This window comes from Puma concolor, chromosome D1 (assembly GCF_028749965.1).
Source record: "Puma concolor isolate L17-30 chromosome D1, mPumCon1.1.hap2, whole genome shotgun sequence".
NCBI classification, from domain to species: Eukaryota; Metazoa; Chordata; class Mammalia; order Carnivora; family Felidae; genus Puma; species Puma concolor.
The window spans coordinates 1,347,523-1,408,470 of NC_141676.1; the positions used below are offsets into that span (position 1 = coordinate 1,347,523).

The 60,948-nt window shown below is 64.8% G+C and overlaps 3 protein-coding genes and 1 long non-coding RNA gene across 8 annotated transcripts; 1 reads left to right on the top strand and 3 right to left on the bottom strand.

The window, feature by feature from the left end:
* Nucleotides 1-6,605: 6,605 nt before the first annotated feature.
* Nucleotides 6,606-24,995, bottom strand: IGF2 (insulin like growth factor 2). Of its 5 annotated transcripts, none has more exons than XM_086676577.1 (4): nt 24,811-24,995; nt 12,327-12,490; nt 10,357-10,516; nt 6,606-10,060 (listed from the first exon to the last, which is right to left on the bottom strand). In XM_086676577.1, exons 2-4 carry the CDS (start codon nt 12,488-12,490, stop codon nt 9,821-9,823), a joined length of 564 nt encoding a protein of 187 aa, XP_086532703.1. In that variant the 5' UTR covers nt 24,811-24,995; the 3' UTR covers nt 6,606-9,820. The 5 variants fall into 5 exon arrangements, with proteins under 5 accessions (XP_086532703.1, XP_086532700.1, XP_086532699.1 ...); XM_086676574.1 differs by lacking the exon at nt 24,811-24,995 and adding an exon at nt 17,378-17,542 and having other exon boundaries at nt 10,357-10,508; nt 12,328-12,490; XM_086676573.1 differs by lacking the exon at nt 24,811-24,995 and adding an exon at nt 17,378-17,542.
* LOC147576297 (uncharacterized) lies at nt 18,015-25,924 on the top strand. Its single transcript, XR_015240638.1, has 4 exons — nt 18,015-18,160; nt 22,692-22,769; nt 23,472-23,664; nt 24,538-25,924. It is a non-coding gene; the product is annotated as an uncharacterized LOC147576297 (long non-coding RNA).
* Nucleotides 25,925-36,373: 10,449 nt separating this feature from the next.
* INS (insulin) lies at nt 36,374-37,292 on the bottom strand. Its single transcript, XM_086676578.1, has 3 exons — nt 37,240-37,292; nt 36,858-37,060; nt 36,374-36,579 (listed from the first exon to the last, which is right to left on the bottom strand). The coding sequence occupies exons 2-3, from the start codon at nt 37,042-37,044 to the stop codon at nt 36,434-36,436; spliced, it is 333 nt and encodes a 110-aa protein (XP_086532704.1). The 5' UTR covers nt 37,045-37,060; nt 37,240-37,292; the 3' UTR covers nt 36,374-36,433.
* A 2,266-nt stretch (nt 37,293-39,558) lies between these two features.
* On the bottom strand, nt 39,559-46,956 carry TH (tyrosine hydroxylase). The gene is made up of 13 exons (XM_086679332.1): nt 46,853-46,956; nt 45,356-45,568; nt 44,132-44,306; nt 43,828-43,916; nt 43,357-43,424; nt 43,009-43,059; nt 42,457-42,602; nt 42,241-42,376; nt 42,028-42,097; nt 41,364-41,420; nt 41,028-41,123; nt 40,768-40,901; nt 39,559-39,947 (listed from the first exon to the last, which is right to left on the bottom strand). Exons 1-13 carry the CDS (start codon nt 46,940-46,942, stop codon nt 39,788-39,790), a joined length of 1,485 nt encoding a protein of 494 aa, XP_086535458.1. The 5' UTR covers nt 46,943-46,956; the 3' UTR covers nt 39,559-39,787.
* Between the last annotated feature and the right edge of the window lie 13,992 nt (nt 46,957-60,948).

Here is a 60,948-nt window from a genome sequence, read left to right on the forward strand (position 1 = left end):
AGGGTAAGATTTTGTGACTTTCGGTCGGCGATCTGTTTATCTACATGTTCAGATTTTTTAGATCCTCTAGAGACAATTTCCAGATATGTGTTCGCTTAAACAAGACCTTTAAATTCCATTCAATCAGCAAATATCTTTCAACCCACATTACGTTCCAGACTCCAAAAGCAGGATATATTACGATCGGAATCAGCACATAGAGTTTCTATGAGGATACGCATTCAATAAATTTCAGTCTCTCTGTTCTCCTCCCTTATTCCCCGCTAGGACAATCTCAAGCGACAACACAGGTAGATATTTGTTTCCCTGCACTTGTCTTGTCCCCATCTACATATCCATCCATATGTATAGCCTTCTATACCGCTACTTACCCCTCCATCAGCCCATCCATCCATACATACACACATACATACACCCATCCATACATCTACCCATCTACCCTTTCATCCATCTCTGCACTCATGGAACCCTATTCTGAGTCTCTATTCTGTACCAGGTACTGGGCTAGATACTGGGGTCCATGGCTGGGAGATAAGATCCCATTGCTTAAGTGCTAGAAGACCAAATAAGGGATCAGAGTGGCCCCAGCAGTCTGCGGCTGTGAATGGAATAGAACAGGATCAGATGCTGTGCTGGGTTCTGGGGAACCAGGGACCCAAAGTGGCAGATCTGAGTGAATAATTCTGGGGGGTGCCACCCCCAAGGTCCAAGCAGGGATGGTCCGCTTTAGGGCCTGCCTAAGCAGGGAGTCAGCTGCTGTTTTGGGGGCAGCCTAGAGGGGAGGAGGACCAGGGCCCCAGGCGAGGAGCCCCCGGTGGTGGTTCCCCAGCCTGCGTCTTTAAGGACTTTGAAAAGGCACCACCTTTGTCCTCAGTGCTCCTCCTTCACTGTGAGGGTCTGATTGTCCTGAGGGCAGGCAGGGACCCTGCCTCATCTCCATGGCTCTGGGGCCTTGTTTGCTGGGGAAACGATGAAGGAAAGATGGAGGGCAGGGAGGCAGCAGCGGGACTCTCCTGCTGGTGCCGTGGAGGGTGGAGCTTGGCTGCACCCAGGCTGGGGGTGGGGTGGGAGATGTCGTGGCAGCCTCAGCCCACCCCACCTGCCGGGACACTTCAGCTCCACAGGAGCAGCCAGTGTTCCCCAGAGCTGCCCAGCTGGCGGGGACACCCTGGCTGGGAGCATCCCAGGCCCCTGGGGCAAGGAAGGTGGGGCAGTCCTTGTCCTGGCTCCTCCCCCTCACTGGCTCTGCTGAGAACCAAATCTCCTTATCAGAAACTCCTTTGAGTGACTGGTTAACCAAATAGCTAGAATTCCTGCTCCAGAGACACATCTGTTCCTGATCGAGGGGAGAGGGAGACAGAGGTACAGACCTTCCAAAATGATGCTCTGGCCAGGCGAGGGGGTGGGGGCCGCCAGCCCCATAAGAGCAGAACGGGATTGCGCCCAGGGCCTGCGGCAGGATGCGTCCCCTGCCTCCACCCCCGCCCCCACACTGGGGAGCTGGGACCTGCCCACTGGGGTTGGGGGAGGGGCGGGATGGGTGAGCTGCCCACCCCCGACCTACCACCGCCAGGGCGCATTGTGCAGGGCCTTCCCGGCTGACGTGGCTCCCCACCCTGCTCTGCCCCCTGTGTCCCCTGCTAACCCTCGGGCTTCAGTTCGCCCCACGCTTGGTCCATCGTTCTAGAATGCGCATCTGAGTGGCTCACTCTGCCCTTGAAAAGCCTTCCCTGCTGCCCACAGCTCTCTCAAGGTCAAGTTCATCTTCTTGGCTCGGCATTCAGGGCCCTCGGAGCGTGGCCGCACCACGCACCTTCGTGTCCCTCTCCATGCACCTACACCTGTGCCTTGTTCTCTCAGAAGGGCAGCTAGTTCCCAAACTGTCCAAGCTGTTCCCTCCACCCACAATCCCCTTCCAGCTCCTGCGTACCATTCGAGGCAGTCTGGTGGTCTTCCTCAGGTGTGGGCGTCCCTGGGGCACGTTTGCCTCGCCCCCACTAGTGAGTCTGTGTGTGTGCCCCCCTAGAACACTGGTGCCCTTGGCCCAGGGATTCCCTCTTCTTAGGCTCTGGCTCCACAGCACCCCGCATGAGGCAGGAGCCAGTGCAGGGGTGCGGCAGGGAGCCAAGACAGGAAGGAGCGGTGATGGGAAGACGAGTGGGCAAGAGGAGGGGCAGTGAGGCTGCAGGGAGGGTGCGAGTCCCCAGAGAACCATGACAGGCCTGGGGACGGTCTGAATGGGAAAGGGGCCCGGTCCCTCCTGCTGGCCAGGGTACCTCGAAGTCCCGCCTGGCTACCACTCCTGGGATCCAGCGTGAGCCTGGCCCCACCGAGCCCTGGGGGGCGGGGGAAGGCGCCCCACCTTGCTCTCCCTGACTCTGGGCTGGGATCACAGGGTCTACACCTGCCCCACCACCTACACCAGCGTGGGATGCCAGCTCCCTGGGCAGGGCATGTGCCCACCCCTCGTGGGCTTCGTGGCCAAGCCGGGCCAGGGGATGTGGGCCTTGGGCACTGGGACAGGAAGGAATGGGTTGGAACGCAGGCAGGCAAGCGGGTGGCGACCCAGGGACCAGGGGGCTCAGGGCAGACGCGGGTAGGGGAGCCTTGGAGGGGACGGTGTGGTGATACATGTAGGCCTCCCCCCCGGTCCAGCTACACGGACAAGCACCCTGACCCGCCGCAGCCCGTGGCCCCCTCCTGCCTCCCCCTCAGCAGGCCCCTGCACCCCTTCAACCGCTCAGTGCTGAGGGCACGGCCTGGGGGAGAGGGCCGGGCTGGCGGGCCAGGAATGTTTTGCGGCCAGTGTAAACAGATCGTTTCTGTCTGCCTGGGGGGGGGGGGGTGGGGGGGTGGGGGGGGAGGGAGTTGTCTTGAGCTTTGTTATGTTATGAAAAAAAAGGCAAAAAATTTGGGTCACAAACCACAAACTGTTTTGCTTTCGGCGTAACTGGCATAAACAGGCATTTTCTCTTTGGTTCCTGGCCGGCTGAGGCCTGGGCTGGCTGGGGCTGGGAGCAGGGAGAGAGGCTGGGGGCTGCGCTAGGAAGCCTGAGGCCGCCGCCCACCAGGGCCCGCGTGGCTGGCTCTGTGGCCCCCTGACCCGGGCACACCTGTGAGGGAGCACCGGTCGTGTGCCGGGCCCAGGCAGGGAGGAGCGGGGACCCTGCGAGCCGAGACCAGCCGCGCGGGCGGACACAGGTTGTTGGGGATGAGGCCCAGGGGCCAGAGCCAGGCAGGCGGTCCAAGGCGGGGAGGCCTCCAGGAAGGAGAGGGAGAGCAGCCGGGCGAGGGGCCCCCAAAGGCGGCTGTGATGGAGACTTTCGTGGCACGACCCGGGGCCCTGCTGGCCAGCTCGGCGCTGAGGCCGCCTGGCCGGCGGGCGAGCTCAGGAGGACCCCCCCCCCCCCCCCCCCCCGCCGCGGGCGGGCACGGCAGTGCACCTGCCTCCCTGCTCATCTGGGGCGGTGGAGGTGGGGGGGCTGCACCGAGCAACGGAGGGTGTGCTGTAGGGGTGTGGTTACCAGGGTAAGAGCAGATACCAGAGGGCCCAGGAGAGAGCACCTAGCACGTGTACAGGAGAAGCCCGGGAGGGGGTGGGAGGTTCACTCTGGGGCTGAGGAACTGAAGCTTGGCCTGGGGTTTGCACTCTACCCAGTGGCCCACGGGAGCCACGCGGGGTCCTAAGGGGAGAGTGGCCGCACAGGACACTAGAGCTGGACGGCAGTGGTGTCCAGAGGCTGGTGGAGCCGTGGGCCTTGTCCACCGACTGGATACGGGGTCAGGAGGAGGGCAGGGGACCCCGGGCTGGGTGAGCGGTGGCCACGAGCACACGGGGTCAGGGGGCCGCAGGACATGGAGGGAGCTGAACAGGCCCCGGCAGGAGCCATTTTGCAGCTCGGGGAGAATGCCAGACGGAGGCCCGAGTGGGTGTCGGCAGCCCAGAAAGGAAGTCCGTGCGTCCAGCTTAGCAAACGGCACCCCTCCTTCCGACCCTGAGGGCCGGGACCCGGCGTCACCCTCTGCATCCGGGGTGCAGTTGGGGGACACGCAAGCAAGGATGGCCCTCGTGAGAGAGCGCTGAGGACAGGCTTCCCCGGGTGGGCGCGATGCCGCAGAGCTTAGCGTGAGAAGAGTGACCGGGCAGGTGTCCGCAGGGAGCGTGTGCCAGGGCCCCGAGGCAGGAACACGCCAGTGAGTTCGCCCAGATGCAGGGGCCATCATGGGGATCTGTTGGCCTCCGCGGGCCCGGCCTCGTGTTGTAAAGGACCACCTGGGCTCCACGGAGGTGGGGAGCGGAGCTGAGCGCCAGCCGTCTGGAGGGAGGCGCTCGGGCACGGCCTGGGGCGCCGGGGCCGCGGGATGGGGGCGCCTCTGGGATGGGCCCGGCCACCACTCCGCTCACCGCAGCGTCCTCAGCACTTGGGACAGGGACCCAGTCGGGCAGGTGTCTCCTCATGTAATTTTCCTAAGTGACCACAAACCGGGCAGCTCTAAGGACGGAATCCGCTCTCTCCCGATTCTGGAGGCCAGAGTCCCAAGTCAGCTTCTCCCGTCAGTGTCCCAGGGCCGAGACCCCCCCCAGCTCCCGGGCTCTCGGGGCCACGCTCGCCGCCTGTCCGCCCCTCTCTTCTCTCACACGGACACCTGTGGTTGGACTGAGGCTCACCCTGAGTCCCGGAGGAGCTCATCCTCCGCTGACACCTGCAAAGACCCTCGTTCCAAATAAGGTCACATTCACGGGCTCCAGGGCTCAGGATGTAGACACGTCGTCTTTTGCGGGGAACAGCGTTCAGCGCACCACTGTAGGAATCCGTAAACGTTTGCTGAACGGGTGACAATGGCCTGCGGTGCCCTGGCTCTGGCCCTGACCTCGTCTCTCACACTGACCCCTCTTCCTGCTGCAGCCTAGCCTCCGTCCCTAACCCCGGACTCCCCAGGCCCCTCTCCACCCCTTCTTCCAGAAGAACCCCATGCTCCCCACCTCCTCCAGGCCTGCATTCCAAAATAACTTTCTCCATGAGACCCCAACGTCTCTCTCCATGACCCTGAGCCTTGGGGAGCCCTGCAAACGGGAGGGCTCACCCTCGTGTGTGAACGAATGAATGAATGAATGAATGAGGCCCCAGGGATGAGCGGAGAGTTGACAGAGCAGAGGGAGGGGAGAGAAGCAGAACTGGGCAGCCCAGAACGCCTGGGGCTCAGCGGGCCAAGCCGATTGGGGTGGGGGCAGCATCAGCCCTGGCGGTGGAACGGGGTCCGGGCTAACCCAGGAGAGCTGCCAGGAGCTCAGGGGAGGTCACGGGGGTCTCGGGGAAAGCCAGTGCAGGGAGGGGTGCAGGAGGGCTGGGCTGCAGTGAGGGACAGGAGGCAGCAAGGCAGGGTCTGGGGTGTGGCGGCGGTGGGGGGGGGCAGCTGGAGAGGGTGCGGGCTGCCAGAGCTGGGAGGAGGAGAGACCCTGAGCCCAGCGCCCCGAGGGTCCCAGGAGGGGAACCCGGCAGGGTCGGAGTGAATCTTCGGGGGCGGGTGGGAGCCAGGCTCTGACCTGGTCTCGGGAGTGGGCAGAACTGGGCAGGGCCGTTCACTGCAGGGTGTGCCTGTACTGCTGGGCCCTGGGCCCTCTGCTCACCTGGTCCCCCAGCCTCACCCCCGTCAGGCCCCAAGGTGGGCCCGGTGTCCCCATCCAACTTGCTCTTTCCTCATCCTGGGAGGCCGGTCCTGCCTCCTCCAGGCGGCCCCCGGGTCCCCCTGCTTGGAGCTCTCAGTGAGCGTGGGCACCACAGCCGCCTGTGTGGATGCCACTCGAGACCTTGGAGGACTGGCTGTGAGCCTGTTACAGCCCAGCACCAGGCCAGGAAACACCGGAGACGGGAAGAAGGGTGGGGTTCAGGGCGGGAGGCCTTCCCCCCACCCAGACAGGCCCGAGAGCCCCGGGTCTGCCGGCGGAATGCTTCCTGGCCCCACTGCCCACAATGGCGCACCTTTGGACCCAGGGCTTGGGGGGCGGGCAGGGAGGCGACCGGCTGAGGCCTCGAGCATCACGGATGCCAGCTCTGCCACCTTCTCTCCAGCCCAGGGACCCTAAAGGCCAGTGGCCAGGGCAATCGGGGACATGGTGCAGGTCTGAGGAGGAGCTCCTGCTGTGACCTCTGTCTCAGGGAGAGTGTGAGCCTGCCCGTGTGCGTGCAGCTGGCTGGGCAGGTGACATGAAACCCCATCTCCGGCAACAGCTAGTTTCCAGAACTTTTTGGAACCCAGTGGGCCCCCAGCACCCACCCCCAGGCTGGAAGAGGCCCCTGGGGTTGGCACTGAAGACACTTCCCTTCTCCTCAGTGGCTCCTGGAAACCCTCCCCTCAGAGCCCCTTTTTGCAGCAGGGGCACCCCGTCTTTGAGGACTGGGCTCCTGAGATTGTCCCAGGCCCCTGGCCCCACGCAGATGGCCCTGGTCCCCGCCGAAAGCGCACAGGCTTCCAGGCCGCCCCGACCTGCTGTTTGTGCCGTGAGGGAGCAGAGGGGCGCCCGCACCCCCAGGGGCCTCCCTCCCTGCCCCTCCCCACCCCCGGACCCCGTGCGCCAGTGAAAGAACAGAGAACTCAGAACAAGATAAATTTGAATGCTTTATTGGGATTGCAAGCAGTAAACGTTAAAGACAAAACCCAAGCAATGAGTTTTGCCAGAAATATCAGCATGTTAAAGGGGGCGAGTGGAGGCCCGCACCAGCCACTGCCAGATGGACCAGGGCAGCGGGCGAGATGACATTCGGTGCTCGGCACGTGGGGGTCTTCAGGTGATGGCACGGGGTGGGGGGACCCAAGAGGGGGTCCTGCTGAAGACAGTTGAGGGGGGGAGAAAAGATGGACAGCCACAAGCAGGGGCTCAGGAGGTCAGAGGGGGGCCCGGGTCAGGATGGCTGAGGACCCTCGGAGAGCTGCTCACAGGGGGACACAGAGGAGCGTTGGCAGACGTCCCGGAGCACCCATCCCAAAGGAGGCAGAATGTAACACTGGGTGGGCTGGGCGTCCGGTAGGATGGGCAGACAATTTAGGGTGCCTCCGTGTCTTTTTGGATCTCAGGCCAATCTGGGTCCCAGTTACGACGATTTGGCTCTTTGGGTTTCTATCCAATGGTCCGAATGGCCCAGTCCCCGGACGCCTGCCAAAGGGCCCTCTGTGCCTCGAGTGGACTGGCACGGACCGCCCCCAGGGTCGTGCCAGCCCCGTCGCCAGGGCCCAGAAGCCTCAGGCCTCTAGAATGCTAGTCGGGCTGTCGTGCAGGGGGGCTGCACTGGGGGCAGAAGCGGGGGTGAGGTAAGCCTCCCAGCCGCCCGGGTCCCTGCCACAGCCCTAGGCACCGAGGTGGTGGCTGCTTCGGTATCACCAGACCCGCGGGCCTCGGGGCCCAAGCGACCCCGGCTGATGGACCTTTCCGCCTGCTCTCCTGCTCTGCAGGGCCTGCACCCTCCTGACCTCCCCAGCTCCCCGACCTCACCCTGCCTGGCCCCTAGGATGCCCTGCAGAGCTCGGAGCCTCCTGGGGACAAGACAGGGCGCTGAGGAGGTGGGCAAGGTGTCACCGAGGGGTGGGGGGAGGGCTCCCCAAGTGCAAGGAAGGCGGCCACCTGCTCCAGCCTGATGGAGCCCCTCGACTCACACACCTGCAACCCCTTCCCCCCCAGCCGGCCTGAGCCAGCCAGAGGCCCCCTCTTCCTGGTGGCCTCCGAGCACCTTCCTGACACCGAGGAGACACCTCCCCGCCCCTCCTCCGCCCCTCAGGACCTCAGGGGACCAGCCACCGTCCCCAGAGGCCAGGCCGGGCAGCGGCCCGCTCCCTTCCCCTCCGGCTTCTCCGTGGGGCGCAGTGGCCAGCGCCCCACGGAGGCCCACTCTCTCCACTCAACCCAAGCGACAGGGACAGATTAAAACAAAAACCGAATCGGGGTGCTAAATGGCGGGGAGCAGGACATGCGGCTCAGCCGCAGAGGTGCTGGTGGCGGCTTCGTGCGTCGTTGCTTGGTCACTGCCCCCCTGTTACATGGGACGGGGAGTAAGGTTAATTTGGTGTGTGAGCGCGTAAAAAGCTAAGGAGGGGTCAAAAAAAAAAAAAAAAAAAAAAGGAAAAAAGCCCCAGGAGAAACCAATTAAAGGGGGGTACAGATCAATTGGCGACAATTTGGGCTCCTAATTCAATCCGTAATTCTGCAAATCTCCTTGTCACTCCTGACTCCGCTACTCCAAACCCCGCAGGACCACCTCCTGCTCCAGAGCGTCCCCCCACCCAGCCCCCACTGCCCCCCACCCGCCCCTCCAACCGCCAGACTTCCCACACTCCCCACCATCGTTGTCGGCCTCCCGGGAGCCCCCATTTCTGAGAGGCCCCCAGAGGACCCGCAAAGATGGTCCCTAGGTGTGCTGGGGGGTCCCCAGGTCTTTCTCACCGGAGCACACCGAGGGGGTCAGGCTACTTTGTAAGGCACGTCTCGTTCAGCTATAGCCACCTCCAGTGCCACCAAACCCCTTCCTTGCGCCACACGGTGGGAGGGGGCATGGATGCCGGTGGGGCCCGGGGGGCTTCGGGGCTCACACCACGGGGGTCGTGGGCAAAGGCACCTCCGTCACCTCAGACGGAGGGGTCGCCCACCTAGGCCTGGGACACACCCTCTCCCACCCGAGGAGTGCATCCCAGGGGTCCAGAGGGGAGAGCAGCCCATGAAAACCTCATCACCAAACGGCTTAGAGAAGGGGCCGAGGCAGAACGTGGTCCGACCTGCACCGGGCTGGGTTCACTCGTCTGTGTGCGTGTGTGCGTGTGAGGGTGTGCGTGCGTGAGGGGCTGTGTGTGCATGAGAGTGTGTGTGTATGTGTGCATGTACACGAGAGTGTGTGAGGGCTGTGCCTGTGTGAGAGTGTGTGTGTGTGTGTGTGTGTGTGCACGTAGGGGGGTGTCTGCAGCAATGCCTGTTTTTTAGAGCGGGGATTGAGATGCGAGAATTTGGGGGGTGTGGGTTTGGGGAGGATTGACTTTAGGGTGTATGGGGGTTTGGGCCAATTAGAGCTTATTTTCACAAATTTTGGTTTTCATGTTCTGTTCTCCCCTCCTTCGGTCTTCCTGGGAACCCCCAACCAGCTCCACGGTGATTTTCGGGGATGGAAAACAGAGCGAAGGGGCCGTGCTGTTGTAGGGTGGCCAGTGCTCCCTGTGGAGGGCGGGAGCCGGCTGGAGAGCAAGGACGTGCCTGCCTGGAGATCTGGGGTCCCTTCCCCTCTCCTGGTCGGTCAGGGGCCCGAGCCGCGGCCAATCTGACTCGAGGTCCCTGGGGAAGAGAGGGAAGGGGGGTGCCTGATTCTTTCACGATGCCAATCATTTTTAAGTCAATTTGGTTTTAGTATTTTTTTAGCCAATTGATATTTTTAGGGTTTTTTTGGTTTTTTTTTTTTTTAAGCCAAATTACTGTTCTGGTGTTTCTAAAAAGCCAATTCGTTTTAAGGGGACTGATGTGCATGCGTGTGTGTGTCGTTCAGGGCTTCATAGTCTAGTATTTTGTCGTGTGCTTTGGGGATAAATTTGAGGGGATACGTAACGCCAATTGTGTTTGTATAGTTTTAGAGGTGTTACTGCCATTCCCCTTGGCCGGATGGAGAAGGCCAAGGAGAGAAGAGCCTGACATGGGGAGGTTGGGGCACGGGGGCTGGGGGTGGGGGAGCCCGCGGAGGGAAAATGGTACCGGGAGATGTTGGAGGCGGGACCCGATGGAACACGGCCCCCGGTCAGGAGGAGGGCACCAGGTGGACGGTGCCATTCTGCAGAATTACGACAGTTTGGCTCACTTCCGATTGGCGGACGCCTCCGGAGAGGCGCCCCCGTGGGCGGCGGGGTCGTGGGTGGGCAGGGCGATCAGGGGACGGTGACGCTTGGCCTCTCTGAACGCCTCGAGCTCCTTGGCGAGCATGCGACCCCGGCGGGCGCGCAGGAGGGCAGGCAGGCCCCTGCGCAGGCGCTGGGCCGATTGCTTCCAGCTGTCATATTGGAAGAACTTGCCCACGGGGTATCTGGGGAAGTTGTCCTGGGAGTGGGGGGGGGGGGGAGGGGAGGACCAGTCAAGGGGGCCCCCGCTCCCTAGCTCCTGCCCCCAGCCGCCCTGCCCTCCCCCGTGGACCCCTCAGCGGCCTCACACGGGGAGGGGGGCTCGCCTGCCCACGGGGAACGGCTGGACGGCCAGCTCCGGGCCGGGGTCCTTGGCGTGGGGGACCCGCGAGCCCAGGAGCTGGCTGAGCCCCGGTCCCCCCAGAGGGAGGGCAGGAGAGCACGGTCCCCACCACCACCCACCCCCCCACCCAGCAGCAGCGGCCCCGTGCCTACCGGAAGCACGGTCGGAGGGGTCGACACGTCCCTCTCGGACTTGGCGGGGGCGGCGCAGTAGGTCTCCAGAAGGGCCAGGTCACAGCTGCGGAAGCAACACTCTTCCACGATGCCACGGCTGCTGCGGCGGTTCACGCGGCTCGCCGGCCTGCCTGGAAGTCCCACAGGGGGAGCGAGAGCCGCCCTTGAGCACCGAGTTCACCGCAGCCGGGCAAGGGGGCGCCGGCCCCGGGGAGGCAGGGCGCCAGCCCCCTGGCCTCGCGGTGCCTCCCTCCTCGCACGGACGGTGGGCACGGCCTCCAGGGTCCACTGCCCAGGGAGGTGGGGAAAGTGCGCAGGCGTGAGCCCGTCAGGGGCCCAGCCGCCCCCCCACGATGCGGGGCGCAGGGTCCCGTCCTGAAGGCCACGCTGGGACGCGAGTGTCCTCCCTGAACAGAGCAGGACCCTGGGTGGCCCGTAGCCCTCGAGACGCCGCCGAGGCAGGCATGGGAGAAGAAGGGGAAGACGGGAGGGGAGGAGTGAGGACCTGCATGAAACCACGCCCCCCTTTCCTCCCGTCGTCCCCGCCCCTCCGCTGCTTGGGCTCCAAGGTCAGCTGCAAGGAAAAGTCCGGCCCTCGCCTTGGAGGGGGAGGGGGAGGGGGGGGGAGGACGGGCGCCAGTGGGGAGGAGGTCCCACTGGGTGGGGGCTCGGCCCGGCCCTCCTTGCAGGGGCCTCACTCCCTGGGCACCAGACCCTACGCAGCGCCACTTCCTGCCCCCAAAACGAGGCAGGTGCCAGGGCGGGGTGGGGGGGCACAGGCAAGGCCAGGGTGGGCTGGGCTTCCAAAGCATGGAGAAGCAGTAGTGCTTTTCAAAGAGAAGCTTGGAGAGACCAAGGCTGGCGTCTGTGCGGCCCGTTTCACCGCTGGGTAAGTAGAGGCTGCAGAGGGGGCTGCCGCTCGGGGAGCAGCAGGGCCAGGTGTGACCACCAGGGTCCTCACCATCTTACCTCCCCCACCCCCACCCGCGTCTGGGCTCCTGTCGGGAACAGAGGTGGCTGAGCACGCAGCAGAGAGCCCGCGCTCCCCACCTTCAGGGTCAGCCTGGGTCTGCTCTGCAGTCCCTCCCCCTATCCAGATAAATGCTCCCCTGAGGCCCAGCTTTCTGGGAGGGGAGGGCAATGGCCCACGCCCCTGAGGAAGAGGTCACCTCCAACTGGGGGCCCCACCCAGGGCCCGGGGCAAGGAAAAGCAGCGCTCTAGGGGAAAACCCAGCCCCAGGATGGACGTGGAAAGAGAGAAGCCCAAGAAACAGCCAAAGCCCACGCTGAGGCCCACCCCTCAGGCGGATGCCCCACCCCGCCCCCCAATGTCTTGTAGGCAGGGCCTCATCTCCTCTCCTGCAAGCCTGGGGTGGGGGGAGCTCGGCAACCCCCCCAGCCCATGGAGCATGCAACACACGCTTTGGTTTTTAGGGGTCTCCGATCCGTTCTACCAAACGCTAAATCAGGTAATCCACAAATACCTGCCCACCATCTACATGGCAGACGCACCCCCCCCCCAGATGTGTGGGAAACTTTTGTGCCCACGGCCCGCCCAAGAGCAGGTCAGGAAGAAGCAGTGAGAGAAAGTCCGCCTCCCTGCCAGGACTGGGGTCTGCCTCCAGCCCACCCTGCACCCCACCCGCACCTGCTACGGCCTGGCCCCCACCTAGATCCCACCCTGCCCAGGAGGAGAGCATTCTACTTTTCATCATGTCACAGGAAGGTCAGGGGTCTGTGCAGGTGCCCAGTAAATGCGGACTCCAGGGTCCCAACTGTGCTCATGGAGTCTCAGTAGCTTCCCTGTGCCTGGCCACCCACACCAGGTATCCCAGGAGGTGTCCATGGGCGTCTGGGAGACGGGAGGGAGGACTCCAGCATTTATAGAGCACCTGCTGGGTGCGGGTGCGCCCCCCCCACCCCCGCCCCAACGCGCACTGGGCTACTTACTGAAGTAAAAGCCGCGGTCCCCACAGACAAACTGGAGGGTGTCCACCAGCTCCCCGCCGCACAGGGTCTCACTGGGGCGGTAAGCAGCAAAGCAGCACGAGGCCAAGGCCAAGAAGGTGAGCAACACCAGCATCGACTTCCCCATTGGGACCCCCATCGGCATCTAGGGGCGGAGAGAGGAGGCCATGAGCCAAGTCCAGGGCCGCGGAGGCCACTCCCGCCGCCCCGCCAGGCCGGGGCCTCTGGGAGACACCAGCCCAGCCACCTCCTGATTCCAAGTTCGGTTACGGCTTTAGATCGCCATGTCCTAAACGTGGCCGCTCTAATGACAGAAAGAACGCGTGCTCTCCTGCCCAGGCGGGGTGCGCAGTCGCCCCAGGTTTGAGCGGATGTGTGTGAAGCACGTCTTTGATGGGCACCAAGTTTCACGAGGGGATGATGGCCCCCTCCGTCACCACCGCAGGGGCTCAGCCACACCCCAGAGCCGCAGGGGACAGGGCTGGACACTGAACCTGGCCTCTGTCCTATGAAGTCATGGGGGGGCGGGACCAGCGCAGGGCAGTGGCCACTCCGCAGGCCTCCCCGCATCAGCCAAGATGGCAGACGGCCCCACCCCACCGCAGAGCTGTGTGCATCCCAGAGGACCGGCCCCCCCCCCAAGCAGCAGGGGTCCTGCTGTGCCAATCCCACCCCTTCCCCCTCCCCCACAGCCTCTTCCACCCTCCCAGACACCCCCCACCCCCACCCCAGGGACCGAGCAAAGCTCAGGTCGAGGATCCAGTGGTTACTATGCAGTGCCAGCCACACTTCCGGGGGCCTCATTCTCCTGAATCGCCCAGTCCCCCACTCCAGCCTGCCCTGGGCACCCCAAAACACACAAAAAGGCCCCAGGCCTCCTCTCCGGGCCTGGCATCACACCCACCCTCCAGGGCCAGGCACCTCAAGGACCCTGTGGGTTCATCAGACCCTCTCCCCACTGAGGTACCAAACCCCACCCAGGGAGCTGGAGAGAACAAGTCAGGCCAGCTGGAGGCTGGACACCAGGTCCTTGGGGCCCAGTCGGGACCGAGAAGCACGTCTCGGGACACACCCCCTGCACGGGCTGTGTGGCCGCAAGGCCCCGGGGCCAGGGTTAACCAGGCCCCTTAAGGCTTGGGAGGGCTTGGGAGGGGGCCTCAGGTTCTCTTTTAGACCCAGCAAGCTGCCCCTGCCCCCTCCAGAAAGTGGAAGCCCCCCCCTCCCAACCACAGGCAGGTAGTCCCTGGAAGCCCTCCACAGGCCCAGGTACAAGCCCCTTCTGGGGCGACAGTCACGGCCCAGTGCCTCCGAGCCCACTGGCACCCTGAGGCTACCCAAGCCGGGGGCTGGGCAGCCTGCCCGGATGTGCCCCTCCCAGGCTCCACACCCGGTGGGCCCGGGGCGGGGCGTGGGGTGGGGGGGGGGCCACCACGCAGCATGCCCCTTCCCAGCCTGGAGTGAGGCCGCTGCACGCTAGGCCCAGGGAATTTCTGGTGCCATAAATCGTGCAGGAGAGGAGGCAACCAAGAAGGGAGCACAGTCCCGCTTCAACTCGGCTAAAGAGCAGAGGCCAGCTCCACAGGGGGGTGTGAAGTGTGCCCCCCCTCACCTCCTCCCGCCTTGGACCGGGCCCCAGCCAGTCTCCCAAGCTGCCCCCCGCCGCTGCCCCCTTCCAAATTCTAAGAACAATCTGGCCAGCTAGTGACTGGGCGCCTTCCGAGCGAGCCACAGCTGCACCCTCTGCAAGCCAGCCACTCCAGTGAGGGGTCCCGGCCGGCCCCGGGGAGAGCAGAGGCCGGGTGAGAGGCGTGCCCTCTGGGCCAGGTGAGCCAGCGGTGGCGGGGAGGAGGGAGGCCAGGGGCGAGGACGGCAGAGGCGGAGAGGAGGGGCTGAGGGACTGAGGGGCTGAGGCCCGAGTCCCCCCGTCAGCGGGGGCGGGCAGGGCAGGGCGGGCCGGAGCGAGAGGGCAGCGGGGGTCCTCGCTCAACAGCCCCGGTTACCTGCAGCTGGACAGGAGGCTCGCTGGGGCTGGAGGAGGAGGAGGAGGAGGAGGAGGAGGAGGAGGAGGCTGGAAGGACTGCCTCACAGGAGAAGCTAATGTCCAGTTTGCAGGCTGGTCAGTGCTTTGGCTTTTATGTCTGAGCCGGCTCCTCCCAGCCCCGGCTCCACCCTACCCCCCACCCCTCTCCCTGCTGACCACTCCCCCCGCCCCCTTTGCTCCCGCCCCCTCCCTCTTCCCAGCCAGTCCCTTCTCTCCCGCACCCCCAACAACTTGCTCCGGACCATCCCTCAGCAAAGTACCCCGGGGTGGGGGTGGGGGTGGGGGGCTCCTCCTGCACCCCCAGCCCCTCTAGGCGCCAGGCAGTGGGGGGAAGGGGAGGCAGGGGGGCTGCTCTACACCCCCTTGCATGGAAAGTTCCATCTACCCCACTGGGCAGGGGCAGCTACCCTCTCCAGACTGTACACTCTTGCCCTTCGGAGCCTCCCACCGGCCCCTCTCCCCAGATTCCCTGGTGGAAACGTTGGGGACAGGGACAGGGACAGGGAAGGGGCTGTGTGTGTGTGGGGGGGGGGGGGTGCACCCGCGCGTGGGGAGGAGGGGGTCAACTGCAAATGTGGCGCCGGGTGTGAGCCTTTTGCCAACTCGCCCCCTGTTCCATCCTGGCCCCGCCCACCCCGTTTTCCTCCTTCAGTCCTGCTGGCACGGCGTCAACATACCAGGGTGGGTTTCTGAGGCTCGCGCCCCTCCTCGTTACCCTGCACCCTGGGGGACACGGCCCGCCCCCGCACGGCCCAAATCGCAGGCTTTCAGCAACACCCCGCTGCACCCACAAGCCGACCAGGAAGTCGCCTCTGCAGACAGCTCGCACCTCCCTGGGCACTTCCCGAAGCCCCCAGCCAGCCCCCCACCCCCACCCCACCCCCGCCCCTCCTCCGCGGCGCTGGGGAGAGCGCGGGCTTCGCCACGGGGAGCCGGACCCGCCGCCTCCTCCCCTCCCCCCCACCCCCGCCCGGGGCCCGCCGGGGCCCCCGGCCCGGCCCGGCCCGGCCTGGCCGGCCCGCACGCCGCTTACCTGGAAGCCGGCACAGCTGCGGCCCACCTCCCTGCTGCGTATCGCAAACCGAGCAGCGGGCGCTGGCCCTCCTGCCGGACACTCCTGTGCCAGCGCCGCTCTGGCCGAGTCGCGGGGGCCGAATGTGCGACGGGGCAGAACGGGGGGATGGCTTTTTTTTGGGGGGGGGGGGAACTCGTCTGATCGTCTGGGGAGGGCGGGCTGTCCGCGGGCTGGGGCGGGCCAGATGTTGTACTTTTAGGGGGGGAAAGGGTATCGGGAAATGAGGTCAGCTGTTGTATCAAGGATAGAGGGGGGCAGAGATAGAGAGAGACACAGAGAGAACGTGAAAGGGGGGGGGCCGAAGAGAGGGCGAGAGAGGGAGAGAGGACAGCGAGAGGCGGGCAGGCTCGCAGCGGGGGAGAACAGCGCGGAGAGAAACAGAAAGCGTATAATTAATCCGCTTCGGGACGGCGAGGCGAGAGGGCGGGCGTGGAGGGGGAGGGAGTCGGAGGCAAGGAGCCGGGGGGGACGGGAGGGAGCGAAGGGCAGGCTGCGGGAGAGCGGAGAGCGGGCGCCGGGGCCAGAGGCCGGAGAGGGGGCCGGGGAGCACAGAGAAGCCGGGGCAGGGCGCGACGTCGAGGGCCGGGGAAGGTGCGGAGGGGGGCGGAGCGGAAGGGCGCCCGGGCCGCGGGCGCCCAGCTCGGATTGGGCCGACGGAGCCCTCGGCCGTCGCGAGCCCGGGCCCGGGGGTGGGGTGGCGGTGGCGGTGGCTGCGCCGAGCCGCTCGGGACGCGGCGAGGAGGGGGGAGCGGCCGGCCGCGCGCCGGGGAGGGCTGGGGGACAGCGCGGGGGGGTGACAACGCCGGCGGCCTGCGAGCCGGACTGCCTGCGGGGGGGACCGCCTCCTCGGGCGAAGCGGGGGCGGGCGTTGAGGTAGATGGAAGAGGAGGCGGCGGGGATCCGCAGGCCCGGCGGAGCGCGGCCCCGCCGACGGCGCCCGAGGCGGGAGTCAGCAGCGTGTCGGCGGGCGGCGAAGACGCGGGGCCGCCGGCCGGGTGGAGGCGCTGGCGGGCCGAGCGCGGGCGGGCGTGGGCCAGGAGGCGGGGGCGGCCGGAAGGGGGGGGCCGGGGGCCGGCCTGGCCTCACGCAGCTCCGCCGGAGAGCAGGCGAACTGCGGGCGCCAACGCCCGGCTCTTATAGCCGCGCCACCCCGCGGCGCGGCGCCCGCTCGGGCCCCGCTGGCCCCGCGCCCGCGCCAATGGGCGCCCGAGGGGCGCTGGCCCCGCCCCCCGGACCGCCCCCGCAAGTCGAGCTGGGGGTGGGGTGGAGTGGGGGGGTGGTGGGTGGGCCGCGGGCTGGGGGCCCCCGGCCCGGGGTTGACGGTGGGGGGGGGGGTGCTGTGGGGTGCTCGGGGCCAGATTGGGCTGGGGGCGGGGAGCGGCAGAATGCGAAAGAAATCCCGAGTCCCGAGTCTCCCGTTCTGAAGTGTGTGTCGGGGGGGGGGGGGGGGGGAGGGGCGGGGGGAGGGGGGACGCTCGGGTTCCCGGGATCTCTAGATTCCTAGGGGTCTCTAGGTTCGCGCACGCGGGGGGCGCGAAGCGAGAGGGGTGGGCGGTGTCCCGAGCCCTAGCGGCGGCCGGGGGCTACGCGGCGGGCGCGCGCGGTCCAGAGTGAGGAGGACGCAGGTGGTTTGGCGGCGCCCGGTCGGGGGGTCCCCGAGTCCCGCGGGGAGCTGCAGGGGAGGGAGGAAGCCCGGGGCTTGGGCATGGCGCGCGGCCGCCACCTGCCCGAGCAGGCGCGGCTCCTGGAGTCGCCGCAGCCAGAACCTGAGCGCCCCCCGGTGCCGCGCGGAGCCGGGGTGCAGCCGCGGCGGCCGCCAGGTGCGGTTCCCGGGGAGCGCCGGCCGATGGGGCCGACCGAGGCCGCGCCTGGCCGGGGACGGAAGAGCAGGGCGGGAAGCGGCGCGCCAATCCTACCTGCATGACCGAGCTCACCGGGGTTCGTCTAAGCAGCTCGCCTTTGGGGCCCACCCAAAATATCCGGAGAATGGTTCCCCCGTCCTCAGTGCGTTGGACTTGCGTAGACTCGGGTTCGGCCCCGGGGGCCACCACGATAATTTGGGGGTCTGGGGAAACCATCTCCTGGAGAGTTTGGACGACGTAAGAAGTCGTGATTTTTACCAAGTCAAAACCACGCACAAGCCCCGGCGTCCCGCCCGCCCCTAGGCGCCCCCGGCCACCCGCGCCTCTCCGAGGGGAAGGGGCCGCCGCCGGCGGAAGCCCGCGCCGGCTCGCCCCCTCGCTCCGCCATCAATCACTTCGCCCGCGCTCCGCGCGCGCCTCCCCGAGTCCCCTGCCTGGCGGACTTGGAGGCGCCGCGCCGCCAGAGCGGGGTGCGCCTCTCCACGGCGTCCCTGCGACCCAGCGCCAGGCCCTCCCCAACTGGGGGCCGCCACGGCCCCTTCCCCCCACGGTCGTGAGCTTTGCGAAAAGCAAACGAAAGCGGCGCGGGTTTCGGGGCGCGCGGCCCCAGCAGCAAGCGCGGCCGCCGAGCCGCAAGCCCTCAGCGGGCTCCTGCGCCCGCCCGGCGAACGGCGGCCCCGGCGGGACAGTGGCGGGGCGGGAGGGGAGCCGGGCCTGGGCCGCGGAGGCGGCGGGGAGCTCACCGCAAGGCTGGAGGCTGGAGGCTGCGTCCGCGGGCGCAGAAGGAGCTGAGGCAGCAAAGCGAGCGCTCTGAGGCGGCGGTGGACGCTGCTGAAGGTGAGCGAGACCCCGGGGGCAGTCCCCAATGTCCGGGGGCAACGCCCAGTCCGTTGGAAGACCCGGGGACAATGCCCAAATTTGGGGGAAACTGGGGGCAATGCCCAGTCGTTTTCCTGGACGCGGGAGAAGCACTGCCCACGTCCTGGCGGATACGCTGCAGGGCCAAGTGTGTTGGGGGAACGCAGAGAGAAATCTCCCAAATCCGAGCAGCTCGGGGGCTTTCGTAGGAGACGAAGAGAGGCCTGAAACTCGTGCCCCGCCGCGAGCGGGGCCGAGAAAGCTGCCGAGGGGCTGCGGGCGGGCCGGGAACAATGCCCAGATATCGGAAGGCAAGTCAGAGCTCCGTGTGGTTTGCGGCCGAAGGCCCCAGTACCCCGACGTAGGAGACCCGAGGGAGGCTCCCTTGATGTGGGGAGCTGTAATCAATGACTAAATTTGAGACTCCAGATACAGGGTCGAAGTCTGGTGGATCAGGGGAAGTTGCTCAGGGCTCGCGGGGGCCAAGAAATCGGAGTCAAACATGTGGGGGCCCTAGCGTCTTGGTCAGCAAGCTTAGGGGGAACCCTAGGCTAATTTGTGGGAGGTAGGTTTTGGGGTGACTCTGGGGAAATTCTCAACGCGAAACGCAGGGGGGACCTAAGAGGCACGTTATCTAAAGTTGGGGGAAGTGAAACACTGAACACACTTTGGGGGGGCTAGGCAAAGTCTCAGTGTGGTGACGGGAAATACAGAATTGCTTCCACAGTTGACGAATGCAGGTTAGTGGCCTGGATGCCTGCGAGGCCAAGGAGGTGAACTCCATAATTGTCATGACTTTGAGGAGAATTCCCACTGTCCTGTAGGGACTCGAGAAATACTGTCTAAATGTGGGGGGAAACTGGGGTGTGATCAGTACACCTGGGAAATCCAGAAAATCGATGTCCCTTTATATTTTAATTTTCTATTTGATTTCAATTAGTTTATTTCTGATGAGCAGGGAAAAAATATACTGTTTTCTTGGGCACTGTCTACAATGGCCCAAGTTTTGGGGATCCATGGGAATTGTGCAATGGAGGCAGAGATCTAAATTTCAGGGACCCTGGTGAGTAGCCAGGAAGCTTGTAGGACACAGGTCCGTAAGACCTGGGATTTCTAGGATATTTTTTGATCCCCGGACATTTTCATTTTGGGGAGCCCATGGGAAGCTGCCTAAATTTACGGGGACCTGGGGCAAGGGTCGTAAATTCAGGGGACTCAAAAATCAGTGTCCAAAAAAGGCTCAGTTGTTTTGTGGAAGCGGGGGGGAAAGTCCCAATTTATTTTGGAGGGCTGGGAGACATGTCTCAATTTGGAGGCCCCAGAAAACTAATTTTTGAATCTGGGGATCCAGAGGAGTTACTCAGAGTCCTCAGGAAAATTGGGGATCAATATCTAAGCTTTAAGGGAAAAGATTACGAGTTTGTAGGTCATGAGGCCTAGAAAATCAGTGTCCAAAACTGGTGACCTATGAGGAGTTTTCAGTGTGTGAGAGACCCAGGAAACATTGCTTACATTTTGGGTGACTTTGTGGGTGCCCAAGATGCTTTGGGGCCCAAGAAATTTTGGGGCCTGTGTTTACGGGCCTAGAAGGCAATAAGTAATATTTGAGAGGAGAACCCAGCATGTCCAAATATAAGGGAACAGGAAAAGGGTCCAGTGTCATCCTGGGATTTGAGACCACTGTCTGAATTTTAGAAAATCTGGACTTTTGTCAGTGAGCCAGTGGGATACAGGGAATTTTTTTTTTAATACTCAAAATCTTATGATGCAGAGAAAATATTCAGAATATTTGGTACCTGGGAACACCCAACAGAGCCCAGTATAAGGAGACATGGGCTTTGTGCGAGCATCTGTTTTGTGCGCGGTGGGACCCAGGGGAACCTGCATAAACCACAGTCACCAAGAAGCACATCTCGGGTAATTGCTCAGTGTGCTTTCGGGGCCTGGGTGACAGTGTCTAAACTGTAAGGGACCTGATTAGTGGCCAGGGAGCTTGGAGAGCCCTGTAAACAAACGTTCCCACATCTTTCATGGCACCCCCCAACACACACACAAATTGGTCAATGAATTCTGGGGATCAGAAATCAACCTCTGAACTTTGTGGAAGGCACGAAAAAAGAGCAGATTGTCTGCGGTCCAGAACAGGGCTTGGTGTCCTTTGGGTGTAATGCCTACATTTTAGTGAAAGAATAGAAAGCCACGTTCAAACTCTGAGGGTTCTGGGAAGATTGCTCGTGGTGCTGGGGGAACCTGGGAGTTTTTGTGTAAAATGTAGGGAACCCAGGCTGGTGCCAGTAAATTTGTGGAACTCGGCGGAGAAGATCCCAAACTGTGGTGAACCGGGAGAACAGGGCTTCGGTGTCGGGGAGCAGAGCAGGGACAGAATGCTTGGGAGACCCCGAATTTCACGTGCAAAATTATGGAGACACAGGGGAAGGGCTTCACTTGTTTTGGAGACGATGCCTAAGTGCCACAAAAACACTGTCCACCTTCTGGGGAGCCAGGCAAATGGGTCAGCACGACCACAGGACCTGGGGGTAATGTTTAAATTTGGGGGGATCCGCATTGGCGGTGTGCGGATCGGTAGGATCGGAGCAGGGTGTACAAAACTGTTAAGAGCCTGGGAGAAAATGCCCAATGAGTTTGGGGATCCAGGCCACTAGGTGAATCTGGGGGAACGCAGCCGAGGCTCGTGTTTCCAGGTCCCCGGAAATTGATGTCCAAGAAAATTCTTGTGACCTGGGGAAATGCTGGATGCATTCGGAGGGCCTGGGAGCAAGCCTGAAATTTGGAGGATCCCAGGGGAAAAAAAATAATGATGCCCGCGTTTGGTGGGAGCAGGGAAGTCGCTCGGTGACTGGGGACCCCGGAAGTGGAGGGCTGCCTCGCAGCGGCGGAGCCCCGGGTGCCGGGCAGGCGGCGCGCCGCCGGCGCTCCCCCGCGTCTCGGGGCTCGCGCGCGGAGCAGGGGCGCCCTCCCCGGGGGGCGCGGGCGCGGGCAGGTAGCGCCGGGCCCCCCGGGGCGCGCGCCCCGGAAGGAGCGTTGCTTCTCTCTCTTCTGCCTTCTGGCGCGGTGAGCGCGCCTGCGGCAGCGGCCCGGCGGAGCGGGCGTCGGGAGGAAGGGAGGAACCCGGGCGCGGCTCCCCGGCGCTCCCGGGGCCCCGGGCTCCCTGCCCGGCCGCCTCCGAGGACGGCCCCGCGCTCCCCGTCGCCGCCGCGCCCCACGCGCTCCCGCGCTGCGAGCCTAGGCGAAGCCGCGGCCGGGCCGCCGCCGCGGGCAGGCTCGTCCCCGGCTCGGCTTGGGGGCCCTGGAGCACCCCAGACGGCCACCCCCCGCGCGCCGGGGCGCTCCGCGAGCGCCGCTCCCGCCTTTCCCGGTCCCCAAACGACGGCGAAGCCCATTCGCTTGGGTACCTCGAAAGAGGGGAGGGAATGAGGAACAAGAGAAGAGCCGGCATGGGGAGGAGGGACGGGGCAGGACCGCACGGTGGCCAGGGTGCCAGGGGTGTCCTTTCGTTTTCTCAAAGAGCATTTTCACGCGAAGTCTCTCTCTCCCTGCCGGGAAAGTCAATTGCTTAAAAGCCAGTACTGAACCCGACGCAGGCGCAGGGCGCTGGTGGCAGAAACACGGCCACCCCCTGGGAACCGGGCGATCTTGAGGGTGGGGGACAGCGACCCTGGGGGGGTACCTGAGGGGTGAGGAGCTGCGAGGAGAAAGGCATTGCTGGGGACAGAGGAATGGTGGGGATCCTGGGGCTGGGACAGCATCGCTTGTACCCAAAGTCAGCCCACAGAAGGACCCCAGTTAGAGGGGAGCAGCTCAAAGCCTGACATTCTGGGAGGGCAGGGGTTAACGCCACTGGACAGGTGTGGGGACCCAGTCAGGGCTGAGGCAGTCCTCCACATTAGTTTGGCAGGACAGGGACCCCCCCCCCCCATGAAAAACAGTTCATTTTCCACTCAGAGCCCCAGGCACGTGGGGAATGTTCCCCCTTCAAATTCCAGTCCACATCAATCACCCCGTGTCCCATTCCAAGAACATCTGGCCTGTCTCCCCCCACCCATCACCGCCCCCTCCCCTCTCCGCCAGCCTCCGTTTGCAGCCTCCCGTGTCCCCGGCTTTCTGGCCTGGGCGGGTGTGCCTGGGGATCGAGGGAGGGTGAGAAGGGAGCTTCAGGTGCCTTGAAGTCACTCCCCACTGCGTAAAGACCTGTGAAATTGGGGGGGTGAGGAACGGGGTCCCTGGGAGCCCAGAACAGATTTTGGATCCTTTGGAGGGCCTCTGCTTATGGACGAATTTAGCCCCCCCCCCCCGCCCCCGTTGGCTCTGCTCTGGGTTCTCCACCTTTCCTTCAGGCCTGCTTCCCCAGGGGCTGGGAGTGGGGGGCGGCGTGTGCTGAGGTGAGAGCCCCTTTTCAAAGTGTGGGCTTTCCCCCTGGTTGGGGGTGCCTGGGGGGCAATCACGCCAGCGGCTGATCAGTGGGTCCCTCCCCTGCTTTCTGCCCACACAGGCGCCGGCCCTGGAGAAGCCAGGAGAAGCTTGGAGAAGTTCGGAGATGTGCCCTTCAGCTGCTGCCTGGACCTTGGAGGTAGGATGGCTGAGGCCACTTTGGGGTGCCAGACTGAGCCATCAGGGCAAGGGGGGAGCGCACATGCTCTCCCTCCCCCCGCGGGGCTGCCTGCTGAACCCTCGCCTTATTTAGTCAAAAGTGTGGCTAGAGGGGCAGGCTTGAAGGGGGCAGATCCGGGTCACCCTAGGTCTCAAAAAAGGCACTGGCCGCCCCTGGCCAGGACCAGTGTCAGGCTCTCCCCGACTTCCGGCCCTCCACGGTAGGAAGGGAGCTGCAGCTCAGGCCCCTTGTGGGGCTGGGGTCCCTTTTGTCCAGAGCTTGGCTGGCGGAACTTCAGTCCTACCCCACCCACCCCCACCCCCTGCTGCCCTGCTCCAGCACCAGGGCAGCACAAGCCTCCCCTGCAGATCGCAAACCCACGCTCCACGGAGAATCATCATCCCCCACGATTCGGACTCACCCACTGATCCTGGCCTCTACACGCCAGGCCTGCGGCTGGGCTGCGCTCGCTCCCGCCTCCCTCCTCCCGGCTCCCCGGTTCCCCTGCTCCCCTGCTCCCCTGCTCCCAGCAGGCAGCCTTTCTCCTTCCCCGGCTCCCTCCCACAGCCCTGGCTCCAGGCTGGCCGCTCCTGCTCCCTGGGTCCGAGCCCAGCAATCTACAAACCCTGCTCCATTCTCTGAGGGTCCCCTGAGCACCCCTCCCTCCCTCCCCCACCGCAGGGCACCCGCCGCCAGCCGCCGAGGCCCAGGCCCTGCTCTGAGCTCCGGGAGGGACACAGCCGGCACAGCCCCAGCTGGAAGTGAAGGACCAGGGACCCAGCGGGTCCACCCGGAACCACCAGCACCCGACAGCACGAGCTACCCAGGGCACAAGACACCACAGGCCACAGATCAATAAACCAAAAGCCGAAAAGTAGGTAGGGGTCGGGTGGGGGGCGCAGGGGAGGGGGCTGAGCACTGGCACACTGGGGAAGGACCCAGGCAAGGCCCCTATTGTATTGTTTTATGTAGCGTCTGGAATAAAGACCCCTTTAAAAGAATGTTCTTGGCCTCTCTCTCAGATGGGTAAACCAGCCTAGAAGGGGGTCACCTGCTAGGTCCCTCCCTGAGGGCTCTGAAGGGTGGCCTGTGTGACTTGTGGGTCCAGCGCAAGAACAATCACCCGCCCCACCCCCACTTCCAAAGCTCCCCAAGACCCTGGCGCAGAGCACCCCTCCAGGGCAGCTCAGCGTGTGCCCCCACCCCAGTACCTTGTCAGTGAACTGTGAACCGCTGTGGCCACCACCACGGAGCTTGCTCCAGAAGTGTCCCAGGCACTCTGGCCCCAGGGCTTTCTAGTCCCCCCCCACCAACCCCCACTCGAACACACACACAGGAAGCCCCTCCGGCTGAACACAATGGAATCCTGACACCGGTGCTCTAAGGCCCTCCGCCTCACTGCAGTGCCCCTGCTGTCCTTGGGCCACTACCTCCCTTTCTTCTCACAACTGAGCAGTCAGGAGGTCTGCGACTGCCACCCACTTTGACAAATAGGGACCCAGAGAGGTCAAGCCACTCGTGTGAGGTCCCACAGCCCAGCAGCCCAGGGCAGGGAGGACCTGGGTCTCATGTGCCCCAGCTGAGCCCAGCCTTCCTGGGGTCTCCTGATTCACAACTGATGAGTTTTCCCTCTTCCCCTCCCTGTTTTCTTTCCCCTTCCTCCAATTCTGTCCCCACCTTGTCTGTCCCCCCCCCACCCCGCTCCCATGGACTGCCCTGTCCACCTCCCTTGCCCTTCTTCTTCCAGGAGCTCCCTTCCAAGGATGGCTGTGGAGCCCAGATGGCAAGGGGCTTGCTGCACCCACACCTGAGCCACCAAGGGACAGGCAGGCACCAGGAGCAGACCCCCTGACTCACAGATGCCTGTGGTGTGACTCTGAATACACCCCAGCTTCCCTGGGCCTGAGGGGAGAGGGGCTCCATGAACTGAAGGAAACAAGGCCCTGGCACAGACCCTGACACTTGGAGGGCTGAACCCGTGGACACCTCTGCACAGCCCTGGGGGTCTGAAGACACTCACCTCTGTGGGGCTGGGGCTGGCCACAGGCCTCAGTTCTGAGCGCGAGGGGACCACCTGGGCCACAGGCCACAGCAGCTCACCTCTGGGCTGGGTTCTCCAGCAGCTCTGGCTGGCTGTGACTCGGGCTGTGGCTCCAGCTGGGGGGCAGCCTGGGCTGGGGGCTCAGCTGGGTGAGATGCCGGGCCCTGGGTCTTGGGATCCACCTCCTCCTCAAGGAGCTCAGCAGTGACTCTTCGGCCCCTAGGGGAAACACAAAGGTGTTCCTGAGATGAACCCTTTTAAGACAAGTCCTCTGCCAGCCGGAGCCCCGTCCTCTCCTCCTCCCCTGGCTGTTCAGTGAGGAGGCCTGAAAGTCACCTTGCCAGGGTTTTGGGTAGTAGCTTCCTTTCCTGTCCTTATGGCTGCCTAGCTCCCCCTCTTTCAAAGTACAAGGGAAGGAGGAAGAGGCCCACAGTTCACCTAAAGCTGGACTTCCCAGCAGCCAAGCCTGAAAATGTTGCTTGCCCACAGAGGCAGGAGACCCTTCTGTTGGGTGGCCTGCCCCTTCCTGGCTGGTGTGGACTTGTGCCTGGGCATGGGGTGGGGTTGCACACGAAAGGCATGCCTTGGGGGATCACAATACACAATATGACCCCCCCCCAACTCCAACATTCCCACATTGGGTGGAAGCAAGGAGGGGGTCAGGAACAAAATAAAGGGCACAGCTCTGTATTCAGAAAGCCCCTGGATGGTTGGAGAGGTACAGTGGGACACTGAGCTTCCCTGGGGAAATGAGATCTGTCCCCACAAACACCACACTGGGTGTATGGAGGAGTCTGGGACCCCACATGGAGGGGACAGAATCATGCACTCCCCCGGGAAATTGCCCTTGCCCCACCACTCAGTTCTGTGGGCAAGAGAGGCAACAGGAGAACTGGGCCCGCCAGCAGGGAGAGAGAAGCTTTACTCTTTTAATCCTGCCGTGGGTACAAGCCGCATTGCCCTTCATCCTCTTCCTTCTCACTCCCCTTTCCAAATACTTAGTGGGGTTCTTTGGTTATGGTCAGGAGGTGTAGGGAGTGGGGAGAAGGGGGGTGCTTTGCTTTTAAAATGGTATAAAAAAACTGCTCCAAAATCTTGGGCCCCCAGCCCTCTGCACAGTGTCCTGTTTGTCTTTGGTTGGGACTGGGAGGTGGGGGGGTGGGGGGGGTAGGGGGGTGGGGGCGGTGGTGGTGCAGCAAGAACAAATTTCTCACACAGAAAAGCCATGCCCTTTACATTTGCAAAAACAGCTGTTCACTCCTGCTGGGAAGGGCAGCCCTACCCTCCACTCCTGCCCCTCCCACTTGGCTTGGCAGATTAGTGAAGGAAAACCTATTTTCCTTGCAAAAGCCTCTGTGACTCTGTGGGGACCTATGGAAAAGCCCCCTCCCCACTTGTCTTTCCTGTACCCTCCAAAGTTGAGGCTGTTCTTAGGAAGCTTGCCCTCACCCTTCCTCCTGCAGCAGAGGTGTGTCCCTCCTGCGAAACGGTGATACTTTTAGCTGCCTCAAGCCCGCAGCCCACCCGTGCCTCAACACTTAGAATACAGCTTTTCTCTCACACTGAGAGGCTGCAGCAAGAGGGAGGGAAGCCCGGTCACCTGTACTCTAGTCGCTGCGTAGTCCCCGAAGCTCCCGGGCGGTGGATGAAGAGGACGGGGGAGTCACTGGTGCCCAAAGCTCTCTGCTGAAACTGCCCGGCCGATGATCTGCTGGTCGGGTCAATATTAGCAGTCGCCGCCAAAGCAGGGGGTGCTCTGGCTGTGGTGCCCAGACCCTCCAGCCGGGTTGACGGGGAGGAGGAGGTGGGGGACGAGGCTGAGGCTGGAGAGACGATGAAGGGCACTTTTAGAGTGTGCATATTAACAGCCCCTAGAAGCGGGAGAGGGTCTCCACCGCTGACCACGGCACCTGCTCAAATGCCAACTGAAATTACAGTTTTGCCCCTCACCTCCTCGTCCCCTCCACGCCTTTCCTCGAGCCCCTCCAAATTGGGTAGCTTTGTGCCCACTCAGTGGTGCTGAGGCCACTGGGCAGCTGGCTGTGGCACCTTGTCACGCCAGGGCACATGCATTAGGGGGTGGAGATTTGGCCAGCCCCCTAACCCCACGGAGAGGAGTGTGTGGGCGTGGACATTAACCGGAAGTACTCCCTTTAGCTAGGAGGTGGGACTATCTGGAGGGGTGGAGAGTGGGCGGGGCCTCCAGAGATTGACACCTGGCAGTCACTTGACACCCTGGAATGCCAGTGGGCGTGGCACGGGTAAAATGGCGATGGGCCATATGCAGAATGAAGCAGGGTTCGAGAGTGATCAGAAAAACCTCTCTCCAGGTGCTCCCAAGGCAGCTGCAGTGCAACGTCGTCATGTCCCTCCTTCTTTCAAGGGCAGGGGACTCGTCTGGGAGTTTCCTCCCTTCACCAGTTACTCCCAATTGGCCCCCCTGCACCGCATGCATGATGGCAGATGGCAGCTCTGAGCACCAGTCCTGCTTGATCACGGACACCCTGTGTGGGATGCTGGGTTCACAGCCTTTGAGTCTGGCTGAAACTCCAATCGAAGCACAGCCTCAAAGCCATCAGCAGCTGGGGGAGGGCCCAGCAGATGTGCTGCCCTGACTGGACTAAATCTCACTGGGAATTTAAACCTCTCTCCCAAGGTTGCAGGGAGAGCAGACCACAGAGCAAAGACTCGCTGAAAGGCAAAGACGTCTGTACCTCCCAGAAGGCCACCACTCCCATCCTCCCAGTACCCTTGCACCCCAGTTTACCCAGCTTACTGGCACATGCTGGGGTTTAACTCTCCCTCTCCCTTTCTCTCTCAAGCCATCACCTGAACTCCCTTCCTTAGCCAAAGGGAAGGGACATCCAATGGAGAGAATAAGACTTTGGGTGGGGAAGAGAGACTTGAGGGGGGTACTCAGGTCTGGCAGCTGTGCCCCAAAGGATGCAGATGCCCCAGAGCCACACCACCTCATGGGAAGAGGGCAGGAGGGACTCTTTGCTGGGCTCTTGGATGGGGAGGGACGAAGGGATGCTAAAGGGCCTTAAGTCAGGTCTGGGCACATAGAAGGGAGTCAGTGTGAAGCAGTCCACAGTTCCTGTGGTGCAGCAGTCACCTGCTTGTATGGGCTCTGACTCTGCTTTGGGCTCTGTGGCTTGAAGGCTTTGCATCCTGTGCTGTCCCCTGCTATCTGCTGCAAGATGCCCAGATGTTTCAAGGGGCTATTGCCAGGTTCTTATGGGAAAACTTAGCCAGGACTTGCCAAGCCACATGTGGGGCTAGGGAGAGTGAAGGGCTGACCCCAAGCCAGACGTGAGGATTTCATGGGAGGCTCACCAGACTGAGAAGGTGGGCAGCTAAAAGGCTGAAAGGGAAGTGGCCTTTCAAACCCACAGATCAAACTCCTGAGAACGTGGAAACTCCCAGCTCCCAAACGGTATCTTGAATCTGAATTCTGCCTTGATCTGGAGTCCCATCTCAGGCCTGGCCCAAAAAAGAGTCATGCAGGGTTATTTTAGTCTATCAAAATCTTGGAGCCCAGAATGCTCAAGCAAGAGGAAAGGAGCAGAGGAAAGGGTTTTGGGTGGGGAGGACCCCTGGAGGACTAGCTAAGCCATGGCACCACTGAGACAAGACTAGAGGCTTTGGGGGTCAGGGAAGTGGGTGTGGGGCTTGTGACCCACAACCCTACATTCCACTTGTTTTCCTTGGTGGAAGGAGAGCACATGGCCTATAGGGTATACAGGTAGTGGGAGGGAACACACAAGGGACAAATTTGGAGTGCAGGGAGGAAGGGACACCTCATAATAATAACCTCATTGCCCCTCCTGCCTTTAGGCCTGGGAGAAGATCATCCCATCCTGGGTCTCTGGCCAGGTCCTCACTTATTCAAGAGAGTCCTGGAGCACCCCCCAGGAAGCCCAAGTGCCAGGTTTCCTCCACTCGGCTGCTTGAGCGGCCTCATGCTGACACCTGGCGGCCGCTTCTAGAATTAAAGCGGAAAGAGCCCACCAGTTTTAGACACTACAACTTGAGACTCTCTGAGGAGAGGGCTGGGGGGCAAAGGTATATTTCTGTCTATGGAGGGAGCCCCCTACAGCATCAGGGTACAGGTGATCTCTACCCTTTTGTGCTCAGATCTGAGGCTCTTATCCACCTCCATCCTGGCATTACAAACAGGTGGTGGAGGGAGGCATAAGGGAATTCCCCCCATTTGGGGGACTCCCCAACACCAAAGGATGTGGCAAGGTGGATGCCCAAAGCCACAGGTGCACCACCTTCCAGAAGCATTGTTGTGTTCTGAAAACTAGAGGGCCCTGTATTACATTCGTATCAGAATAAAATCAGATCGATTACTGAGAAGCTCCAGGAAGAATGTTGGGACCCCGTCCAGAGGCAGAGACCCTGGGATGAGCAGGGATGGGCTGAATTTTGCTGTCTGAGCTCGCTTCCCAGCAGGGCTTTCCAAACCTGGCCCGAGACTGACACCTTGTGGCTACTTGTAGAAGTGCAGCCGCAGCCTCAGAAAACCCACCTTTCCTTAAATCAGTAATAGCCTTTTGGGCAACTACGTCACTTTACCAAACCTCAGAACTGAGACAACCCGGAGCCCCATTCTGAACACGCTAGATTTTGTCCCAGGAGCCTGGCACCGTCGGATACCATATGGCTCTGCCGTGTCCATGCAGCAGGTAGTCTGACAGGCCAGGGGAGGCTGCTGGGGGCTGCACATAGCCTTGAAGTCCCAAGGTCACATCACAAGGGCCCTGGGGGAGCCAGCCTGACAGGGCCCAGGGGCCACGTTGCACTGCTCACACAGCTATGTGTTCACATGGGGGAGAGGGATGGCTAGGGGAGGCTTGGAGGCTGACCCAGTTCAAGCCCTGGCTCTGCCAATGGATGTGGGCAGGTCGGTTCACCCTCTGAACCTCATGGGTCCCATGTGGGGGTGCACAGAGGCCCAGACACCAGCATCTGGTGCAGGGTAAATGCTAATAAACACTCGTTATTCTGCTCTCCCGACGTGAATGTGTATTTGTCCCTGACTCCCCTAACCCTTGGCACTAGAATATTCTTTCTTGAGACTGTATGGAGATGCATCCTAGACCATTGGTAGCTAAGCCACAGGGCCTGGCTAGTGCTGGGACACCTGCCTCCAGAGGCCTGTCTATCCCTTGCAGGTAAAAGTCACTACCCAAGAGGGCTCTGGAGTTTGGGGAGAGGGAGCTCAGTCAGGGCAGGGCTGGTAGTCTGGGGAGTCCCAGGAGCTGCAAAGATATCTCCCCCATGAGGGTCTTGGGCCAACAGGTCCCCAGGTTGTACGGTGGCTTTGCTCTCCCTTCTCCATTTCTCTCAGCTGGCCTCATTCTCCTTTCCGTGTAGGCCCCCCAGGACCCCAGCCCTGAGTCTCCTCCCTTGGGAAGCTTGCCCTCCTGGCAAGGGCCCCCACATGCCCATGGACCACAATGTGGGGACTGCGTCAGCTTCCTCTTGCCCACGATCCTGGGAGGAGAACCAGATCCATGGTACTGTGTCTGTGCCACAGAGTCCCAGAGAGACAAGCAGTTTGCTGGACACTGGGAGCAAGCAGCGGAGTCGGGACAGATCGCTAAGCCTGAAGCCCTGCCTTGGCCTTCTGTGACCCCTCCCCCCCACACCTGGCCCATGGGGGACAGTGCATCATGTGGCAACACGGTCTGGAAGAAGTCTGTCCTGCTGGGGAAGGAACTGATGGTGTCCGGGACAGGCCTGCTGATCACTGCTGCGGCAGGCCCCGGGACCGGTTCCCCGCCACCCCCCCCCCACCCCCACCACATGCCTTGCCACCACACTGGACCCTTCAGCAGCCAAGGCAGGGACAGTCTCCTCTGGTTTCCCTCAGATAAATGAGGAAACTGAGGCCCAGAGACGTTCAGGGTAACTTTCCCAAGGCCACACAGCCACAAGCAGCACAGCAAGGACTTACGACCCCTGCCTGGCCTCCCAGCTCTCTCCCCTCAGCCTTGCACCAGCCCAGGTCGACACTCCAGCTGGCCCCGACACGCTGAGGCTTGAGGGGAGGGGAGGTGCCCACATGTCCTCCAGACCTTAGCCTGTCCCTTCTTTTTGACCGAGACCAGTGCATGCCCAGCCATGGAGAAGGGCCCGGGGAACATCAGTTCTGTGTGAACACAGCTGTCACTGTGACTCCAGAGAGAGTGGCATGGGCTGTACCTGACTCACAGCCATCCCTGGCCTAGGTTTGCTCCACCCATAGCGACAGCCTGACATGGACTTGTCCTCAAGGTTGAGATGCCTTTGTAGGGGCACAAGACACCTCCTCCAGGAAGACTCCCAGCTTGCCTTCTGTTATGAGCTGATTGTGTGACTAGAGCTAACTTCCACCAGAGCCTGACCTCTCTGCCACTTCCTTTCCCACAGCTGGGCTGGGGTCCAGAAAGCACCCCCAGGGAGCAACCAAGGATCAACCCACCCTCTGGACCCTGGAGAGGGCCTTTCCACCTTTTCCCTACCCCTGACTCTTGAAGATCTCCTTAGACAGGATGAGCAGACCTCAGGAGTGTACCATGGAGAGCCAGGGAGGGCCATGGAGGGCCAGAGAGAGCTACGGAGGGCCATGAAGAGGCAGGTAGGGCCAGAGAAGGCCATGGAGGGTTGGAGAGGGCCAGGGGGGTTACAGAGGGCCACGGAGGGCCAGGAAGGACCATGGAGAGTCAGGGAGGGTCAGGGAGGGCCAGGGATGGTCAGGGAGGGCCAGGGAGGGTTGGAGAGGGCCAGAGTGGGGATAGCAGAGAGCCATGGAGGGCCATGGGGGGCCAGGAAAGGTCAGGGAGGGTCATGGTGGGTCACAGAGGGCCAGGGAGGATTAGGGAGGGCCATAGAGGGTCAGAGAGTGTCAGGGAGGACAGGGCAAGCCAGATCTCCAGGTTCAGAGTCTCAGCTTTACTCCAGGACCTCCCAAATTCAACTCCTCCCAGCCCCATTCTTGCTGCCCACTGAGCATCCACGTGGGACTGAGCCACAGCTCAGAACCTGAGGTCTAAAGAAGGGAGAGAATTTCCAAGGTCCCCCCTTGGGCGTTGGGGGGCAGGCAAGGTGGCCCCGCGGGAGGCTGGGCCGGAACAGGGCCAAGTTATGAAGTGAGGATGGCCTTTGAAGAACAAAGGGGGGGCTCTAAGTCCCAGCGTGAACAGCCACAAGCTGGCAGGGCTGCTGGGGCGCGGGCTCTGTTTTCCAAAAACACAGATGGGCTGGGAAGGGGGTCAGAGTGAGGCCGGCGAATGTGGCCCCCTCCCCCCCAGGTTCTGATGGCTCAGCAGCCTCTTCCACATGGGGCTGGAGGGGGCGGGGCCAGCCCTCCCCCCCTCCCCCCTTCGCCCCGCTCAGGCTGGGGGCCCTACTGTCCTCCCTGTCAAGGCCCAGAGACAGGCACGGTGGGGAAGGACGCCTCATGGGGTCACAGATGGGGAGCCCTGAGTGTGGCTGGTCCGGGGGTGGGCCTCCTGGGTCTGGAAATTCTGAGCCCCTCCGGGTACAGGGAGCTGGGGGGAACAGGACTTATGTCCACTCCCGGCCTGATGGATCCCAAGTGCAGCGTAGCCACAGACCCAGCGGTGCCCCCAGGACCCCATGTGGTCAGCCCAGTGCCTGGGGAGCCCCAGGGAGACCGTTGGGACCGGTCCCCCCACAACTGCACACGGGCAGGAGGTGGGAGGTCTGGGCTGAGGCAGGGTGGGGCTGCTTGCACCACCACAGCCTGACTAGGCTGCAGGGGACATGGGGAGACGCTTCGGTCGGCCTCCACGTTCGAAGGAATCTGCCTCCCTGTCCCTGTGAAGAACCCAGAAACAATAGTGCTGGGTGGAGGGAGGGAGGCAGGAGGCCCCCACCTCCCTGTTTATCTCTGCGGTTCCCAGACCCCTGTCTGCCTCCGTCCCCAAAATGTTCTTTCTGGCACTGACCCCTCTCCTGCCAGCAGCCGGCGGGGACAGGGGGTGGCACGGGAAGGAGGGAACCTGGCCTGGCCGGACCCCTTCCGGAGGCCCCCTGGGTCCCCGAGTCCCTGCCTCACGTAAGCCTTCGGGCGACGGGGACTGAGGTGGTACCAGCACGGGGAGGGACCACCTGGCCTGACAGTGACGGCCACCCCCCAGCCCCCAGCCTCAAGTCCCTCAGAGCCCTGCAGACCCTCAGCAAGAGCTCCAGCTGGGTGGGCGCCTGGCCCTCCGCTGACCTCGGCTTGCTCAGCCACACTGTGTGTGAGGGGGTGGCTGAAGGAAGTCACCCCCAAGGACCTCCCTTCCACCCCAGGGCTCTGCATTTCTGGGGATCGGGGCTCAGGATCACCCTGGAGACTTTCCCAGAATGTTGGGGACCTGGTACCTTGTCCAGCTGCTCCCACGGAGAAGCCTGGACCAGAAAGACTGGGGGCCTGAGACACTACACAGCCCGTCTCCTTCCTAAACCTCAAGGCCTCTAGAGCCTGGGTGGCCAGCCCATCGGGCATTCCCCGAGGCCCCGGAGAGTGCCCAATGGCAGGAACTGGGAGACACAGATCCTTTCAGAGAGCACCACGGGCCTGGACCGCGGGAGTCGCATGCATCAAAAGTGGGGCTTTGGTGCCCTCTGCTGGTCATATCTGTGAATGGCCGCCCTGGCCCTCTTGCCTGGCTCGGACAGGTGCCTAGGTGCCCAGGGACGCCACCTGCACTGGGGGCCTCACCGTGCCCGGGCCCGAGGGCAGGCTCCCTCAAGGGGAACACAGGCATCTCCCCTCACGGCCTCGCTGGATGCAGAGACTCACCAGGGCTCAGCCGGGTCTCTGCCAGGGGGCCTTGCCAGGAGCTCGGGTCACTGGCTCCTGGTCTCGCTCCCTCTCCTGGACCGCACCACCACCCCTCCCCCCAAGGCACCGGGCCTTCAAAAGCAAGTGGACCCACCCTGGCATCCCTGCACCCACCCCCTTGCCCCTCAGGGTCTGCTCAGGCCCGGAGAACAGTGAGGACGGTAAATATTTACTGCCGACAGGAGAAGGCAAATACTGCCCCAAGGGCCAGGCGGAAGTGCCCATTCATCGGTGCCGGAGGCAGCTGCACTGGCAGAATGTCCTCAGCGTGCGGGCACCAGAGGGACAGACATCCTGGCTCCAGCCTCAGTCTCCCCGTCAAGAACACAGGCGCAACAGCTCCCACCCCACATGGCACTGTGATGGCGAAACACAGAACAGACGTGACGGCAAGTGTGGGGGCTACAACGTCCCCGGGAGGCCCTGGCCCCCCAGTGAGGGGGCTGGGGGACCCGGCAGGGTCAGGGGACTGCTCCTCCACACCCCGCTGCCCCGGGCTCGGGGGCATTTGGACTCCTGCCCCCCATGCCAGGTGACACGCAGGGCTGGGTGTGGCCAACACCACTGCCAGCCCCATGGGCGAGGGAAGCCCAGGTTCCAAGGGCAGGCAGGGTCTGAGGACACGGGACGATTGTCCTCCTGTTTCCCAGAAGGGGCGGAGCATGGCCCGGATGGGGTGGCAGAGGCATGGCCTGGGGCTTGGCTGCCATGGGGTGACCTGGGGTCCCCAAGGAGCAGGGGCATCTGAGGTCCAGTGCCCAGGGTGGTGCCAAGCAGGAGACTGGGTCTGACCTCTCCTCTGCCACCTGAGACCCTGATGACCTTGGGCATCTCCCTGCCTCCCTTCTCCCTGCCTCCATGAGCTGTTTGTGGAGGGGCTCTGGAGAGGGTCCCACGCACCTTCCCAAGATCACAGCCATGGTCGGCTGGGGGCTGGGGGGAAAGGCTCACCAGGAGGGCCCTGCCCCGGTAGCAGGGCCGAGGGTGGCCTCCAACCACGACCGGGTCTCACGGGCGGGCGGTCTTTCCCACCCCGTGAACGTGGACCCTCCCCTGTGGCCCCAGCTACACCCAAGACCAGCTATGCTGGGAGTCCCCCCCAGCTGGGATGGCCCCATGTATCCCTGGGCCCTAAAGGGCTCCTGCGCTCCCCTCCACAGAGTTTTCCGGCACCTGTGGGCCGCAGGTGGGGGGTGGGGGGGACACCTGGGCCATTTTCCAGGGTCTTGCGGGGACACAGGCTTAGCTAACTGCTGCCTCCAGGACACCCTGACCCCACCAGCCTACTTCCAATCCCAGCCGCTCCCAGCCCAGGCCACAGGCACTTACGTACCTCAACTTCTGCAGGACGCCCCTGCCTCTGTCCCTGTGGATGGGGCCACCTGCTGTTCCCATGCACAGTCCCCCCCCTCCTCTTCCGGGTCCAGTGTCCAGCCGTCCGCTCCAGGGGCGGGGCTAGCTGGGGACGGCCACAGCTCTGGGGGTGTTGATGTTGTCATGGGGAGGGGGAGGCCCTGCAGGGAGCCCCGGGGCTGCGGGCAGGCTGGCCGGACAGCCAGGTCCCAGCAAGAGGATCTACTTTGGGCTCCGAGGCCACCTCTGAGCGGTCTGCAGCCTCGGGGGGCCCGGGCGCCCGGCCCCAGGGCCCAGCCATCCCAAGCTCCGGCCCGGGCGGAGCCTTAGGAAAGGTGCAGATTGGTTTGGCTTGGGCGGCCGGCAGGCTGGCCAGGCTTTTGTGCAGCCAGGGTCACCCGCTGACCTCCCTGGCCACAGCCAGCCCAGACAGCCCCCAGGCTCCCTGGCATTCCAGGTGGCGGCTTGGGCGGTGTGCCCAATGGACCCACACCGGAGGAGGAGGGGTGTGAACCCCTGAAGACCCGACCCCCAAGTGACCTCATCCTTAGGCCCGATGGCACTTCTGGGACTGAGCGCCTGGTCTGGGGCTGCTGAGCAGGAGGAGAGGGCCACAGGGTGGCAGGGAGACCGGCCCTGACCCTGGCCCTGTGGGCTGCAGTCTTGGGGGGCCACAGCCGGGATGCTGCTGCGCGCTAAGTCTGAGGGCCCTGCCCAGTGCCCGCGGGGTCTGAGTCCATCCGTCAGCTCAAGGGGTGCCGTGTGGCTTCTCCTGATTCCTTCAGGGCTTCCTCTGGCTTGGTCTGCGCTGGGGCTGAAGCTGCCCCGGTCCGGCCCAGAGCCGGGTGGTGGAGGGGCCCTGAGAAAGGCCAGCCCCGGACAGCCTCTTGTGCCCTTCTCTGTCCCCTGCCCCTGCAGGACCCCCTCCCCCACCCACCTTTCCAAGGGCTTCCATCAGAAAAAACACTAAACGTAGAGCCCGCACGGCTAGGTGGGGAGAAGCGGCTGGAATGTTCTCATTCTCTTTCCTTGGAAAGCTCTCTGGGGGCCCTGAGAGCTCAAGGCTTTTGAATTAAGGGACCCAGCTCCCAGCCGGCCCCCAGGGCCCCCCAAACCCTTCTCTGTCTTGTCTTGAAGCAGCCAGGGATGGGGGCGAGGGGGAGGAGGGTGCCCAGGGCAGCGGGGGGCGGGCAGACAGGAGCCTGCCCGTGCCCGGTGGGCCTGGGGAAAGCGCGGAGGGACCCGCGTAGACAGAGGAGGAAGGGGGTCTCTGCGGGCCCCACCCCCCCCCCCCCCCCCCGGCCAACACCTCAGCCCCCGTGCCACACAGACCACGCGAGCGGGGCTCGTTCAAGGGTTTATTGGACGGGTTGGGGCTCAGGGGCGGCGGGCTCCGGGCGCCCTCTAGTTGCAGTAATGCTCCAGCTGGTACAGCGAGCAGACACTGGCACAGCATTGCTCCACGATGCCCCGCTTCTGCAGGGGCGCCTCCAGGGCCGAGGGCTGCAGGCCGCCCGCGCCAGGCGCCTCCCCCAGCTCCGCGTCCTTCCCTGCGGGACAGCAAGGCGGACGGCCGCTCAGGGACAGACCGAGCCTCCCGCCCGCCTGCCCGCGCGACGGCCGTGGGGCGCCCACCCCGCCGCAGGCTCCCGGGCCGCAGGGCAGGGCCAGGGCAGGAGCCCACACGGGGGCCCTTGGTGCCCGACGATGGCCTTTCGGGATGTGACCAGGGGAAATGTGGTTTTTCTTTTTTAAAACTCCGGCCCGATTCTCCCGGGGCGCCAGGCGGGAAGCCGGGGTGGGGTTAGCGGGGGCAGCGGGGGCTCACCCTGAAGGTCCTCCGCCTCCCGGCGGGCCTTGGGCGTGTAGAAGAAGCCACGCTCCCCGCACACCAGGTACAGCGCCTCCACCAGGTGGGAGCCGCACAGGTGCTGGTTGACGAAGGCTCGGGTCGGGGCAGGGGTCCAGAGGGACAGCAACGCCAGCAGGGGCAGGAGGCGCGTCCACAGGGCCATGGCGGGGGACAGTGACCTGGGGGATGGGCACGGTTGAGGCCGGCGAGGGGCACGCGCCACACCCAGGACCCCCGCCCTGCGCTCGCCCCCCAGATGCTCTGTGCTGGGAGCCCTCGTCCTCCCGCCGGCTCGAGAGCCCGGGCCCGGGGCCCCGACACCCTGGACTCAGCTGACGGAGAGCCCGTGGGGACAGACCTGCTTGCCGTCCGTGTCAGGGTGCAGGTGGTCCCGGTGGGGGCTGCTGGCTGCTGGGCCCTGCTGGCTTTATAGCTCCCGACCCCACCGCCTGGCCCATCGGGCCCCCCCCCCCCCCCCCCCCCCCCCCCCCCCCCCCCGGTGACAGTGGCAGATGGCCTGGGGCTGAGGCTGCAATTTCTGGACCATTTCCCCGGTGCTGGGTCCGCGAGAACAGCTCCTTGGTCGTCAGCACCTCTCAGGCCACGGGGTCATTAGAGTCTTAACGAGGGGCCTGATGGCTGCTCACAGCTGGGGGCCAACGTCTCCCCAGGAGCAGAGCCCCACCCAGGCCTCGCCTGAGCCACATTTTCCACATTAGTCCAGGGGAGTGGGGGCCCCCGGGGAGGGGGATTCTGCCTGGACCCTGGGCCCGTGCCACAGTTTCCAGTCTTCCTCCTGGGCCCCTTGGGTGGTGCATGGGGGAATATCCCCTCCCTGCTCACGGCCCTACCCCTACCTCAGCATAGAAGCCTCGCTGAGACCCACCCCCACCCCCAGCACCCTGGGGTGCCGCAGGGAGAGTTGAGCTTGGGGACCAGCCACCGTGTGGACTCTGGGGCTAGGCCTCTGTGTGGGGCCCCACATGACCCACCCACGTATCCTCTGGATGCCCACCCCTGTTTCTGGAGCCCCTGCCCGTCTCCCCCATGCTGACCCTTTTCAGACCATCAGCCCCATTGGCCGCCACACGGTTTGGGTCCCTTGGTGCTCCCCAGCCCCCCGGACAGGACTAGGAGGCAGGCCAGGACCCTCTCCCCTCCCCCTGCCACCTGCAACCCTCTCTGGGCACCCCAGAGTCTGTGGGCCCTTTCCAGCTGAGAAAGGAGCTCAGCCTGCCTCCTCCTCTTGCCTCAGACCAAAGGGACAGGAGGGGTGGGGATGTCCTGCACCCACCCGCACCCCCAGCATGGACCCCACTCTCCAGCCTGGGAAATACCGAGACCCCCTGCCCAGGACGTCCTGCTGTGCACTCCTGGAGCAGCCACGGGACCATGAAGGGGCTGGCCACCTGCTCCGAGCTCAGCCCCGCCCCCCATGCGGGACTCTCTGCAGGCTGGATGCCCGCTCTCACGGGCACCTTCCCCACTGCCACTTCTGCCCAGGCCATGCTGAGTCGGTGCCCGCTATGACCCCCAAGGCCGCCACACAGCAGGGAAGGTGGGGGGGGGGTCTCTTGAGAGGACTATGCAGGACAGGGGGTGGGTGGAGCTAAAGCCAGGTGAGAGGGCACAGCCCAGGGGCCGGTAGGGCTGGAGGGGGCCGGGGCTGGCCCTCAGCCCTTCCCCAGGGCTCACGGCCGTCAGAAATGGCCCCACTGGGGTAAGGGAGACCTGGGCACAGACAAGGTGCTTAAGCCACAGATGAGGGACGGACAGACCCCCACGGAGGGCTTGGGGCAGAGGGCTTTGCCTCGAGGCCTTTGACAGATGAGTCGGGGTTTGCCAGGCCTGCCGTCCTGAGAGCTCAAAGCCAGGGAGGGCCCTGGAGGTGTGTGGTGGTGAGTGGCCGCCAGGAGTGAGTAGGGCCTGGGGAGACTGGCTGGTGTCTCCCGGGAAGCCCCCAGGCCGCTCTCTCCAAGGACCAGGGGTAGGAGTGGGAGGGGTCACCCTGGGCTGGGCCAGCCGTGGGGAATGCTGGGGGTCCGAGCCGGAAGGTCATGTCCAGACCCCTCGAGTGAGCGGAGGGGCAACTTGCAGAGCTTGGAATCCAGCCCCAGGCGCGTTGCCGGGGATGCAGGCCCAGAGAGGTCATCTGGGAAGCAGCTCAACTGAGCACTCCGTCAACATACATTCTGGGGACAATTCCCAGGCCCTGCTCTGTGGGGGTGGGGCCCCTGTCCTCCTCCTAGGGGGGACACGAAGCTTGTGGCAAAGGCCCGGCCTGCAGGCCTGCCTCGGACAGCGCACCCCCCCCCCCCCACCCAACGACCTCACAGCTGTGAGCCCTGCCCCCACCCCAGGGACCGCCCCCCCGGCCCCGCCCCCATGCTGCCACAGTGCTGAGATGAAGAGGCTCAGCCAGGACCCCCTCGGCCCTCCCGAGCTGCCGGGGCGGGGTGGGGGGGGGAGGGGGGGATGCTCAGCACAGGCTGGTCTTCTGGGGTGAGCCGGGCATCCAGGCACAGAGGGGTCTCCTGCCTGGCCTGGGCTGCCTGGCGAGGTCTCGGAGGAGGCAGAGTACAGAGGTGAAACCCTAGAGCAAGGCCAGGAGCAGGGTGTGAGGTCCCCAGCACACTGTCACGGCCCCGGAGCCCAGCACTCAGACGTGGAGGCCGGGGAGGTGCTCAGAGGGGTTCTCTCCTTTATTGAGATCGGGAGCGGGCAGCGCGCAGCGTCACTGGCGGGACAAGGACGCCCGCAGGCCGAGCGGGGAAGCAGTGGGGCGGGGGTCAGCGGGGTGCCCTCCAGCAGGGACGGTCTCCAGCGGGCTCTGGGGCTGCCCGGGGACCCAGCCCCTCGCTTGGGCAGGGGCCGGGGGAGGCGGGGGAAGGGTCTCTCCCGCCGTACTAGCCGATGGCGCTCAGCGCATGGGTGAGGGTGTGCAGCTCGTCTTGGACGCCCTGCAGGGAGCGCCGGATGGCATGGGGACTGTCCAGCACGTCGATGGCCAGCGTGTACGGGTCAAACTTCACGGAGAAGGGGCGCTGGATGCGGGAAGCATAGTTCCTAGGGAGGGCAGTGGGTATGGACCCCGGGTCACCTGGCGGGGACTCAGGGGACCCTGGGGAGACGGGGAGGAGCAGGGGCAGAGTCTGCAGCCTCCAGGAGACGGCCTCCTTCACCCCTGCAGGGCGAGAGCTGCCTGCACCCCCCAAAACTCTCCGCGTGGCCAACTGCTCAGACAAGATGGGGGACCGAGCCTACTGCAGGGGGAGGGGCAGGGGAGGGACAGGCCTGTTCCAGGCAGATCTCTGCCGGACCCCCATCCCTCCCCACACCTCCTCCAGGCGGCCTTCCCCGGGCCGTGTGCTATGCAGAGCCCCAGTTCTGTTGCTTGTCCTATGCTTGCTTCTGGGATCCAGCCCTCCCCCCACCTCCACTCTGAACACACCGCCCCTGGGCCTCAGTTTCCCCGACTCGAAAATAAGACCCTCTCCAAGGATGAGCAGGTGGGACGCATCTCAGGCTTTGCCCTCTTGCCCAGACGCCAGTGCTCACGTGCCCTCAGCCCCCCTCCCCGGAAGTGCCTGCTCCCTCCAGGCCCCCCAGGCTTTCCACACCGGCCTTCAGCTGCCCCTGTCCCTCTCCTCTGTCCCACCCCGTGGCACCAGCTGCTTAGAGGCTGGGAAGGACCCCGCACATCCTTCTTACAAAGGTCACACTCTGCCTCCCAACACGTGGCCTTGACCTGGCCACCAGCAGTTCTCCCCCTCCCTGGACTTTTTGGTTGGGGGTCCTACTGTGGGAAGGGTGTGCACAGTGGGTTCACAGGCCCGGGCCTGCTGCAGGCTCGCCCTGTCTGGGGGCACCTGGGGGGCCTGGGCACCTGAGTTTGTCCTTGGCGTCGCTGAAACTCTCGGACACGAAGTAGACGGGCTGGTAAGTCTGGTCCTGGTAAGGCTGTACGGCTGCAGCATCCGGGTCGAAGGCCCGGATCTCGGGCTCCTCAGACAGAGAGTGCTGGGGGGAGGCCGCAGGGTCACGGGCCCCCCCACCCTGGCCCGCCACGTCCCCCTCCCCGGGGGGTCCTCCCAAGGCCTGGAGGCCATGTGGGTGGGGCAGGGTCCCCCGGTGGGGTGGCCTCACCAGGAGCTCCCCGTAGGAGGACAGCAGTCCAGCACCGTAGGCCTTCACCTCCCCATTCTGCTTGCACAGCCCGAACTCCACCGTGAACCAGTACAGCTGGCGGGACGGGCACAGCGTCGGCAGAGGCAGCCGCTGCCCACACCGTGGCCCACCTACCCTCGGGCCTGGGGCACCCCCCACCCAGGGCAGAGCCCGGCCAGACTCTGGCGAGGTTACAGCGTAAAGGTGACACTCCCCGGACAGAAGTGGGGGCCCAGGCCCAGGTGGGGGGGCCCTGCCCTGAAGCCAGGCACCCTGGGGCCAGCCCCCCAAGGCCCTGCAGGGGAAGGCGCCCACCGTGGACAGCTTCTCAATCTCCTCGTCGGAAGCCCCCAGGGACGCGAGCCCGATGTCCTGTGGAGGAAAGGGAGGCTGAGAGGGGAGAGGCTCGGCCCAACACTGCGCGGGCGCCTGCGTGGGGCGAGGACACCCCAGGGGCCTCCTGGACACCAGCTGGGACACAAGTACCCTCTGGGGATTCGGGGACCCTCCCAGGATCCGGGGAGCCTCCTGGAATGGGGCATCTTCCCAAGATGCAAAGGTCCTCCAGGTATACAGGGCCCCTCCCAAGATGGAGAGGACCCCATAGGTATGCAGATGTGGGGGGGCCCTCCTGGGATGCAGGGACCCTCCCAGGATCAATCGAGGGCCCAAGACGTCTCTTCAGGAAGCAGCCAGCAGGTGGCAGCACAGGCCGTGGGAATCCGCCCACCGGCCCGCTGCGCCAGGCCCGCCAACGCCTCCTCGTTTTTATAAGCGGTCTGCCCAGAACAGGTCTAAGTGCAGCCAGTGCGGCTCAACCACCCCTCTCTTCCAGGACGATGCCTCTCCCTGAAGCCTCATGGGCCCAAGCGGGCACCGTCCAGCCACAGGGGGACTCGGGCAGGGCGCTGAGGCTCAGGCAGCACGCACCCCAGCCCTCAGCCCGGCGGGTCCCCGGCCTGGGGCCTGGGGCACAAACCTGGGAGAACTGAGCGAAGGTGCGGTCGGCCAGCATGGGCACGTGCCCCAGCAGCTCGTGGCAGCAGTCCCTGTGGGGGTGGGGAGAGGGGCGGTGCTGGGGGGAAGGGCGTCCAGGGGCCCGGCTTCCCGCCCCCGGCCCCCTCCCTCTCTGCCGGCCCCGCGTGGGGAGGCTGGGCGGCAGGGGCAGGGCCCGGTGCAGGTGCACACTCACGGCTCCGGGGAGTGCATGGGCGAGGAGGCGTGTCGGATGTACTGGGTGCACTGGAACACTCGGAAGGCCAGGCTGGCCAGGAAGTCCCGGGCGGACAGCAGGCCGGCCACGGGCCGCAGCTGGAAGCCTGTCCGCTCTGCAAGGACCCTGGCCGGTCAGGGCGCCTGGCAGGGTGGGGGCCTCCCTCCTCCGCGCCTCTCCCCGCGGCCCGCGCACCCTTCAGGAAGCGGGACACGTCTTCCAGCTGAGGGATGCTGTCCTCCCGGTACCCACTGAAACGCTCCAGCAGCTGGAAAGCCTCCAGGTATTCCCGGCAGGCGTGAGTGACGTAGAGGCCCTTGAGGGTGGTGTAGACCTCCTTCCTGCAGGCGGGGGTCTCAGGCGGGGGTCTCAGGCCTGGCTGTGGTGCCCCACGTCCCCAGGCAGCCAGGCCTGCCCCCGACCTGGATGCCAGCCCCTCCCCTCCTGACTGTGCTCTGCCTTCGGCAGGCTCCACGGTGGGGGCGGGGGGGGGGTCCCCACTCCAGGCCTCTCGCTGGACCCTGGAGACCCCGGCCACTGGGAGGGGCCTTTGCCCACAGCTGTGGGGGGTTCCAAGGGACAGAGGCCGTGGGGACAGCCTGACCCACCACCAGCCTGTCCCTCTAGACCGACAATCAGGGCCTTGGGAAGTCCTTTCCCCACCTGGCCATCACACGTGGGGACTTGGGGGGGTCTTCCCCTGGCCCTCCTTGCCCCTCCACCCTGGGATGGGCACCGGGGTCTTACCAGGTGGCGATCTCCTCGGCCGTGTACTCCACACGGGGAATGGGGTCGCCACTGCAGAGGGGGGTGTGCAGTCAGCGGGGCCGCCTCGGGGGCGTGTGGGGAGGTCAACGGGGCCCCCTCGCGAAGGGCGTGTGGAGAGCAGACAGGAGGGGCTTGGGGCTGGACGCCCAGCTGGCCGTGTGGCCTCAGCGAGCTGCCTGGTTTCCTCGACGTGACTTGGGGGCCCAGGCCAGTGACCACAGTGACAGTGTTGGTCAAAGACACAAAGACACCCCTCCCCCAGCGTGCCAGTGTGAGGCTACAGGACAGGGTCTGGGTCCCTGGGGTTGAGGCCCCAGGGGTCCTTACTGCTTGTACTGGAAGGCTATCTCGGCGATCAGCTTCCTGCGATGCCGGTACGCCTGGTCGGAGAAACCCTGCCCGCACAGCGGACGCGCTCAGGAGGCGGCCCGCCGCCCCGCCCCACCTGACCCCTCCCTCCCTGCCACCGCCTCCTCCCACCTGCTGCCCCGCCTCTCCCCACCCACTGCACCCTCCAGCCCAGCCGGGCCCCTCCCCACCAGTCACCCCTCTCCCTGCCCACCGACCCCCCCCAGCTCGCTGGCCCCCTTCTCTGCTCACCACCCCTCCCTGCCCACCAGCCCCGCTATGGCCGAGGCACCGGAAGGTGCCTGGCGGCTGCTCTTAGCCAGGCCTCGGTGGTTTGGCCAGGAGCTGGGCAGCAGACAGGCTCCCCATCCAGGGTCGGCCTGGGGCCCACACCCACCACCTTGGCCACGAGTATGGGGACACAGGAGGCCCCGGGAGGCGGCAGCTCACCGGGTGACCCAAGTCCAGGTCAGGGTCAAACTTGGTGACCAGGTGGTGGCACTTGTCCAGCTCGGAAACTTTCCTTGGGAACCAGAAGACTTCGAGGAGGACGGAAGGGACACAGGCCTGTGTGAGCGTCGGGCCTCCCCCGGGGCTTTCTCGGGGGTCCCAGAGGGGCAGGAGGCCCGAGCCAGCGGGGAGGGGGGTTCCCCCAGGCCGCACGTGCGGTCACCTCAGGGGTCCCCTGCGGGAGCTTCTCTGCCCCCATATCGAGGTCACGGGTAGCCCTCAAGGGCAGTGGAAGCAGCCTTACCCTTGTTCTCCCTGGCGCCCCGCACGTCCTCAGCCACCCGGCGCACGGAGCTGAGCAGGGCGGGCAGGTCCGCCCTGGGCACCTCACAGCACACAAAGTATTCCAGGTGGGGGCCCCCTGCGCGCGGCCTCTGGGCCGGCCGGGTCTCCAGGTGCCGGATTTGGGCCTCAAACGTCTTAGGGAACAAGGGAGAGAGAGATGGAGAGAGAGACAGAGACGGGGAGAGACAGAGATATGGAGAGAGACCGAGAGAGAGACGGGGAGAGACAGACACAGGAAGGGAGAGGAAGGCGGAGAGGGGAAGGAGGAACCGCCCCGGGCTCTGCCCGCAGGCCCCGCCTAGACCTTTGCCGCCAGTGATGCCCATGCTGTGCTCCACACTGAGGTCGGACACGCGGCCTGGGCCGAGCCTGTGGCTGGGGAATTGCATTTTGACCAGTGTGTGTAATGGGAGTCGTCACCGCGGCCCCTTAACCCAGTGTTGTGGGTGACGTGATGTGTCCCTCGGCCACACCCAAGCAGCCTGAGTCCCCAGCCGCTGGTCAGAAGGTCCCGCCATCCCTGGTGGTCTCATCTGGGCCCACTGGCCACCGGCCGCACCCAGGGGCTGGGGGGGGGGGGCCTAGATCCCACTGTGACCAGACCAGGAGGCTCAGCCCCCCTCTCGGACTAAGCCCGCTGAGAGCCTGGGGGTCTGGCAGGAAGGCTTGCTCACCACCGCCACCTCCCGTTGCCCAGCAACGAGGGCACACGGGTCTCGACGGGCCCTCAGGCCACACGGCGTCCAGGAGCTGGAACAGGCCAGCTGTAATATCATTTGGGCGCTTCTGCCAAGGGCCAGCGTCCCGCCCGGCCTGCTGTGGTCACAGCACCTGATGCAATCGGCTGTCACGTTAGCCGAAGCCCATCAGGGGCAGGCTATGAGGGGACCCTACTGTCCAGGCCGCCCTGCCATGAGCCACACCCGCTCACCCCATGTGTGAGGGGATGGGGGCGGGGCTGGGAGGGGCAGCGGGGCTTGGTGGCCTCAGCCCAAGGGCTCAGGCTCAGGGAGTTCCTGAGATCATGGGGGGTACCGTGAGGGCCACGGGGTCTCCAGAGCTCTGGGGGAGCAAAGCCCCCTCTCCCCCCTGCCCTCAGTGGCCTGGGCAGCCGGGGCTGGCCCCTGAAACAGCCAGGTCCGCACCAGCCACACTGGTCACACCAGTCACCTGCTGCCCTCACCTCGAACGCCTTCACGGCCCGGGACAGTGAGGCTTTGGCGCCCCGCAGGGTGAAGATCAAGTTGAGCGTGGCCTTTCCATCCTTCTCCTTGAACACTGTGGTCTCCAGGGGGTCCCCGGGCTCCGAGGAGGCGGCCCCCGCGGCCTCTGCCTTCTCTCGCTCCTTGCGAGCGTCCTCGATGAGGCTCTGCCGTCGCCCGATGAAGCGCGGGGACTACGGGCAGAGAGCGCGCCAGCTCCCCCTGCCCTCGGGCCACCCCCCTGCCCTCGGGCCACCCCCGGTCCCAGGCTCTGACCCACGGTGCCACAGCACAGGCTGTGCACTTGGGAGGGACCGGCAGGCCAGGCCTCGCCTATGTCCCCACCGGATGGTGGAGGGGGGGTGGGGGGGGCAGCCAGGAAGATGAGTGGCCACAGAGTGGCAAGAGGATGAGCCCATGGCACCCCCAGGCAGCCTTGCCTCTGTCCCCAGGCCCTAACGGGATGAGGCGACAGGAGGTGTGACTCCGGACCCTGAGGTAGACAGCGGCCAGAGCACTGGGGAGGGCAGGGAAGTGACGTCTGGCTCCTGGGAGGCCCCCCCAGGCCAGCCCCTCGGAATGACCTCTCCTTAGGGTCCCCTCCTGGCCCTTCCCCACAGCACAGGGACACGTGGCCAAAGTTAGCCCTTCGTCTGGACCCAGGTGCCCGGGGCCGCAGCCTGTCCCCAAGACCAGAGCCCCCAGGCCTGCGTGGGGGAGGAGCTGCATGTCTGGGGCTCATCCCTTGGACCTGAACTTCCAGGAAGGTTCTGGTGGTGGTAAGGGTGCAGGAGAAGCCCCTCGAGAGTCCCCACTTGACCTCGGGGGGATGGACAGAACTGGGGGGGCTGGGGGTGTCCCCGGGCCTCCCTGGGTGGGGAGGCCATCTCACTGAGAACCCGGGCAAGGGGCGGGGGGAGGGGGTGCAGTGGCCGCCTGCAAATCACGTTTCCAGAACCCAAAGCCATTTTCCTTAAAGGTCGAAACACGAAAGCCTATTTGAAACATTGGGGGAGCTGACTGTTCTGAGACATCCCTGAAGGCCCCTCTTCCGGGCTGAGAGGGTCCTGGAGGTACTGGCCCGGTGAGAATCCCCAGTACAGACCTCTCGAACTCAGGGGGCCCTCGGGTGGTGGCTGACGCCTTGGGGACCATCCTGGTGGCCAGGGGGGCCCGGGGTTGCTGGCAGGGGAGGTGGGATTCAGGACAGGAGGTCACACGCGGGCACAGACACGTGGCTGGGGGACGGGTGACATGGCAGATGGAAATCGCCCTGGAGCCCCGACCACCCTGGGGCTCGGAACCGGGGTCCGTGCCTGTTGGCCCAGCACCTCCCACCATGAGCCACCGCCAGGGCCCGGGACACGGTCACATGCGCACCACGCCTGGGGCCACAGCTTTGTGGGCACCCTGAGTCTGAGGCCCCTGCCGGCCTTCGGGGGACACGCCTGCGCTTCCGGCCCGTTCCGGCCTCTTACCATGATGGCTTCGGCCTGCTTGGCGTCCAGCTCGGAGACGGCCCTGCGGAAGCCCTTGGCCTGCGGCGAGGCGGCGTTGGGAGTGGGCATGGTGCGGGCGTCCGTCCGGGGCTCACCTCCACGGCCCTCCGCCAGGCGGCCTCTTATAGGCCGAGCTGACGTCAAGGCCCCTGTGGGCCCCCCACCTCCCACCTCCTCGCCTCCCCTCCTGCCGCCTGAGGGAGGCGGTGGGCGGGAGCCGAGTCGCGCAGGAGAAAGGGCTCTGTCCCATTAAATCTAATTGCGTCCCTGCCGCAGGCACCCGGCAGGGCAGCGGCCCGCGCTCTGAATCATCTCGGCTCCGGCGGGAGGGCTCTGCAGGGCTGGGGACAGCTGGGGCCCCCTTAGCTCCACACGCCCAGTGGGGGGACTGGCTGGTACACAGGGAGGTGCCATTCCAGGCCCCCCAAGAGCACCCGTGACACGAAACCCCGCACCTCGGTGGCAGGTGGCCCAGAAACCCCCAAGACAAGAAATCCGGACCTAAACCTCAGAAGGATGTCGGGAGGCAATCTGCTTTTCCCGAAGATTCTTCACCAAATTTCCCAACAGGGTCCCACCAGGAGTCTCATCTGTCCCTTGTCCCAGGTCCCTGTGGCCAGATCCCCAGGCACCGCCAGTGATACCTGGAGTGTTCCAGAAAGGCCCATCCCTCCAGTGTCAGGACACTGGGAAGCCGGGTGAGGGAAGTCTGTATCGATTGCCCCGTGGTTTCTGTGGCCTGTCCCCCCCGGCCTGCAGCCCACCCTCTCACGGCCCACTGCTCCCTCCCCATCACAGGTGCCACCATCCTGGAGACCAGGGGACAGGAGGGCACCTCTCTGCAGCTGCGGTCCGGCGTGAGTCCCACGACATCAACGTGCCGGGACGGCGGCCTCCCTTGGCCCTGGGCGTTGTGGGCTCAGCAGGGAGGGTCTAGACCACAGCCCACCTAGAAGGGCGGGGTGGAGGGAGAGGAGCCCCCCCCCCCCCCGCCCCGGGAGGCCACTGCCCGGCCACTCCCTTCCAGAGACAGTGCACTGGAGGTGGGTGGTCCAGGCAGACTTACTTCCTAGACTCCCCTCCTGACGTCTACAGTCCACCCCCCCGCTGGTCACCTCCGCCTCAGCCCAGGACCCACCCACTCTTCATCACAGTGGCCGGCCGCCCCCTCTCCTCCAGGCCCGTTCCCCGCACTGGTCTGACCTTGTCATTCTCTTGCTTCACAACTGTCTGTGGCTCCCCACCACCCCCTCAAGGCAGCCTGAAGCCTCAGTCAGTGTGAAGAGAAATGCCTGCTCCCACCACCCCCGCTGGTCTTCTCAGCCTGGGCCAGTCCCACTTCCTGCTCCAGGAGGGCGTGGGGCTCCACGATGCCCAGCTTGAAACACTCACCCCCTTCTTCTTCCGGCGAGCTCCTACACATCCCACAAAGCCCAGCTCAGCCACCATTCATCCTGCGACGGCCATGCTTTCTTGCCTCTGGTATTAACCTCCCTCCTCTGCTCTCCTCCTGGCTCATGCCTCCTGCTCTACAAACACCCTGAGGGCAGGAAGCCCACCAGCTTGGCCCCACTGCGTCTCCTGGAACCTGGTGTAGGCCCCCACCTGTCTCGTCTCCTAGCCTCTGGGCTCAAGGACACATCTCAGTGGCCTCTGCTTCTAACGCCCGGCCCAGAGGAGGCCTTTCCACAGGGGGTGGACACAGGCCCTGGATGGCAGTGGAAGAATTTGCCCCGAGACCCTAGCAGTGAGGGCGGGAGTCAGGCTCCACCCCAGGGTGCAGGCTTCCGTGGCTGCGCCTGAGCCCCCAGGGTCCCACCCGGCATCCAGGCCTCCTGAAACCCTGGGCAGGCTCCCTGCCGCCAGGAGGCCCCCCAGGGCTCTCATCTGCCCCCTCTGGGGTGGGCTGCTAGGGACCCTTTAGTGATGTGGTCCAGGCCCGTCCGTTTGCCCAGGGGGCGCGGGCAGGGGTTAAATACCGCGCAAGAGGCGTGCGGACCTTTGCTGAGTGTGGATTTGACCTTTCGGCAAATGTCTTCCGCTGACACAAATATTGTTTTTTAATTCCTTCGCCTACCTGAGCCAGCGGGGGCCCGCATGCCAGTTCTCTGTGGGGGCTGAGCTTTCCACATCCTTCCCTGGGGCCAGGTGGCCGTGGGCAGAGGGCAGAAGCCCATGGACACCCTCCTGCTCTGGCCTCCAGCTACACCTGACTAGGTGTCTGTCTGTGTGCATGTCGGCCCGTCCTGGGAAGCCTGTCCCACACAGCCGCCCTCCGGGGCTGGCTGGCCATGCTGGGCCCGGTCTGGGCCCCTCCTCCATGCCCCCAGGTCCACACCGGCCAATGCTTCTTTCCTGACTCAGCACCTAGTGTTTTCCGGCCTGACCATGGGTCCCCCTGCCTCCGGGGCCTCCCAGACTCAAGCCTTCAGAGGGTGATCTGGAGCTCCTGCTGGCAGACCGTTGAGGAGTCTGTAGACCCATTCTGCAGAGGGGACACTGAGGCCCCAGGCGCGTGATTTCTCTGGTCCTGCAGCGTCTTGAGCCCGGGATTCCCAGCTCCCAAGACACCGTCCTTTCAGGGATTCCGTGGTGTCGGTCCCCAGGCCACAGAGCAGGAATCAAAAGGGCAGACAGAGACCACCCGTCCCCGCCCCAGGGACAGAGGGCAGGGCTTCGAACACTGCAGAGGCGGTGGGCACAGGAGAGGGCATGGGGCCCTGCTGACCAGACAGCCCTGAGCCAATATTCCCTCTGGAAGCCACCTCTTTGTGCCTGGGCCTCCGGAGGACTTCATAGCCCATAATGACAGGGTGCCGCCCCCTGGCATCGACCGGGGGCCTGGCGTGGGGCAGGGGCATTCAATCTCGGCTCCGTGGCCACGCCCCTGGGCACACCGCGGGGCCCCCTGGGGGACCCCCGCCCTTCCTCTCCTCCCCAGACCACAGGCCGGACATGAGCTGTGGAGGGAAACCGAGGTGGCACCCCTTCTGGGGGTCCTTGCCCTGTCGCCCCACCGTGGAAAACCACATGCACACAGCCTGAGGCTCGTGCTCTCCAGAAATCTGGAGGTCGAGGGCTGCTTCCACGGCGAGAGCAGCAAGAAGGGCTTTGTCAGGGGTGTCACCTGCGTCCGGGAAAGGTGCACAGCTGTCTCTCTCTCTCTCTCTCTCTCTCTCACACACACACACACACACACACACACACACACACACAGCCCCGGGACCCAGGGCGTCCATGACTCCAGAGAAGCCTTGTCCAGACCCCTGAGGCTGGGACCAGTGTCCTGCTCACGGGCCTTCATGGGCACACACACGTCCCGCTGAGGATCTGGGGGACACTCAGTCCACGCCTGGGCCCTGGGGTCCTCGGGGGCTGCTGGGGCCAGTGAAGCCTGTGTCCCCCACCTCCTGCCCGGGGCGGCTGCGTAGGCCCTGATGTGCGACCCAGCCCGTGGAGGACAGAGGCCCAGCCCCGGCCGCCTGCCTCTGGCCTCGCCCAGGCCCCTGCGTCTGGAGACGGGCAGGGAGGGAGTCGCCCACCTTCCCCCAAGCTGCAAGAAGACCCAAGATGCCCTGTCACACGGCCCATCAGAGCTGAAATGTCAGAGCAATTAGCCCTAACGAGGCCATCGGATGGAGCTGAGCAGCTGGGCGGGCGGGTGCGGGGAGCGTATGGCAGCCCGGACCCAGAGCCGGCGCCCCACGGGTCGATCCGACGCACTCAGGATAATTGGGCACTTGGAAGTCAGACCTGGAGGAGGAGACGTGAGTGGAACAGGACGTCTCCCGCGCCCCGCCCCCTCCTGGGGCCGCCTGGCTCCCTTCCCCTTGCCAAGTCCCGCCAGGCCCTCAGGCCCAATGTCTGTGCCTCCTCCTCCAGGAAGACCTCCTTGCTGGCAACCCACCTTTGTGGGGGTGGGAAAGGGGATCCTGGCTCGGCCCCTGGTCCCATCCACACGGGGACGAGGAGCACCAGCTTCCACTGACACCAGGGATCGGTGCCCTCGAGCCTCTGGAAAAGCTCTCCACGCCTTCCCGAAGGTCCCCCTCCAAGGTCCGTCCCACGGGGGACTGGGGCTGGGGCAGCTCGGGCTGGGCTTCTGCTGGCACGGAAGAGAGGGCACGACCCAGATGTGGTCCAGACCCAGACCCCGCAAGAAGGAGGGAGGCAGTGCCTGCAGGATTTGCGAAGGCCGAGGGGACTGGGCGGTGGTGTTCCTTCCAGGCGACCGAGGGCCCTGTGGGGGCAGAGGCAGGGAGGGGGTGGGGGAGGGGAGGGTCACAGAGGCCTCAGAGTCAGACAGCCTCGGGCGGCAAGGGGTCTCTGCAGCCCCTGATGACCGGCCGTTCCCCCTGGGAGGAGGGGCAGTGTCTCCCGACCCGCAGAGCACCCCGACTTTCATGGCACCCCCTTACGCTCACGCGCGTTCGAGGACAGGATGCTGGCCTCACATCGGGCTCCAGCCCCGTCACCTGGAGGTCCAAACGGGACATGAAGATGCAGGGGCCTGGAGACGCTGGCCCCTGGCTGTGCGTGCAGCCTGTGGTCAGGGCTCAGCTGTGCCTTTACTCGTCTGTGTGTCAGTGTGCACACGTGCGCGTGCGTGCCCGTGTGCTCACGTGTGCACTTGGAGGGCAGCCGGGCCTTGGAAGCCCTGACCAGCCGTGGTGGGTGATCCACAGGGGGGTTCCCGGCTCCACGGCCCTCCAGACCCTCACTCTGCCACGGCCGAGGCCCTGGGTTCCCGCCAGGTGCTCTTGGTCCCCTGGGGTCCATGCCCATCGTCCCCAGGCACCCCCCACCCCGCCCCCACCCCTGCGGTGACTCAGCCTGCCCGGCCCCTCCCCCGCCCCTCCCGCTGGCTCTCAATCGCTGACAAATTAGCCCCTGAAGTGCAGGAAGAGGACAGCTCCCTTGTCATTAGTCACTCACTCACGCAGCTGCACTTTGACAGCCATCAGATACAATTGCAGGGCCGGGTGGCCCCCAGCCCCCGCGTCCCCGCCACCCGCCCCATCCACGGCCCCGCAGCTCCGGGCCTGGCGGTGAGAACTGCCTGGTCCCTCGTCCCTGCCGCTCCGACGGGGGGGGGGGGGGGGGGGCCGGCTCTGGGCGCCCCTCCCCTTCACTGTCACCTGCAAGGCTCCGGCTGCATTAGCAGAGGCGCGGTGGCCGGGAGGGGACGGCGTGCTCTGCTCTGATGCTAGACCTCAGACCAGCCAGTGTGGCTTCCTCGAGGCCTCCCTGGGCTCTGCCTGGCCTCCAGGGCGCCCCCCAGCGGGGCCTGTCCACCTACATCCCGGGGCCACAGGTGCCTCAACAGTGCTCCCCGCACCCTCCTTCGGGCAGTGGGCTGGCGGCCAGGGCTGCCTCCGAGTCCTGACCCATCCGCCCGCTCTCACCACCGGCCTTCCTGTGGGGCCGCTGGGCTCATGCCTGCTGTCTGTCTTGTTTCAGGGAGGTGGGGGGAGGGGGCTGCTCCGAGGTCCCCCTCGGTCCCCACACAGACATTTTGGGGATGAGGCCTCGGTGGCCATTCCCACCCCTGGGGGAACGACAGGTCCCGGCCCTCGAGCTGCAGGAGACGCGGTGTTTTCCCTCATCTGTCCTCTGGAGAGACATTTTGCTCCCCCTGGCACCAGAGGCCCAGAGCTGGGGACCAGAGCACCGGTTACACGGGAGGCCCGGAGAGGGGTGGCCGGTGCTCCCTCTCCACTGGGGGGGGGCTCCACCGGCCCCGAACCGAGCATGCACACCTGAGGAAACTGAGGCTGAGACAGAACAGGCGGCCTCAAGCACACGGGAGGAGGAGCCCAGTCGCCTGCCCCGGCCGGGGGCGTTCCATGGGCAGCCAGCTCCGGGCCCGACCCGAACGTGCGTCCCCCTCTTGGGCCAAGCTCGGCCTGCCCCTGCTCGGTCTCCCCTCCCCCTGCAGCAGGCATCCTTGCCCCAGGGGCCAGCGGGGCTGAAAACCGAGTCTCGGGCCCCGCGGGGCCCTGGCAGCTGTAATCCTCCCGGCCCGGGTCTCGGGCAGCAGGGGCCGGGGGCACAATGACTTCAGGTGCCTTCGGCTAATCCCGGGGCTCAGAGGAGCCCCCGCCCCCCGCTGACATTTCCAGGCTGCGCGCTGCTGACCCCGCTCGCCGTGATATTTAGACAGGGCTTATCCGCGATTACTTATTTTTGATGACTCCGGGGCCCGGGAGGAGCTCAGCTGACGTGAGCTGGCCCTCCTGGATCCCAAGCTTGTTTTTAATAAACTCGTCCCGGCTGGCCCAGCTCCCTCCGCCACGGGCCACAGCCCCCATGTCCCCCCACCCCCCCCCCCCCGCCCCCAGTTCCGGGGGCTGGACAGAGAGCTTGCCGAGGTTCTCCTGTGGCTGTTGGACGGGGCCTCGGTTCCCACACCAGGGGCAGGTCCCGCGGAGCCACCAAAGCTGAGGTCCCTGACCCCCACCCCCCGTCCCCCGCAGTGGGGGTCAGGAAAGGCCGACCGCTCCATCCACCAGCCTGTTCACACATTCACCCGCTCGCACACCCAACACGCATTTCCTGGGGCGCCCTTTGAAAACGACGGGTCCCTGCTTCGAGAGCCTAGTAATTGACGGAACCTTCCAGGCTTCTGTCTCTTTGTCTTTGTGGGCACATCCGTCCCCTGCTTCCCCAGTCCCTGCGCAGTGGGCCCTGTGTGCCTGTTAAAGAAACAAAGAGAGACGTTCGGCAGGGGGGGTGGTGGTGGCACGCCAGGGTGCTGGGGTGCCCACAGTGTTGGGGTGCACCGTGCCAGCCCTGGCTCCCAGCGGCTGCCCACAGGCCTCACACCTGCTCTGGCCACTGTGCCTTCTCCATCCCGAAGCCCACCCCACCCCCCGGGCAGGGGTGCCCCACAGGCCCCTCGGGACGCCCTCGCTGCCCTCCCACCCCACCCCACCCCCACCACCTGCAACTGTTCTCCATCCCAACTGCAGCTCGTGTTATTGGTTTTGAAAAAATAATTCCTTATTTTTTAAAATCATGGTAAAGTAGACATAACAAAAATTATCATATGTCCATTTTTTTGAATGTTTATTTTTAAGAGAGAGACGGAGACAGGCTGCGAGTGGGGGAGGGGCAGAGAGAGGGAGACACAGAATCTGAAGCCGCTCCAGGCTCTGAGCCGTCAGCACAGAGCCCGACAAGGGGCTCAGACCCACGAACCGCGAGATCATGACCCGAGCTGAAGTTGGTGCTTAACCGACTGAGCCACCCAGGCGGCCCCACCATATATCCATTTTTAAGCACACAGCTCAGCGGCACTAAGTACGTTCATACAGTTGTGCGGCCGTCCCCACACCCCCCCCCCGTCTCCAGAACTTTCCATCTTCCCCAACGGAAGCTCTGTCCCCGTGAAACACGGACCCCCAGCCTCTCCCCCAGCCCCGGCGCCCACCGTCCACTCTCTGTCTCCGGGAACCTGGAGACTCCAGGGACCTCGTGTGAGGGGATCACACGTGAGCATCACGTCCCCCCAGGTCCATGCACGTGGTGGCAGGTGTCAGAACATCCCTCCTTGTCAGGACTGCGCGACAGTCCAGGGAGCGGACGGACTACGTCCATCCACTCGTCCGTCGGTGGACACGGGGTCACTTCCGTGTTTCAGCTGCTGTGAACGTGGGTGTGCAAATACCCACTCGAGTCCCTGCTCTCGGTCCTTTGGGTAAATACCTGGAAGAGGAACTGGGGGTCACAAGCTCGTTCTAGTTCCAATGTTTAGTTTGCACCCGCACCCGCGCACACACACACACACACGCGCGCGCGCACACGCTCACACACGGAAACCCCCAGGTCCCCGGGGCCTGGCCCTGCAGGCCGAGCTCATCAGGCCGAAGTGGGAGCTCCAGCACCTTCCTGGGGCTGCTGGGGCTGCTCCCTCCGGGTAGGCGGAGCGCCTGGTTTCCGAGGCTTCCCCAGCAGTCCGCGTGAACCACCTTCGTGTTTTGCCCAAGTGACGGGCGTGAGGAGGAACCTCCCTGACCCTCTCAGGCTCCCGGTCACATCCTCCTCCTGCGAGAGCAGTCCCTTCTCCCCCCTCCTCTCCCCCTCCCTTTGGGGACTGTGCCTTCTGTCCCCGATGGAGGACCTCTGCCTAGGCTCTGGACGCCAGCCCCGTTCCGCAAGGACTCTCCCCCGGGGCCCGGCCCGCCTGTCCCTGTGACGGAGACTCTCGCCACAGAAGGGTCGGGCGGTCAGCCTCTGCCGTCACGGTCCTGGCCGCCTGGGCCTTGTCTAGGAGCCCCACCCCGAGTGGTGCCCGCTAGAGGGGGAAAGGCAGCCTTCCTCCGCCTCCCCCGCAGCCCTGGGGGGGAGTCCCCGACTTCACCATTAAGTGGATGAGAATTCCACAACCTCAGCCCTGTTGCTTTCCTTTTACAAACGGCAGGCGGGAGGCTTGCCAGGATCTTCTGGATTGGGGTGAGCAGCCCTGTGTCCCCGTGGACGTGGAGGGGGATATCGCGGCGGGTGGGGGGGGGGGGGACGTGCAACCTCCTGGGGCGGATGCTGAGGTTTCGATGTTTATCAAAAGGTCAGGGGTTACGAAAGGCAGAGCAACTCCGTCAGGGTGACAAGCGTTGACACACAGCAGGCGCCCCTAAAGACGGAGGGGGGGACGGTGCCCCCCTCTCTGCGGGGGGAGGCGTAACGTGAGAAGCTTGACTCTGTCCAGACCGGCTAGGGCCACGCTGGGGACTCCCAGGGCTCAGACTGTCTGGGGGCTCGTCTGGGGGGCCGGCTGCAGGCGGGCAACCACCTACCTTCCCAAGGACGTTTGCTCTGGAGCACAAAGCGGCAGAAACTCAATCCACCTTTGCAGTCACTGTCGGAAGCGGGGGATTAGGGCCGGCGCTGGGGGCGTGCAGGACCGGATCTCAGGGGTTCTGGTGGGCGGTGGGGGGGACGCAGGAACTTCAAACGGCCTCCTCTGGAAGGACGCCCCCCCCCCCCATGCCTGCCCCACTGTCCACTGGGTCAGGCAGGCTCGTTCCTCCTGGGTCTGTTCCTCCTCTGTGCACAGACAGTGACCTTCCAGACCAGCATCCGGTCGCCCTTTCCTGGCCTCGCCCTCTCCCGGGTGGGGATCCCTGTGGCTGGGACTTGTGTCCCCCACCCGATCCACCTCCTTCTCCCCATTCCACACATTGGCTCCGTGGCCCCGGGGTCTTTCTCCTCCTCCACATCCACACAGGCATTTGGGGTTACCAACCAGAGCACGCCGTGGGCCCGTGAGACGCCCTCGGTGGCCTGGGACCCCGAGACGTGCCTGGGGGCGTCTTGCCTCCTCCAAGCTGCTCCGCTGTCTCTCCCTGGCCAATGTCCTCCGACACTAGTGTCCTAGTGACCTCCCCAAACTCCACTGCCCCGGTCACACTCTCGCTCAAGCACCGCCAGTGGCTCCCGGTGCCTGTTAGCGACAGCAGGACCCCATCGGGCGCACGGGCCCAGAGTGCCCACCAGCCCCGCCACGCCTTTCCAGAACACCCCCTTCCCTCTGCCTGCACACTTCCACCTTCAGATTCCAGGGGAGGGCCTCCCCTGACCCCGTGAACAAAATCCCCAGATATTTTTGGACATCAGTGGGAATGGACACTGACCCCGACCTGCTTCAGAGGCCCCAGGGGAGCTTGGGGGCACCAGACAACGCCCCCGGGGAGTCCATGGGGGCCACGGAGACGGCCAGCCCGCTGGTCAGCCCTCTCCAAATTATAAACCACCCTGCAATCCCACCGGAGGCTGAGGGGTGCGGTCACTGCCAATGGAGCCCGATAGGCAGAAGAGTGAGACCCGCCCAGGTGCCCTGGGCGCGCTGCGCGTGCAGGGGCAGGGGGCGGGATGCCCTGGGGGGCTGCTCACGGGCAGGGGCAGCACCAGAGGGCTCGTGGGGAGTGGCTGCTGGAGAAGGCGGGGCCAGGCTCGGGGAGCACTGCTCTTGGTGATGAGCTCCTGAAAAGTTGAACACGGATGCTTGCACACACACGGGTGCACACACAGACCCGTGTACGCGAACACTCACGTGCCCGCGCGTCCTCTTGCACAGGCTGTGGGGGGACGGCCGCGTCCACCGGGAGCCCGTGGTGGGTTTTGTGTGCGTGCGCGTGGACGCCCACATGACAGAGAGGGGAGCCTGCCTGAAAAGCGACCGCAGAGCCGGCCCTGCTGCCCCCCATTGCCAGTTTAGCGCTGTCCTGTCTGGTCAGCGTGCCCTGAGGGCTGGCTGGAGGGCGGGGGAGGGCCGAGCTGGGGCAGAGCCAGCAGCCCGTCTCCAAGAGGCGCTGGGCACATAAGCCCACCCTGGGGCCCCCAGAGACGCGTCCCTCAGGGGCCCTTGCTGCCTCCCTGCGGGCTGATCACCGCGGTGCCTGGGGATGCACAGCCGCGGAGGCAGCCCGCAGGGAGCCTTGCCCCCACCAGACAGGGGAGGGGACCCCCCCCAGGGCAGGGGGTCCCAGGCACACAGCCAGGCAGCCCAGGGGCGAAGTGACAGAGATCCTCCCCACCCTGGTCTCGGATGCAGGCAGAGAGGGAAGGGCGGGTCCCTCCTCCCCCTCCGGTGCTGGGGTGCTCCCCGCCTGGCACAGAGGGCAGAGGCGGCCGCCGGCCTCCCGGAACCCGCGGTGCCTCCTGATCTGATTACGGCCCCCAAACCCGGGCCAGGGCGGGCACAGCCCGGGGGCCCTGTGGGCAGAAGGCCCTGTCCCTCCAGATGGCCAGGCTGCACTCCTATTCATTCCGTCTGCATTAAAAGCCTCGGGACCGTTTATTGATTTTGTAATAATGACCTGTTATCTGCCGTTACGCAGCACAGTGAACAAAATGAAAGGGAACAGGAGCCAGCGGGGAGCGCCGGCCGCCTGCCGCTTAGCGCCCCCTGCGCGGGGGCGTCTCCGAGCATCTTCTGCCCTGGCTGTCCAGCTCCGCTGGGCCCCTTCATGCAGCCCGGCACCCAAAGGCTGTCCCCAGAGTCTGTACAAGCCGGCCTGCTGTAAAGGGAGTGGGAGGGACGTGGTCCAGGGCGAGGTCGCACGGGGGCGCGGTGACATCCCAGCGCTGCCGTGTAAATGGCTCGGAAAGCGCTGGCCTGTCTCATTACGCTCCGCGGCCCGGTTTCTGCGGAAACAGATACGTATTAATCGCCAGAGGAGACCATTATTGTTCCCCTTATCTGTCCACCATCGACCCTGGGGCCGCAGGGAGCACCGCGCGGGTGGCTCACACGCAGGCACACGGGAGAAGAACCGCAGGAACATGGAAATCTAGGCGCCCCTGGAGCCGCTGACCTGGGTGCCGAGGAAGTCCGGCGCCGGCCTGCAAGTCCCGTGCGCCCACCCGGCCACCCGGAGCCAGTGTGCAGGGGCTGGGCCTGGGGGTGGGAGAGAGACGCCTGCGCCTGTCCCCCGTCCGAGGCACCTCTGCGTGGTCGTCTCCAGACTCACCAGCACCTGGACCCCAGCCTGGCCCCGGAGAGGCACGCGGGGACTGGGGGCCACCCCACGGGGAAGCTTCGTTTTCCCCAGTTGTCCCTCGACCCTGTTGAGATTTTCATCGGGCATGTGGGATCCTTTGGGAGCCAGGTGGATGGGATGTTTGTGGCTTGATGTGTGTTACTGAAAAACCAGTTGGGGTTTCTTTTCTTTATTTATTTTCGAGAGAGGGGAGTGGGGAGGGCCGAGACAAAGAAGCCCAAGCAGGCTCCAAGCTGGCAGCACGGAGCCCGACCTGAGCCGAAACCAGGAGTCGGATGCTTAACTGACTGAGCCCCCAGGCGCCCCCTGAAAACCCAGTCTTAACTGAAATCTTGATTATAAAATTAATCCAGGCTCATTAGAAAAACTGAAAAGGACAGAAGTGCATGGAGGAGCAAATACCAAGTTTTCCTTCCAGAAACCCTAAAACAAACAGAATGGCCCCTAGGAGACAACGTGATTCCCCCCAGGAGCCTGGACAAGCCGGGGTGCTCAGTTCGGAGGGGCCCCCGTGTGTGACGGCGGTCGGAGCCCTTCCGGCACGAGGCCCGCCCCCCAGGTGCTGGCTGTGCTCAGGGAGGCGTGACGTGTTTGGGGGCTCAGCTCTTCAGGCGTCTCTCATTCTTTAAGGCAGGATGCAAATGGGCCCACGTGGCCGTGCACGGTGCCCGGCGGATGCTGGTGTCGTGGTGACAGTCTCTGTGGCTGAGAGAGCCGCCCGCCGCCCCCCACAGAGGGCCCGTGGTGGGATGCGGCTCGGTTTCTCAGGACGAATCGGACCTCCACGCCATGGGCCGCCCCCTCCAGCCTGGGACCTGACCCCGTACTCGGGCGGCAGGATGCCCCCCGCCCCGGAGGCCTGGGTCCCCTCCACCGACAACGGGCCCGTCCCCAGCTCCGCTCCATGGGGCCTCTCCTCGATGGAACAGGGAGGATGGGCCCTCCCAAATTCACCCCTGCTTGACGGAGGGGAGTGGAGGGCAGGGGGCATCCCACCAAGCCCCCGAGACCTGGGCAGTTTTCTACAGGGGAGCAGCCTCGGGGTGGCCTCTGGGCCGAGTCAGTTCTGCACTGGGCGTGCGTGGGGGCCTATGGGAGACAGCCACCCCCCCCTTCTGGCAGGGACAGGGGACCTCCTGCTCCCGGGGTGATGGCCAGCCACAGCCCCGCCCACCGAGGGCTCAGGAAGGCCATTCTGAAAAATCCTGTTGCTGTATGGGGTGGGAGGGGGGCGGGGAGCCTGGGGTCCGGGTTCGATGCCCCCCCCCCCGGCACCTGGCAGGAAGGAGGCTCTGCCCCCCGGGGGCCGCTCCCAGGCACAGAGGGGGTTGACTCTGATGCCACGCCGGAGAGGAGGCCCTGGTGCCCACCTCCTGTCAGGGGTCTTGACCCAACAGCTCACGAGGCGGTGGGAGCTGGCGAGGAGACGGGGTGGCAGTGATCACTAACAGTGGCCAGCCGGTCACCGGGCCTGGCATCCCCGGCCCAGGCTGTGCTTCTGCTGCGGGCTCACGGTGCTCTCTCCCGCGGGCACATCCTGACCTTGCCGGCAGGCACCGTGGAGCTGCTCTGCTCCTCCAGCCTCTCCACCAGGGAGGCCCTGGTTTGTGTCACCCTGACAGGTGACAGCTGCTCTGCCACCAGGGGTTGGGGGGGGGACAGAGAGAGCTGGGGAGATGGATAGAAGGACAGAGGGGAGTGGGGGCTTACTCGGAGGACAGGGGTTGGTCCGGGGTCCTGGGTAGGGGGAGCGGAGAGAGCCGGCAGACACAGTGGGGAGGGCAGGGATGGAGGGGGAGGGCAGAGGGGGGCGCGAGCTCACCTTCTCGCAGGCACTGAGCTCCAGGGCACAGGGCGGGGACCCTGAGGGCCATGCAGGGGGCGGGGAGGGGGAGTAGAGCCACCCAGCAAGGACCTCCTTCCTTTGCTGTCCCCCTCACCACCGGGGCTGGGCGACAGAGAGGCCAGCCCCTCCTCAGGCCACGTGCCTGGGACCCTCCGGACTCAGCCCAGTGCCCCCCCTCCAGCAGCACACCCAAGCGGCACGTTAGGAGCCTGGACCCTGCACCCAGAGGCCCATCACCTGACGTTGCTCTTGTGGACTGTGTGTGTGCATGTGAGTGTGTGCACGTGTGTGTGCGAGTGTGGGTGTGCGTGCGCGTGTGAGTGAGTGTGTATGCACGTGCGTGGGTGTGCACCTGTCCAGAGGTGACGATGGCTGCACGGGGGATGAAGCCTGTCCTGGGAGGGGAAGGGACACCCGACGGAGGGCATCCGGGTGTTGGTCCTCATGACGCAGGGGGCGGGGACCCACCCACAGCTGTATCACCATGGATGGGGCAGGGGGTCAAGGGACCCATCTGTGACCTTGAGCAGGTTGCCAGCCCTCTCCAGGCACTGGGTTCTCTCTCCAGCGGTCGCGGAAGGAGGGTGGGGTGGTTCTGCAGGGGTGCGTAGGGGTGTGCACAGTGGAGTGTGTCGTAGGGGTACATGGGTATTTCTGCAGGGTGAGCGTGTCGGCATTGGTCTGTGGGGGGAGCGGGTGGGTGTGTTCTTTCAGGGTGCACACACGGT

What these genes read in the sequence shown, in the direction of transcription:
- IGF2 (XM_086676573.1), bottom strand. Translation starts at nt 17,539, where the DNA reads ATGGTTTCCCCAGACCCCCAAATTATCGTGGTGGCCCCCGGGGCCGAA. An exon ending in GACCGCGGCTTTTACTTCAG is followed by an intron (nt 10,517 to 12,326) that starts TAAGTAGCCCAG and finishes TCCCCCTGTGGG; the next exon opens with ACTTCCAGGCAGGCCGGCGA. An exon ending in CCCCTCCGACCGTGCTTCCG is followed by an intron (nt 10,061 to 10,356) that starts GTAGGCACGGGG and finishes CCCCACTCCCAG; the next exon opens with GACAACTTCCCCAGATACCC.
- INS (XM_086676578.1), bottom strand. Translation starts at nt 37,044, where the DNA reads ATGGCCCTGTGGACGCGCCTCCTGCCCCTGCTGGCGTTGCTGTCCCTC. An exon ending in GGAGGCGGAGGACCTTCAGG is followed by an intron (nt 36,580 to 36,857) that starts GTGAGCCCCCGC and finishes GCTGTCCCGCAG; the next exon opens with GGAAGGACGCGGAGCTGGGG.
- TH (XM_086679332.1), bottom strand. Translation starts at nt 46,942, where the DNA reads ATGCCCACTCCCAACGCCGCCTCGCCGCAGGCCAAGGGCTTCCGCAGG. An exon ending in GGGCGCCAGGGAGAACAAGG is followed by an intron (nt 43,917 to 44,131) that starts GTAAGGCTGCTT and finishes TCCTCCTCGAAG; the next exon opens with TCTTCTGGTTCCCAAGGAAA. An exon ending in ATAGCCTTCCAGTACAAGCA is followed by an intron (nt 43,060 to 43,356) that starts GTAAGGACCCCT and finishes CCCCCTCTGCAG; the next exon opens with TGGCGACCCCATTCCCCGTG.